The sequence below is a fragment of the Thalia democratica genome, chromosome 8 (assembly GCF_965202585.1).
Source record: "Thalia democratica chromosome 8, ktThaDemo2.hap1.1, whole genome shotgun sequence".
NCBI classification, from domain to species: domain Eukaryota; kingdom Metazoa; phylum Chordata; class Thaliacea; order Salpida; family Salpidae; genus Thalia; species Thalia democratica.
Genome location: NC_139172.1, coordinates 50,018,927 through 50,091,015, shown reverse-complemented (window position 1 = coordinate 50,091,015; position 72,089 = coordinate 50,018,927). Strand labels below are relative to the sequence as shown.

The 72,089-nt window shown below is 25.2% G+C and overlaps 1 protein-coding gene across 1 annotated transcript; it reads left to right on the top strand.

The window, feature by feature from the left end:
• The first annotated feature begins 44,012 nt into the window (after positions 1 to 44,012).
• On the top strand, positions 44,013 to 44,981 carry LOC145843289 (casein kinase I gamma-like). Its single transcript, XM_082950753.1, has one exon. It carries the CDS (start codon positions 44,013 to 44,015, stop codon positions 44,979 to 44,981), a length of 969 nt encoding a protein of 322 aa, XP_082806879.1.
• Positions 44,982 to 72,089: the final 27,108 nt, after the last annotated feature.

Here is a 72,089-nt window from a genome sequence, read left to right as displayed (position 1 = left end):
GCTGAAAGTAAAAATTTGAACATAAGATACGTTATAAAACAAAACAAAATAGTTGAAAGTACTCAACTGCCCTTTCGGTTTAACGCCCAGGATCTCTGGGCCTAATAAGTCTAGCTTAAACACTGACTTGCATCTTAAGTCATCTAGTTTAATCTTTAATTGTTCTAATACTAAGGCCTCAGGCACTGTTTTTTCTAATAGTTTAACCTCTAGTAGAGATTTATTTTTAAACATTTCATATACTAATATAAGATCTATTTTAAACAAAATAAGCTTCATTGAATGTTATATGTGTACACAAAATTTAGATTTATTTTTTTTTACTGAAACATGGTTAAATTCAAATGTTATTGATTCAAATTTTTGTCCTCTAGGGTATAATATAATCCGTAATGACAGAATAGGCAGGGGAGGAGGCGTTGCTGTTATATTTAAAAACTTTTTAAAATTAATTGAAGTAAAAACTAATTTTGTTTCATCTGATGGTTTTGAATTTTTGTGTTTTGATTTGATTCTTAAAGGACTCAGATTGAGATTTTTATGTGTCTACATCCCTCCAAATTCTTCTAAATCTCTAGCTGTTGTTTCAAACATGATCGACTTAATCAGAAACCTTATTCCAAAACAGTCTCCTTTTTACATTTTAGGTGACTTTAATTTGCCAAATATAGACTGGAATATCCCAAGCACAACCTACAATGACTGTCACAAATGTTTTATTAAATTTTGTTCAGATAATCTCCTTACACAACTTATTGACTCACCTACCCATAAGAACGGTAATATCCTCGATTTACTGCTTTGTAATTATATGGCATTAGATAGAGTTAAGTTTCATTTGGTTGATTCACCTTTAACAAATATAAATGATCACAATGTTATTTTGTTTGGGATAAGTGTTCACAAAAGTAAAAAACCATCTCCTAAATCACTCTATCCAGATTTTCGTAGAGCAAATTTTGAGAATATTAATAAATTTTTATCAGATATAAATTGGATAGTTCTTTTTAACAACTCAAAAAATCTACAAATGTTTTATGATAAATTTATCAAAACAATAAACTTTTCAATCAAACAATTTGTGCCTTTGATTAAACAAGACAGAAAAATGAAAACATATCCTTCTGATATAAAAAAGTTGTTAAGAGAAAAACTAAAACTCTACAAACAATGTAAGTTAGATAAGCAGATGATAGAAAAATACAAAACTGTATCAAAAAAATATGAAAAAGCAGTGAAAGTGTTCAACATAGAACATGAAAAACGTTTTTGCCAAAACACAAACTCAAAAAAATTCTACAGCTATGTAAAATCAAAGCTCAAGTTAACACCTTCTTTACCTGTATTAATTAATGAAAATAATATTCCAATAATATCAGAACTTGATAAAGCCTCTTTTTTTAACAGGTCCTTTCAAAAGGTATTTATTAAAGATTGTGATGACAAAAATTTTACACTTATTAGTAAAAAGTGTCTGGAAATGAAAAACTTCTTCATAAGCAATGATGAAATAATAAAGTCTGTTAACCATTTAAAAGATAAAATAATCAGAACGCCTGAAAACATTCCTTCATATTTTATTAAACGTACTATTCATTCTCTAATTCTACCAATTTCACTAATTTTTAATTGTTCACTAGCTACATCCTCTGTACCAAACCAGTGGAAAGTCTCATATGTCATACCAGTGCACAAAAAAGGTAGTAAGTACAACCCTTTAAACTACAGACCCATTTCTTTAACAAGCAGTTTTTGTAGAATTTTCGAACATATAATTTCTCTAAAAATACTTGATCACCTTTTTTTAAATAAGCTAATTTCACATAAACAGTTTGGTTTTCTACCTAATCGATCATCTAGTTATCAACTGTTGAATTGCTTACACTCATGGCTGGTTTCATTTCTAAGCAATAAGTCAACTAAAGTTATTTACACAGACATTCAAAAGGCTTTTGACTCTGTATCCCATTTTAAACTAATAAAGACTTTAACTCAATACAAAATTCATAAAAGTTTAGTTAGCTGGTTCAAAGAGTTCCTTGAAAACAGAACCCAAAAAGTAGTTATTGGTAACACTTTTTCAGAGTCTTTACCTGTTTTCAGTGGAGTGCCTCAAGGAGGGGTTATTGGCCCACTTTTATTTATAATTTATATCAATGATATAGCTTTAGAAGTAGATGTCGATAGCAACATAAATCTCTTTGCAGACGATACAAAAATTTTTAGCCATTCTAACACAATTCTACAAAAATCTTTGGATAAAATTTATCATTGGCTAAAAGAAAGAAAACTAGTTTTAAATCCTAGTAAATGTCAGGTTCTAAACATTCAAAAAAATACATCTAGTATCACTTCTGAATTTAGAATAAACAACATAAGGTTACCTTCAACTAAAGTGTTTAAAGATCTGGGAATTTTTATTGCTGAAAACCTAAAATGGAACCACCACATCAATTACGTTTATCAAATTGCATCAACTATTTCTTTTCAAGTTTTAAAGAGTTTTAAATCTACAGATATAAACATTCTCAAAAAAATTTATCTCGTTTACATTCGTCCTAAGTTAGAATACAACACACCAATTTGGTCTCCATACCTGAAGAAAGATATTAACCATCTTGAATCCATTCAAAGAAAATATACAAGAATAGTCTTCAACCGTTGTAACATCTCATACACATCTTATTTTGATAGACTCTCAAAACTTGGTATTAAGTCTTTAGAGTATAGAAGGATTGAGTTTGACTTAATTACTTTTTTCAAACTGATTAATAGTGAAACTACAATTAATTTACAGTCTATTTTTGAACCTCATAAATGTACTTATTTACTGAGAGGTAACAGCAGAAAATTTACATGCAGACATAGTTTCAATAATAATGTTTGGCATAATTCTTTTTTTTATCGTTCAGTTGAATTATGGAACAAGCTTCCAAACGAATTAGTTTCTTGTAAAAAAGTTGAGCATTTTCGGTTAAGGTTAAAAAAGTTTGATTTAAATAAATATTTTGTTAGCAAAATTCATAAGTGATTTTTTTGTTCTTATTTTTTCATTAACCACTGATTGTATTTGTCTAATTTGGTTTAACCTATAGCTTTATTTTATTGGCGGCGCCTTTCCTCTGTGTATAACAAAACCTGTTCCTTAATACATAGTTTATTGGGCTATTAAAGTGCTAGAGGCCTTGGGTTCTTAAGTTTTGTTTATAGTCAGTGTTCTCAACATTTATCAGCTACTACGAAAGTCCAACAAACGCTGAGTTATCTGAGTATTAAAGATTTGAAAGTAAATATGAAGCAGGCTCTCCTAAGAAAAAAGAAAAACGTTGTTCATATAAAAGCGGTTCTAGTTATACGAATAAAAGTGAAACAAGTTGTATGGATAAAAGTTAAGCCGGTTACTCAAATGAAAGCTGAACCAGTTGTTTAAATAATGTGAAGCCAGTTGTTCGAATGAAAGTGAAACCAGTTTTGGAGTGAAACCATCTGTTCGGGTGAAGTTGAAGTAGGATATTGTTGTTCTTTTTTCGGAAGCACCGGAATTATAAATTTTGTGTTATAATTTTTAGTGTTTTTATGTTAATTTTTAAACTTTAATTAGTTAAACTCAGTTTTTGTTTTTCATTTTTAATGTACAATTTTGGTTTATTTTTGTCTTTTTGTTGTATGTCTTTCTGTATAAGTGGCCTAGGTTTTGACGCCTGGGTCCATCGCATGACAATAAACTTACAATAATAATAAAGGCCTCTGACACCCTCGGACAAAGAGGCTTTAGATGAGGAAACGAAGGTTGCTACGTTAATATACAAACCTTAACCAAGAAAAAGGTGCAAACAGAAAAGAACTTCCTTGGCCTTCCTCAATATGAGGAAGGCTTTTATGGTATAAGCCACCAAGATCTGACTAAAATCTTAGCCAAAATCGGTATCCCAAGAAAAACGCTAATTCAAGCTTTAGAATATATGTTTGGGCGATGTTACTTGGAACAGAGATGGTTTAAATAGATTCTTTTAAACAGCAAACTAGTAAGTATGTCAGTAAAAGAAAGTTCAAAAACATCAAAAGTTTTAGATTACAGGTAGCAGCTTATTATCTTGCTTCAGCCGCCTATCTCCAACAACATGACGGAAAACCTTGCAACTTGAATTTATAATGTTATCATCACAAAAACTAGTCTTGCTTTATAATAGTGGTGCTCTTGATCTGATATGGAACAGAGTATGGAAAATAATTAGGTGTAAGATCTATTTTAATATTGTAGGCAAAAATTTAAACGGTTTTTAACGCTACTAACTGTGGATATCTTGGAACAAACTTGTTTGCGTATTCTGAATTAAAAGTTATTAAAACTTCAGTGTTTGTTGTATGATTTAAAAATCACTTTTTAATTTAACAAACAGCTTAAATTTAAAAACAAAATAAAATATGTAAGAAAAAAGAGTAAAATTAACGTCAGCAAATTATATAATAACAAATAGTTTTTTTACAGTTAGCAAAATGTTGAATGAAAAAAAAACTTCAAACTTATCAATGAAGAAAAGAAGTAAAAAGCTTCACCAAGAAAAGAACAAAATGAATTTTTTTTTGTTATAATTTATTCAACTACTTTGTATACGAAGCAATATTGCTATAATTTAAGACAAAATTGAAAATAGTAAAGCAAGATATGAAACTTCATCATACAATGACAGTTACAAATGAAAGTACATAAAGTTTTTTTGATGCTTAAGTTTCTTCCAAAACATATTCCAAATATGTTTGAGAACTAAAAAAACTTGTTTAATCAGCTAGACCTCTAAATAGTTTGATACGAATAGTTTGATATTGTCTTTAGCTAAACCATGGTTATAAAAAAATAAACACTGAAATTTGTTAAAACTTATTAAGTTATGTTAGATATTTCTAGTCATATAAAATTTGTAAATATGTCACTGAAAAACATATCTAAAACACCTTTGGCTAGCGGCTTTCCAAAAAAAAAGATTTAAGCTTTTTTTTAAAGCAAGATGACACCTTAAACGCAAAAATATGTTGATTAAGTTATTAGGAATACAATTAAAAGAAAAATTTTATACTAAAAAATTTAAATAATGATATAAAGTATCATTAGATTAGTACCTCTTGGGTTCACTTAACTCCATTAAAGAGTGCTAACTTGTTAACACTTCGAAACATATGTTAGTTCAGTTTTTTTTTTTAAGTTCACTGAAAAAGAATTGTTATCTGAAATTTATTTGAACTAAAGCACGCAACAAACTTGTAGATTTTTTAAACCATCGTTTGATTTTTATTAACTATTGATGCAGGAAAAAAAAATCACAAGTATAAATAATTGACCGTGTGCTTGACCGAGTTGAGAATTATATTAAATCTTGTTTTAGTTTAATAAAAAAAGAGTGCTGTGATAAATTGATAAAAAGTTTAGTACTTTATAAAAATGAAAATACTCACAGTACAGCTTTAGTACATACAGAAAGTCAACAGTTTATGACTTCAAAAGTATTCTGAATAAATTTGTTTCCAGTTTCATGAAGAAAGGTGAAAAGCCTTATGCTTGCAAACTTGCAACACAGCCAATCAAAACTCAAGCATTTTTGAAATTAATAATAGATAAAAATACTGTTTTATATATTTGTTTGTTTTGTTAGTCTATACATTTTAGAAAGTTTTCGAAAAAATGTATGCAGGTTCTCTTGTAATTTTAGAATAATGTTGTTTTTGACCTAAATTTAAAGATCATTGTTTAAATAGATTTAATTTGCAAACTAATATAAATTTCGTTTAAGTATCTCTAAACTTTTTTTAGTATCTGACTTTAAAAAGTTCAGATTTGAAGCTTCAGTTTTTTCAATGATATCGATTGTAGATTAACTTCAAAATCACATTTTGCTTTAACAAAGAGCTTAAACTTTTTTATGGTATTATAATTAATGTGTATGGTCATTTTTGTAGTAAATAAAGTAAAAATATCCTTTTACGTCTTAAGTTTTAGCACAAAAAACATTTAAATAGTTTGGTGTTACTAGTTGAGTTAAAAATAAAGTCTTAAAGTATTTATAACTCAATTAGTAATTGCTGTGCATGTAAAAGACAAAGTGCTAAGAGAAAAACTAAATTAGTATGTATTTATTACAAATTTTCTAACTGCTTTGGTTAGCTCTACTTTTTCTTTCAAGAAAGGGCACAATCATAAAATTTTTTTTTTCAGTTTGCTCCTTTAAAGACATATCAGACATTTAACCTAGATGATTGTCTGTAGTTGAAATTTAACTTATAATACTTTAACAAGAAATTTAATTTTTAGACTATGCCAATAAAAAACACTTAGTTTCTTTATGGATGCAAAGTTTAATTATGAACTTGATTCAGAGTTCCTACTTTATCTAAAAGAAAGTTCAATAAAATCATTGGAATTTAAAAAATCTATTTTAATCAACTAGACTTCATTGTAATGGAAAGTCAGAATTTTCGTCCAATATTGTGTCGAGAAAAAGTAATTTAACTGATACAGACGTTCTCAAGATGTCTTTCGTTTGAGCGGTTGAAACTTCTTTGCGGTCTAGATGGAAATTCTATTTTTCAAAGAATGCTGAAAACTGATATAAAAAATGAATGTGTTTCAAAACACTCACTACATGTAGAGAATTTGTTTCCTAATGAAAAAAAGTTTCTTCAAAATTTGTTTCCTTCAATGCAAAATCACATTTTGCCTTAACAATGAGCTCAGATCTTTTTGGTTTGTATTCAGTTTGAAATTGTAGCTAACATTGAAACTAAATACCTTAGTAGTTTTTATTAAACCAATTTGAATTAGCTATTAAACAAAAAAAGGTAAAAATCTGAACTAAGATTTGAAAGATAAAAGACCAAACAGAAAAAAAAGATAAAACATATTGAATATACAACTATTGTACCACTTATAGCTGGAGCAAAATGAAAATGAATTCAAATTGATTTACAATTTGAAGATTTGGGGTGGCTTGGCGTTTAGCCAACAGATCCTTCGCTCTACTGAGCACGAAAGATAGTTTTTTTTAATGAGATAAAATCATTCAACCGTATAAATTGATGCTAACAACTAAACATTATAATATAACATAATACTTTTGAGTGAAACAGTAAAGTTTTATAAAATTTGAAATAATAGACAAAAGTAATGGTGACACACTTAACAGCACATAAATGAATAAAATTTATGTTAGCCTAATCTAAGAATGTAGTAATAATAAGAATGTTATAGTGTTTTAATTCCATTTGTTTAGTTGAAGTTCTTATTATTTATAAAAGATATCTATTTAATATCTATACCATTTTAAAAGCTTAAGGTGTACACCAAAAAAGTATTTATTGTGAGAAAATTCAATTACTGATTGTTATTAATTAAATGGTTTTATATTAACTCTATTCTGCCAAAATTTCAAATTTTTGTATTTATTCCAACTGACTTACAGCTAAAACTTAGGTTTTTATTTAAGACCTAGTATTAAATTTTCTTCATAAAATTGATTTACCCCTCCCTATAATAACCTTAGTAACAGTTTGTTTGTTTCTTTGCTCTTACAATTTGAATTTGCCATTAAAAAATAATTTTAGTATATTGCTTAAAAAAGACAGAGGATGTTGATTTTTAGTGAGTTTTAAAAAATCACAAAAAAATTTTTTTACAAACCCTCTCCTATTTGTACTTTAAATAAATTTATAAAAAAATAAATTTAGGTAATTTTTTTATTATTAATAATTCACAATAAATATGTGATTTATATAACCTTTTTAAAACCCAGTGGCCACATTGTTTCTGTTTTTACAACAAAACTATATTTTTTAATAGCAGTTATTAGTTAGAGAGATTATAAATTTCAAATAATGTTACTTAGTGATTAGTTACAATAAATGTGTTTATTATTTTTCAGATATTTATATCTAACTCAAAACATAGAACAAAAGCAATGGTTTGTAACCAAGATCAGAGTGATTTATTTGCTAAAAAAGTTGTTGATTTTTTCAAATCAATTCCAGAAAATGACTTGTCTTTTTCTGGTTTGAAAAATCAGTTACAACAAAGAACAGATATTGTTCTTCATCTCAAAGCTATTATTGAAAGCATGAGAGATGATGAACAAACAAGTTCACCTTCTCTGTCTCAATCCAGGTTTGTTAAAAACTTTAATAAACCCCCTGTACCTTTTACACCAGGTTTGATTGATAAAATGTTTACACCATGCTTGTCATCTCAAAGCAGTATTAGTTTAACAAGTGATAGTAATACTAGCTTTTCTTTAATTACTGATGACCCTCCAAGCTTAAAATCTAATCTTTTAAGTTCTTTTAATCTTAATGATTTACCTTCTTCTTCAAACCAAGTTGACTCACTTTCTTCCCAAAACTTTTCTCACAACTCACAAGCGCACGAACAAACACCTTCTTGTAGTCTTAATGGTTTACCTTCTTCTTCAAACCAAGTTGACTCACTTTCTTCCCAAAACTATTCTCACAACTCACAAGCGCACGAACAAACACCTTCTTGTAGTCTTAATGATTTACCTTCTTCTTCAAACCAAGTTGACTCACTTTCTTCCCAAAACTTTTCTCACAACTCACAAGCGCACAAACAAACACCCATGTTAAAAATGATGCCTAAAGAAGCACTAGAATTAATATTAAATAGTAAACTAATCATATCTCTTGAAGATATGTTAAATACTGATATTTCAAATAACTTTTACATACTTAATAATAACTTTGACCATAAAGAAATAGTTTGTAAATGGAAAAGTGTAAGAACTAGAAAAACTAATTTTAAAATTTTATATAATGAAAGGATAGACAGATTTACAGCTCATTATATAAAAAATCAGACCTTAATTAACATTAATGATAAACTAATTAATTTTTCTTCTAAATTGTACAAAGCCAGTTGTGGAAATAATTTTGAAATGTATGTTTGTCATACTGAAAACCTTAAGTTTATCCAATTTTTAGGGCAAAAACCAAAGTGCTCATGTAAATCTGTATTTAAAAAAATAAAAACTTTTATTGTAAATAAAGACCTTTCTCCTTCTAAAATTTATTTAAAAAATCCTGGAGTGTTTAAAGACTATCAGGATATTTCCAATATTAAACAAAAAATTAAACTAGAATGTCCCATTGAAAATAAAAGGCCTAAACTTTGTATAGCAGATGAGCTTAAAACTTTAGAAAATAAATGTCCTGATGGTTTTTTTCAAGAATCTTTTAAAATTAAAAATAATAAAGACTTTAATTTTGTTGACCGCGATCTACCTGCAATCATTTGTTACAATAAACTAATTATTTTAGAAATGTTATATTCCGCACTCCGAAAAAAGGTTATTCTTTATTTTGATAAAACCTTCAATACCTCAATATATCACTTGTCCACAGTATCATTTTTATCAAAAAGAGTTTTAAAAAAAAAAACACGAGAGCGCGCTCAAATTTTAGGTTTATTTTTAATTCATAAATCAAGCAGAAAAGAAATTTTCTGTCATTTTTTTAAACACTTTAAAGTATTAATGGAAGACTTAATAAAACAAAAACATATAAATAAAACCTTTAACCAACTTTTTTCTTTTTGTACTGACCAGGAAGCTAGTATTATAAGTGCTTTAAATGAGACATTCATTAACATAGATATATTTTTTTGCCATTTACATGTACAAAAAAATATCTCTCATAAAATTAATTCTAATAATAAACTTAAATTAATGGTATTTAATCTAACTCAATGTAAGACTATAAATAAACTTAATGATAGTTATAATTTAATTTTAAACTCTCCAGAATACATAAATAGTGATGAAAAAATTAAATCCTATATATGTAAAATATTTCCTAAAATTAACAAACATGTAGTGCATCCTTTAATTAAAAATTGTACATGTAATGTTCAATGTATTTGTACCCCTTTAACAAATAATTGTGCCGAAAGTGCCAATAGGAAAATAAAGCAGTTCCTTAATGATGAAGTGCATAGACCTTTAAAACTAATTCAAGAACTTGAAAATTTAACTAACTTACAACTACTTAATTTTAAAGAAATGTTTAAAAATGAAGGTAACTTTTATTTTCCTGCTGGCAATTTCGAATTAAGTTATGTAGATAATGAATTATATGAGAACTTTAATAACTCTTTATATGACCAGTTTTTTTCAGACGACCTTTTTAGTTCTTCAGTAGATGAGGCTTTTGTAAATCCTATTAAAAAAAGAAATTTTAAGGTTAAGTTAGGTAGTAGTATAACAGTTATAAATGAAAAAACATACGCGCAGTCAACAGACAAAGAAAGCCTCTACCCAGTCTCTGCCTTATCAACCGCACATAAGCCTTGTAATGCAAATAAAAAAACTTGGTCCTTAAAAAAATTCTAACTTCTTCAACCTTTCAGCTTCTCCTCTATTTGTTTTTTGATTCATATCTTTCTATAGTGAGAAACCTTTTATCTATTTTTTTTTTTGTTCATTGAGTAGAAATTCTTCTTAAGTTTGTTGTTGTACTAGTTTTTATTTATTTGTAAATACTTGTTTAAAAAAAAACAAAAAAAAATTAAAAAAAAAAAAACAAAAAAAAAAATTATTTTGTTGTTATGTTATTATTTCGTTATTTGTAAATATTTATTTATAAATTAAAGTTTAAAAAGCAAAAAAAAATTAAAACAATCAAAAAAATTGTATATATGTACATTTATTTTATTTGTTTTGTTTATTGTAAAAAACTCAGGTTTAAGTTAAATTTAGGTAATATTTTTCAGATTTATATAATTTTTTTAGTTAAAGATGTTTTTGTTTTTACTTTTAATTCATGTTTTTTTTAGAGTATATTTACTGAAGCAGTAGTAATGTGTTTAATTTTTTGTTGTTCAAAACAGGCATAATTTGTAGTTTAAATTTTCAAGGAAGCTTTTTTTTTGTCAGTAGAATTTTTTGGAAAGTAAAATGTTAGTAGTATTTTCATATTTTAATAAATTTTTTGGTGAAAGAAATTTTTTGAAATTAACTCAAGTTTTTTATTTAAAAGTTATTTACTTAAGTAGTCTTAATGTCTTTTATTTTGTTTAAAAAAGGTATAATTTTTAGTGTAAAATTAAAAAAGGTAGCTTTTATTAATTTTATTTTTGTTATCAGGAAAGATTTTTTGAAAGGTTTTTTTTTAAATCATGAAAACTCAGGATTGTAGTTTTTATAACTTTGTTTTCTTTAAAAACACTGTTGTAAACGCTTACATTCTGACTTATCACAAGAATCAAAAAAAAAAAATACTGGGAAGAGTCTAACTAAAGTGGAAGAACTTATACATTAAATTAGTATCTTAAAATTTCAGTTAGGTAATTTCAATTAGCCCTGTTTTATATCAGCAGAGCTAATGTGATTCCTCTACTGACTTTTTGAAAAAAACAACTTTTAAAGAAACAAAATATTTGGACTTAAACTTTTTGAGTCACAAGGTAAGTACTAAGTTTTTCATAAATTTGGAACCACCCTTATGCATTTTGAACCCATTATCCAATTTTTTTATTATCAATATTAAATTTAAATATATTTATGATAGCTAAAATTATATACCATAAAATAACTAGATACCATAAGATGATTTTCACAGAATAAAAAATACTAATTAAATTTTGTGATAAAGTTTTTTAGGGGCCATAGGGGGGGGTCCAACATTTTTTTTTTACTAAAATTAACTTTGGCTTTTATATGAAAGCTTAAAATACAAACTATAAGCCAGTTTTTATAGAATTCAAAAATATCATTTAACTTTTGAGATATTTAACTTTTTGTAAAAAATTTTCCAATATAAACGTATGGACCACAAATTTTTCGGGGTCAATTTTCTCGGAAATTTTAAAATTCACTAAAAACCTATCTCCTCCTTCACTTTTGACCTAGAGACTTCAAATTTTCAGGAAATGTTCCATTTAATATTTTGAAGAATCAGAATGTTGGAATTTCTGAAATTTTGAAAAATAAAAACTTTATCCACAAAAAACTAAGTTTTAGGTAGTTTTTTTTTGACAACAATTTTATTTTTACTCAAAATTAAAAAAATTCCTACAATAGATCTCTTTAAAGTTTAATGATACACGTTCTGTAAAAATTTGAAAAAGATTACTTAAAAAATGAAGGTGGAGATAGATTTTTAATGAAATAGTCTTTTTTTGCATTTTTAGTTTTCCCCTTCCATAAGGAACCTATTGAACGCCCTTTCTTTGATCGCTTATATCTCAAAAGTTACTTTGAGTTTTTTTAAGCAGTAAAAAGTGTCTGATAGCTCAGATTTAATTCTACAAAATAAGATCAAGTTGTAAAAAACAAAGTGGACCCCCCTATGGCCTTAACAATTAATGTTGAAAAATGACCGAGACCGGATTTGAACCCAATGATATGTAATAACGGTGTATTCCAAGCCTTGCGCCTTATCCGCTCAGCCATCGGAGATTGCAATTTTACTATATTTAGCTTTTATATACTTTATAATTTTACACAAATTTTTGCACTTCAAATATATTTTTAGATGTAACTTCGAGAAATATATGATAAAACAATTAACTATATATCTATTTTGCTAATAAAACAAAAAAATAAACATAGTTAAAAAAATGATTTTGTAAAACAAACATAAGATACAAACATATTTATTTTTCAAATAATTTGTTTACAACAACTTTAAAGTTGTTTTAAATGTTCTTTTGTGGTTGTTTAAGCCTAAAATCTGATTTGTTGTAATTTTTTTATTAAACATGCTAACTTACATCTTTTAACTAGTTTTTCGATTTATGTAATATTAACCTCTACTTAAAACGTTTTGAATTTTTTTCTTTGTATTTGTTCTTACCAAAAAGTTTGTACTTTGTAAAATTATCTTTTTAATACTGCTTACCAAACTTTGTTAAATTGTTTAATGTCATTGAAAATCATATTACCTAAACAAACTAATACTAAATTTAACTGTTTATATTAAACTATCTGAATAGTAATATGTGTTGTCAATAAGGAAGGATTGCAGGTAGAAATTTCTATGAAAAGATATTTTCTTGGCTTATTTATTTTTTTCATAAAACTTTGTTTAAAATAACTTTAAAGACGCTTTATATGTGTTTTTGTTTCTGTTGAAAAGTTTATTTATTGTAAGATTATATACTATACCTGCTTAAACTACATTTTTATTATTTTTGTAATTTTTGTGCTAAAAACCTCTACATAAGAAGTTTTATAAGCGTTTTTATGCTTTTTCTAACTAAAAAGTATAACTATTTATTTTCGTATTAAAACTGTTAACTTTAGACTTAAACTATCTGTCTAATTTATATAGTAAAAGAATATTTCAAAACTTTGGATGCTATAACTTTGTTTTTGTGACTATTAAAACTTAAATGTACATTTATTATCATATTCTCTATTTAAATTGTTTATAAAGCCATGCCTTGACCAATTACTAATGTTAAATATGTACAATAGGGTTCTACTAAGGACGTTTACGCGGTTTTTCGTGTTTATTTTAAATAAAAAACTAATTTTTGAAAACATTTAATTGAAACTTTAAAAGTTATTACTTATTACTACTAAAAATGAGTTCTAGTCATTACCTATGAAAAGATTTTTTGTTTTTATTTTAACCATAAATTTTATTAATGTTATTTTTAAGCTAAAACTGATCAAATTCCAACCTTTTAATCTAAAAATTTGATTTATTACGTTTCAACAGTTTCTTTTTTGTTTTAAGAGAAAAAGTATATTCGTTTACCAGTTTAATCATCTTTATGTCTAAAAGTCATATAGTTATTTGCCTTAAACAAAAATGAATGCTCAATTTTCTGGGATGTAAAGAGTTTATTTAAATAGAGGTATACAACTTGAATATTTAAGATGTTGCAATTTTTTGCCACCGAAACCGGTCACGAATAAAATGATTAATTGGCACACCTCTATTTATATCTTAAAGTCTAAACTCTTATCAATATACAATTGTTTTATTATAAGTAAGTAAATGCTACTTTTTATTAGTTTGTATTTAGAATAGAAATAATTAATAGTTTAATAATTGTTAAAAATATCCCTTTGTGCATAGAATAAAAACGTATGCAAGAAACGAATGCATAGAAATTTATTTTATAAAATAAATACTTTCATTTATGCTTTTATTGAAAATATTTTAAAATCGTGTAAATTTATTTTACGTTAAGTGTAGAAAAATAATAAAGTTTTTGTTTAAAACTTTTAAATCATTATTATAAGTTTTATTAAAAAACATTCATTTTGTCTCAATATTTCATTTATATTTAAAATAATTTTTGAATAGGTAAGGTTGCTTTTTACATGTAATTTTAAATAAAATAATATTTATTTAGATATTTTAACCAAAAAACAACATAACTATTTTGTGCAAGTAGTAAAAGTTAGATAAAGTATAGTGTAAGAATACAGTAAAAACCACTTGAAAATATGCCCGTTCAAAACTGATATTTAAATTTGATTTATCCATCTCGCATTGGTTTCATCGCTATTTAACTATTTACGATAATGAACTTTCATATTAGATATCAGTAAGCTTTTTTTAAACGTTGAACACTCTCTTAAAAAAAGCTATCTTTTGTGCTCAATAGAGCGAAGGATCTGTTGGCTAAACGCCAAGCCACCCGAAGATTTTGCTTAAAACCATTATGACGTAACTTAAAAAAAGTTCAAATTTAATATTTAGCTATACAAGTAGAATTTGTACTTTAGCAGTAAATAAATTGTTTGTAAACAAGTAAATCATTTAAAAAACTTTCTTTTATACCTAGAGTGGGTGTCTCTGCAGTCTTTGAAATAAGAAAATTAAACTCGATTAAAGTAAACAATAATAAATATAAGAAAATGTTTTGAGTCTAGATTCTTAGCAAACTAATCACAGTATGATATTTGTGCGCGTAGTAATGTTGTTATAGTTATTTAACGACAAAAAAAAGACGTTCAAAATATCTTGTCGAAATATTTTGTCCTAGGACCTTAAGCACTAAGAAGCTTTTGGTTATCGAGTCACAAACCACGAATGCTTTTTAACGTCTTGTTCGGAACTTGAAGATTAATTTAATTAAATGTGCAGATGATAGTGTTGTTGTTTTTTATTAAGACAATAGATCTCAGTAACTGCTACAGTTTCAAATGTTATGAACATAAAGTTAATGAAATTTATGGAATACTTCTGTTTGATGTACTTAAAACATTTAATAAAATTTAAAAAATAGAAGCAGCTTAGCTAGAAATATGTTTTCCCTTTTATTTTTAATCAATTCATTTTAAGTTTAATCTTGCAATCTAGTCTAACTTAGTATTTTAGTTTCTTTTTAATCTTAACATTAGCGCTAATTGTACTTACATAAAAATACAAATAAAAATTTTAGTATAAAAACTCGTAATCTTAACAAAACTTTTGTGATTAAGCTGAATTTAAAAAAAAACAGTCTTTTTGCTTTGTTTAACTTCTAAACTATAAAACCCAAATGACTGAAAAAAATAGTTCTTAAAGTTTAATAAAGTAAAAAAACTTTATTTACTGAGTTTGAAAATATCAATCAAAGTACATTGACTTTCATTAAAAAAATGTTTATATTGACAGTATAATATAAGCATTGATACGCATTATTTGAATGTTTTTTCTAATTATTAATTTCTACAATTTAAAACTTGTTAAACAAAAATTATTTGAAAAAGTAAATATTTGTATTTATATTTACTTTAAACTTATACAAAATTATGAGTTTTATAGATATCAAGTGATTACAGCTATTATTAATTTTTATATAAATTAATAGACATTTAACAAAGTATAATAAAGAATGTTGTTTTATAAACCTGGAAAAAAAAATGATTTTTTGTTTGTTAAATATAATAAACAGCAACTTTTGTATAAAACTTCTGACACATACTGGATTTACTGTTTTAATAGTGTCTGCAGTTGTGTACTAATTGATAACCAAAAGTTCTTCTTGTACTCAAGATTTCTAAAACAATTTTTTGAGCATTTCCTTTTTGTGTTTAACAAAATTACTACATTGTTTTTATCCAAAAAAAGTTAATCTGACTTTTTTTTTTGTTTTAATTTAGTAATCAGTAAAAAATGTTCTTCACTTATGTAAAAGTTATAAATAATAAGTTGAGTTTGATAGTTCTAATTGTTTTGTAATTTTTAATAAAACATAATTAGTACGTAAATCTATAATATATACATTGTACACTATAGTAGACTAAGCATTTCTATTTAAGCTTAAACTTAAAATTTACTACCTCTTTCAACTAAATAAGAATAAAATCTTTTCGTTTAGTTTTAATGTTTCCTCTAGTGATAACAAAATTTAAAAGCTTATATAAATTTTATTAAAGTAAACATTTCTAAGTAGATGGTTTTACACTTTTCAAATAACACATGTTTGATTTTAGTTCACAAAGTGCGTAATAATTTCAAGTTGTAAGTGAGCAACAAATATATTGTATATTCTAAATTAAAGAGTGCTTGAAATATTTTTTAAATAGCTACTTAATTGTGTTTTTCTATTAAAAAAAAAGTCTTGTATTTAACTTACTGTAAATATATTTTAAACTTTATGTTTTAAATACAAGTTTAATTATATTTGAAAATATTTATTATTATACCTTTAAAACTAACAAAATATCGTTCAAATTAAAATAAAATATACAAAACTGTTCAAAAATAGAAATTTGTAGAATTGAGTAAACATAAAAAACGTGTTAGTTTTAATACAAAATATTTTTTATTTTCATAAACAGTCGAAAACTGTTTTTTAAATTTTAGTTGTTTTTCGTTCCATCTTTAAATAAATATTTGTTTGTCTTTTTATGGTTTATTTCAGTTTTTTTTATTAACTTTTTTTTTATTTAACCTTAATTTTAGTCATGTAGTTTTAATGTTATAAGAAGTACCTTAACAATGTTTCATTATGTATACTTTATTAACCTTAGTGTTCTTTAATTAAAGTTGAACTTTGATTATTTTTGTAAACTATTGAAAATAATATACATAAAAAGTGAAAATATTTGTTTAATTTTAAACAATTGTTTCGATAGACAAATCTCAATCTCATCAAGTTGTAATAAAAATTTGTATCTCCATACGTTAAATCGAGCGCTCTAATGTGAATAATTTTAAATATACTTCGAATACTGCTAAAAGTATAAACTTTATGTTTTAAAAAAATGATCTTACCATCTAACTTAAGCTACTAAACCTATTTTAAACAAAATTGCATGTTATACGTTCTTTAAGGATTATCACAGCTAGCGTTCAAAAAGTAAAAGTCTTAGACACATTCAATTTAATTTATTTAATTTTATATTTTTTATTTTTAAACTATAAGATTTCTATTCTTATTAGCAGGTTTGTGTAAATTTCTCACATATCCCGTATTTTTTGAAATTGCTAAACAGTTGTAATGAAACTAACATTTCATTTTAATATTTTAAAGCTCGTGAATAAATATGGAATTTTTTTTAATAATAAAAACAATTTTCATTATTCTCAAAACAAGCTTTTCCAAAACAATTTTTATAACTCTCAAAACAATTTTCTAAAACAATAAACAATATTGTTTACTTAAAGGAGTTAATTTTATTTCAATGCGTATAAATTTGCCTTTGTCTTTCAAATAAAAGAGTTGCAAAGTTATTCCGCGGTATGATCTAGTTACGATTAAGTTAAACGTTTTACTTCAATTATCGAGAATCAAGAAAACGTCTACATCGCGGAGTTGATGTTAGTATTTATGTAACTTTACGATTGTTGATACTTTTTATAGATTTTATTTGTGTCGTGATTTAATAGTTTCTTTCTTCAGAACTAAGAATTATTATTGAAAATAAAGTAAATTGCATTCATTCAAAGTGTGTTTTATTCATAACTTAAGAAATAGTTTTGTAACTTATACTGTTAATATATTATTTACTTCTCGTAAGTATAGCAGTCAGTAAGTTACTGGAGACCACGTAGTTAAGACATAAAACAAAACCAATAAAATAACCCATTTGGTTAAACAGTGATTAAAATCTAATTTTATAGTTTATAGAAATTTCTTTTTGATTTAATAGTTTTAAAAAGGATGTGTCATAAATTTATATGAAAAATAAACAAGTTTTTTTCAGTGCAAAGTTAAGAATAGATCTTTAGATAATTCAAATTAAGATGATGCTTGTTTACCTAATTGGAATAACTATTTTAAAATTAATTGAACTACCTTTAAAATTAATTAATTTAAAACAAACTAAACGAATTTTAGTGAGTATTAGTGTTTTATTTTGCTTAGACTATTGAGTTAAGTTTATCTAAACTGTATGTGATAACTTTGTTATTTTTTCTTTTTTTCCTCGTTTTTGTCCAATAGACTTATTTACTTAATGTTAGTTCAAAGTAAAAATATAAAACATATGAAATTATACATATTTAAAAAATTTATAGCTGTACTTATCATTTTATTCAAAAATAAATTTATATTAGACCTTTTGTTATAAATAATAAGAAATTAATTTAGTTCGATTTATGTATAAACAGTGTAACATACATTTCTTATATAAAGTGTTACTTAAATTTGTGAAAACTATTACATAAACAACATTAATCTAAAAACTAATCTTATAAAACAACTTTTATACCTTTCATATTTCAAATCTTGCGTTAAGATTGTTTTTTGATGAGTAATCATTATGTTGGATCAATAAGTAATTAAACAAATATTTTTCTAATTAAGTAAACAGAGTATTTATTAAAATAAGCAGACTATTGGCATGTATATTTCTCAATATGGTTTTATTTATCCAAGTTGTTATTAACATTAAAACGATGTGACACCTTACCATATAAGTTTATAAAATAATTCGTTGAAATGTTAAAAAAAGCTGAAAAAAACAGAAACTGTCTATACCTAAAAATACTAAGTTTATATTAAAAAAAGACTTTAGTAAAAATAATTTCAAACAATTTTCAAAATACTTTTTGTTTTCTTGACAGTTACGTCACTTCAAATTTGTTGTGACCACTGATCACAAAAACATCATTGGTTAGTAGTTAACAATACAAATATTCAATTTATCAATAACCTTAGAAATATACAACGCTCTAGATAACTTTAATTGTATACAATTGCATAACGATACCAATCTATTGTTTAGGATAAATAGCTGAATTATAAATTCAATAAGGTTATTTAAAAATATGTAGAAGTTACTCTTGGTAATATAAAAGGTTTTAAAAACGTGGACTATAACAGCTACGAAACTTATACTAGTTTTTGTTGTGTTTTATTTTACATTGAATATTTACCATAGCTATATTATTTTAATACTTATAATTTTTTAAAGTATCGTAGTTATATATTTTACAAATTATAAAGATTATAATAATAGTAGTATTTAGCTTGTTAATAACTAAAGCTTAATACTCTAAATTTTATTTTTTTATTTTTTTACTAACACAGCTTACTGCTAATATTTACAGCTATATCAACAATAAACAAAATGTTCATAGTTCAAAACATTTTTCTTAACTTGCAGGTAATTGTTTAAATGCAAAAACATTATAACACGATTAAACATCATTTAAAACGAAAAATGAAAAATTCAAGGTTTTCGTTTTTTTTTTTTTAAACACTATTAGATACTATTTTTTCTATAACATATCTTTTAAAAAAGACAAATTGTTTAGTTAGAAGTACTACGAATTCATTTTTAAAGACTTTACAACGGTGTCAATATCTGGTTCTTTTGAGAAGGTCATTTCATTATTGATTTATTTTTTTATATGAACTAAACAAAGGTAGAGTGGTGATGACTTTAAAAATTGCATTAATATGCATAAGTTTGTTTTTAGATTTTAAATTTTATTTATAAAAACTATGGTAATCTGATTATAAGACTATTTAAATCAAAATAGAATTGTAAAATTATAACTAAAAAGTGTTTAGTATTTTTACTACATACAATAGCATTGAAAACAAAAATAGAAAATGTTCAGATAAGTGTTAGATTTATTAACATGACCTAACTTGAGATATTTTGGTAATATTTAATTAACAACGTTTAAATGCTTTAAAGTTTTTAGAACCTATAATAATAAAGCACTTAGCTAGTAAATTCTAAATGAAATATTTTTTAAACATACACTTTATTAGGCTAAAATCCTTATTGTTTAAGGTTAAAATATTACGAAATTGTAAAAAGTTTCATGTCACCTTTATTTATAGCAGTAAACATTATTTTTCTACTTTAGTTTATTACTACCGATTCACTCGCTTTTATAACGAGTTACACAGAATCACATGTACTATACAATTTATACATTTTTTCTAGCGGTACTAGTGACAAACAATTCAAACAAGCTTTATACAATATAACTTTACTTAATTAACTAATCTAAAAAGGAAAATTAGCAAATAGTGATTTGTAACTCGCATAACGCATAATTTAAAAGTGTTTATAAACAACAACAAAAAATCGAAGTAAGTGAAAAATAATATCAAAAAACGTGAACTAAATTCTTAAGATGTTCCTCAAAATTCCTCATTGTACAAAAAGCTATTTTAAACATAACAATAGTTAAATTTAAAAGTATAAGCTAAAAGTGCTTGTTGTAAAACAAAAATGTATAAATTTTTTAAAAATAACATACTTTGCTTTATTTTTGAATAATTATAAACCAATTATAGTAAATAGAAGATTGTAATTCGTATAAGTAAATGTTTACATTTCTATAAATACAAAATCTAAAAATATTATCATGAAAACTTGACAATGTGTTTTTGTTTGCGTATTATTGTTTGTTTAATTAAGTCAATATTGTTTAAAAGGCTGCTACAGGTCCATCGAATAAAATAAACTCAAAATTACAAAAGCTTTGAAAAAAATTTTTGCTGAAATAAACAAATATCTATAACTAACAACCAAAAATTATTTATAATTAGACAAGTATGTTTTTCTGTAAAGTAGTTACAATATATTTCTTTAAAAGTCACCTACGTCCATTAGAAATATACTTAATGTTGCAAATAAAACTAAGCGCTGTTATTTTTTTGTATATATTAACAATTAAACCAGAGGTTAAATAACACAACTATTTGTTTTTTTGTGCTTAAAACTTAAAATGAGAAAAATGTGTGCTTATAAGACTGAGCTAAAATCAATAATTAAATAATAGAATTAGTAAAACTAAACCTAAAGTTTTTTTAATTAATATTTACAATTTGTTAATTTAGAATTTAAAGCTTTTAAACATAAGTTCATTATCGAAGTTTCTACATATTTACTTTTAAAGCGTTAGCATACTAAGCTAAAATAAACAAAAAATAATCAACTTCGGTAAACGTTTTTACATACATTAAAGTAGGTAAGTTTAGTTTTAACTACTCAAAATTACTTTAAAAATAAATTTAAGTTAACTATGTTTAGCTTTGATACACTAAATTATTAGCTTAAACAAAAACACATTTCGTTGACTTTTGTCATAATTGTATAAAGGCTCCTTGAGTGTGAAGCTCTCTATAAATTTATTGTTAAAACTCCAATACACATTTCGTTAATTATTAATTACGAAGTTAATAGTATTTTCTACATTTATATGTTACTAAACTTTCTATCAGTTTCTTTTTATTTTTTGAACTTAAAATTATATATTAACTAAAGTTTAAATTATTATATGTAGAGTAACTTTGTTGTAAAAAAATAGAATTGTTACTTTTTAAATAGTTAATAGATTATAACTAAATCAATAATAATTTACAACCGTTTATAACACAAAAAAAATAACAAGCTCTATTGTATCTTTGTTTTGTTAAACAATATTAATGCTTAAACTAAAAATTGTTAAGTTTTAAAGGTCTTACTAATAAAAACTGAATCTAAAGTTAAAGCTCATGCTAAAAAATTTCGCGATATTGGTTAAGTCAAACACTACAAATACTTATTATTATATTGTTTATTGTGCAATGTTGGACTCAGGCATCAAAACCTGAGCCACTTAAACAGGACACACAAAAAGAGAAAAAGAAAATAAACTTATATTCAAAACTTTAAGATAAATTATACATATATATATATACAAACATAATTTAAATGGAAACACAAAGTTAAACACAATATGATAAACAAATGAACTAAATTGAAAATTCAGTTCAAAAAATTCAAATTTATATATTACTTAGTACACACAGTAAAGAAGTTTGTCTAAAATCATGGCTTGTAAAACAATATTCATAACTACAAAATATATAAGTAAACTAATAGTTTGTAGGGGGGAGGCGTAGGGAAACGAATATTTTTTCTTTTGTTACAGTGGAAAATTAGTTAATTTTACTGGTATCTATCGTATTTAAGTCAAATCTTTTTAGCTTTAAACGAAATTGTTCTACCCTCTCACAAGATACTATATCCTGAGGTAGTCTGTTCCACATAGCTTTTGCTCTGTGAAAAAATGCGCCTTGCCACTGACTGTTTTGAAAATCATGTTTACATTTTATTTTCAAATTATTTCCTCTTAGTTGATATTTATTTTGGGAAAAATTAAAAAACTGGTCAAAAAAACTTTTATATTTGCCATTGATAATTTTGTAAAGAATTAATAAATCAAATTCCCATCTTCTATATTCCAGTGATTTCAATCCAAATTTAATCATTCTATCATTATATGACGTGTAAGATATGTTGCAACGATTACAAATATGACGGGTAAAACTCCTTTGCACAGATTCAATTTTGTTAATATCCTTTTTTAAATGGGGTGACCAAATTTGGGTACTAAACTCAAGTTTAGGGCGAACGTATGTTTTAAATAGTTTTGTCAGAATTGAAGCAGAATTAGTTTTAAAACTTTTCAATATTTGATAACATGTAGTTTTTGCAATCTTATATAAATAGTTGATATGTTCATTCCATTTCAAATCTTTGGAAATATAAATTCCTAAATCTTTAAAAACTTTAATTTCTTGTAACTTGATGTTATTGATTAAGAGTTCAGTTGGAGAAGATTCTTTTTTGTTAATGGTTAGAATTTTACATTTGCTAGGATTTAAGTTTAGTTTTCTTGTTTTTAACCATATGTAAATATTATCTAAAGATAGTTGTAATGAAGTATTTGATTTACTAAAGATTTTGGCATCATCTGCAAATAAGCTTAACTCACTTTTAATATCAATGTTTGAACAAATATCATTAATATAAATTAAAAAGAGAAGGGGACCAACTACACCACCTTGTGGTACTCCACTGTAGATTGTTAAAGAGTCAGAAAGCGTATTATTGATGAGTACTCTTTGTGATCTATTATTTAAAAAGTTATCAAACCAATCAATTAAGCTTTCATGTAGCCCATACTGATTTAAAATTTTTAATAATCTTTTGTGTGATACTGAATCAAAGGCTTTTTGAATATCCGTATAAACTACTTTAGTAAATTCATTTTTGAGATAAGGAACTAACCAAGAATGTAAGCATGTTAACAGTTGAATGGTTGATGAGCGGTTTGGAACAAAACCAAACTGTTTGTTAGTTAATAATTTGTTATCAAAGAGGTGATTGAGAATTTTTACAGATACAATATGTTCATAAATTCTTGAAAAGCCACTTGTTAGAGATATTGGTCTGTAATTTAATGCATCGTGTATATTACCTTTCTTGTGCACAGGAATAATAAAAGATGTTTTCCATTGTTTAGGAACATCAGATAGTTCTAGAGAGCAATTAAATATTAATGAAAGTGGAAATATTATTGATTGGATAACATGCTTGATATAATAGGGTGGAATGTTTTCTGGCGTTCTTATAATTTTATCTTTTAAGTGGTTAATTGAACTTATAATGTCTTCATAGGTTATGAAAAAATTTTGCATCTTACTACAATTCTTTTGGGGTAGCTTAAAAGACTGGTAACTCTCGTCTTTTTTAAAAACTTTTTGAAAATTTATGTTAAAAAGTGTTGCTATTTCAAAATCTGAGGTAACTGTTTTGTTTTTATCATTATCATATAAGAGATGTATGGAACTATTTAACTTAAGTTTAGATTTCACGTAGCTATAAAACTTTTTTAAATTTGGGTTTTTGCAGAATTTGTTTTCATATTCAAAGTTGTATTTTTTAACAGCTAATTGATATTCTTTAGACTTGGTTTTGTATTTTATCAAAAGTGATTTATTCGTCTTACTTTTTTTGTATAGATTCGCTTTTTCTTTTAATAACTTTTTAATATGAGATGGATATTTTTTACTTTTGTTATTTTTAGAAAAAATTGGAACAAAACGTTTGATTGAGATTTGGATTGAGCTAATGAATAGATCGTAGAAATGCTGGAGATTTTCTGAATTTTTAAATAAAGAGGTCCAATTAATTTTTGACAGGAAACCATTGACGCTTTCAAAATCTGCTTTTTTATAGTCATATGAGACTTCTTTAGCCATAGGTACTATTTTATTTTCAATTTTAATTTTTAGTGAAAGCAAGTTATGGTCACAAGTGTTTGTTAACGGAAAATTAGTTGAGTGTGATATGATTCTATCTAGACCAAAATGATTGCAAATTATGAGATCGAGAATGTTACCATTCTTATGGGTTGGATTTTCAATTACTTGGGTTAAAAAATTGTCTGTACAAAAATCAAGAAAACACTCATGGGGTTTATTGAAATCTGTGCTAGGAATCCTCCAATCTATATTTGGCATATTAAAATCACCAAGAACATAAAAAGAACACTCTTTTGGAAAAACCATTTTAATCAATTTGATTACATTTTGAACAGTCAGTGCGCATCTAGCAGACAGTGGAGGAAGGTAGACACAACAAAATCTTAATTTCATCTTTTTAAAAATTACATCTACACATAGGTATTCAAAATTGATGTTGCTAGTAGAGATAGAATCGTTTTTAACTTTAATAACTTTAAGCGAATTTTTGAAAAGGATAGCAACACCTCCACCCCTACTAGACCTATCGCTTCGGTAAATGTTATAGTTAAAAGGACACACTGTGTCATCGTTGACCTTATTAGTCAACCATGTTTCAGTCAAAAAAAATAAATCAATGTTATTCAAATTTATATAGTTCTCTAAAATATAAAATTTATTTAAAACAGATCTTATATTAGTGTAACAAACTTTTAAATAGTTGTTGTTACAATTTATATAGGAAAACTTGTTAGTGTTAAAATTAATCCTATCACTTAATAAGTTTATACCCGTTGACTCACGATTTCCTCGACTAATCCCAGATGTCCTGGGAGCGGTAACGAAAGGGCTGTTTTGTCAGTTCAACTATCTTGTTGTTCCTTATAACATATTTTATGTCCAATTTATTCTCATCAGCGATGGCTTGCTTTATTTTAACTTCTTTTCTCAATTTTCTGAAAGCTTCAATTTCCAAGAGAGTTCTGTCAGGGTTGATGTAAACTTTTGATTCAATTTCACCATTAAACATTTTCAAATCTCTCAGTCTTAACAGTCTGTGTTTGGATGCTAAATTATTTAATTTGACTATAATTGGTCTGATTTTGTTAGCTGCAATTTTACCAACTCGATAAAGTGACTTAAATTCTTCTTTTTTCATTTTATTTTCTCCTAATACTTGTTGAATTATTTTTAGATCATTTTTGCAACTTTCTAGTGCATTATGAGTTGGATTTTTACTTTCTGGAATGTTAAATATTATTACATTTAAAGCCTTCTTTTCTTTCAGTTTTTGTTCATTTTCAGCATCTATTTTTTCTGCTACTAAATTTAATTTGGTACTAATGTTTGTGATAAATTCTGTTGGTTCACTTTTCTGCATAGCATCAGCATATTTGGAGAATTTAGCTTCAAACTTGTTAAATTTAGAAGAAAAATCAGACTTAAATTCTGAGAAACTTTTTTGTAATTCTGTAATCCTATTTTCTATATTGTCTATTCTCTTACTGCTGGATTCATCTTTTTGAATCTGATCAATGTTATTTTCAATAATTCTACTTTTTTCATTATAATCTTTCTTCAATTTAAGCATCTCAGCTTGAAAACAATTAAATTCATTGTCCTTCTTGCTTCCAATGGCAATCAGTTTTTCTTTCAGCTGTTTCCCAATTTTGGAGGACTCAACTAATGCTTTAATTTCAGCTTCAATAGACATTTACTTTTTTATATTACAAAACCTTTCTTATTCAATAATTGAACGTATAACGTAATTGAATTTACATATAAATTTTTAATAGCTTAAACTCAAAAGTAGATTACAAAACTTTAAGCCTTTGTTTTCGAAACTTATTAAGTTTAGTTTAAACGTCAATATTCAATAACTCATGTAGTGTTCAAATATTAAACCTGTAAATATTTCTTCTTATTTCGATATTTACTAATTAGTTACGATATTTTCTATTTGATTTTATACTTGACAAATTTCACACAGTCTATGATAATTTCAATTTTCAAAAAGCAAAAGTATAAATTTAGAATGTTTAATTTACTTTAGCGTTTTTTAAATAAATATTTATCAGGGAAAGTAATTGTTATGCTTGTTAATACAAATTTAAAGCCAACTTCTAGTGTTACTATTAAGTTCTTCGATTCGTATTTATTTAATTTAGAATAATAACTTTGACATTTTCACACTTATTTTTTGCAACATATAACTTAATGTTTATAGATTTTATTTAAAAAAAAAACATTTAGACAACTTTTTTAAAACTAAATGTTGTAAAATTAATCTTAGTACTTCAAATTTTTTACTTTTAGTTTTATACATTATTAAGTCGGTTTAATTTAGTTTTAAAAATCATAATTTGACTTCTTTTTTTTTTATCTAAATTAGATTTTGGAAAATTGTATAAAATCTTTTGCTAAGCTTTGTAAAAAATAAACTTTTTATGAAGACATGTACAATGTTTAATAATTTCTTTTTTTATGTTGTTTAATGGCATCGTTACTAATTATAGTTTGTTTTCAATATAATACATAGTTTTGTTTATTACTTTTGAATAAATGTCTTGTAATAAAGCTTTAATATATAACTTTAAAACAACTTAGTTTTAACAATCATAATCAAAAAAAATTCTAACAAAAATATTACATCTATCACGTTTTGTAATCTACTGAGTTAAACTAATTGCAACCACCAAGCTTAACCTAATTTATGACTTTTAAGATTTTTTTTATAATTGTTTTACAATAGGGTTACATACACTTGTATTAAATAATAATTAGTTAAGTACTTTATACACATTAAAATCTTCTAAACGTTTTAAATTTTTAGTATCTTTTTTAAGATTTTTTTTAATACTTAATTAGCAAAGTTTCTAATTAATTTTGCACATTCCGTAATAAATTAAAGTTCTCATACAATAACACAAATTTATTTAAAAATTTAAATATTCTTCAGTTTTATCAGCTTTTCAAACGTGGACCATTACTGTTTACAAAAAATTGCGATCTAATTAAACCATTTTTTTAAAGCAAAAAATAAACACTTTTTGCGTTTTTAGTAACTCATACATTGATTATCTTTATAAGCATTCAACTTAATTTTAATAGTTGAATTATTTACTTTTTAATAACAGAATGATACCAATTTTAAACGTTAATAAAATAATAATTAAACAAATTTTGTGCCTTAATAAAGTAGACATGATAATTAATGCAGTTAGTAAATTCAATTTACTTGTTTAAAGCTTTAGTTAAATTTAGTTTAAAATTGCTATACTAAATTTTTTACGTTTATATAAAAATAAAAATTTGATTTCTGAACAATAACTTTTCGAAACACATTTTTAGTTACCTATTTTAATTTTAGGCAAACGAAGTATTCATGGTGAGAATTTTTAACACTTGAATAATTTTAACAAGCTTGTGCTTGCTGCAAAGTTTTGACCAAAATAAAAATATGGAAAAATTTTATTAAAACTTTATAGCAAATATATTTGTACAAAATCGAAGCTTCAGTTCGCGAAATAAAAATGCATGACGTCACTGTAGCGCTCAGAATGCATCATGAAAAGCTTATGCGAGTAAACTCTTACCATTTAGTATCTGTATTTATAAATTTGTTTTATAAAAAGGAATCCTGTGTTAAAAAAAATTATTAAGTTTTAATTGTGTTTAAGGACGAATTAGTAAAATTAAACTATTTTTAATTAAGTTATAGATTATTTTTTTTTTTCATTTTAAATCTTTCTTTTGATTATTTTTGGTTAGACAAGTTGCACTTAGACAAGTTTTTTCAAACTTACTTTTAAGAAGTGTTGTCCATGTATATAAAACAAAAAAAACGATAAGATAATGCAAAAAGGTGCAAACAATTTAAAATTACAGATAGCAGATACACGTCTGTGTATGGTATCATTTTTTTACGAGGTTATATTTTTGTTGCATTAGACGTAAAATATTGAAATTTATTAGAAAATTGCCTCAATAATCTGCAATTCGAGTTTAGAGTCTGAGGGTATTTGTTTTTTTTTTTGTTACTTTGTATTTTTCAACAAATTTCAGTGAAAGCGTAAAAAAGCGTTTATAAATTTAGACGGGGAATTATTTTAAGATATTATCAAAAAGCGCGTACAAAATTTCCTATACATACTGATAAAAGTAAAATTATAAGTATATTCATAAAACTACATTGCTATAGTTTGTTCTATACTATTTTCAATATAAACTATGTAAAACATACGATGTTGTTGAAAAACTCTACCGCAATCAAAACGTTTTGTTCAACGTCTATACTTTTGTACTATAAGTTTTAAATGTACGATAAAAGTATATTTTTCGACAACTGTAAAACTATTTGTTTTTTGTTAAAAATATTTTGTTTGTTAAAATCAGGAAGTTAATCAAGCAAACTTTTTACTAGCATATGTTAAGTAAATACGCCTGTTTTTTTTAATGCAAACTTTATTTAGGCTTCAGATTTATATTAACGCTTGTGAGCCAAAATATAAAGTTTTACGACATATTATACTATTTTAGCTACAACCAGTTTACTGCAGTTTTGAATTCTTTATACATTTTTTTTTGTTAAACACATAGAGACATATTTGTACCAGCGTAAGACTTTATATCTTTAATTGTTTGTTTTTTTTTTAGCATATTGTTAAAAATACACAACACAAAATTATTAATGAAAATACATCTCTATAAAAAGTCTGAAGTTATTCTAGACAGATAGATCTGCTTAGTAGCTTTGCAGCACTACACAATACTCAATCATATAATACTTGAAACGTGCAACAATAAAATTTTAATGCTGAAACCAAACCACGAGAACTGATATTTTACTGCTCCTGAAAACTTTAGACTTTTTTTTTGGAAATTTTTTGTATCTATTTTAAATAATCTAAACTTTTAAAATTAAATAAATTCATACCGACTGAATCAAAAATACTTTACTGGTAAAGTTATCTTAGTTTAGTGGTTGGATTTTGTTTGGTTTTTTAAAATTCAATGTATTACTGGTTAAGATTTTAAATACAAGCTTTCAGTAAAACACTTAAAACAATTCTTAAAAGGTAAAAAAAAGCTTTATTGCTAGAGTCAGCAACATCATATACTATTTGTGTGGTCGTATACAGTAACCTCTCGCTTATTTACGCACATTGTGTCCACAGAAAAAGTGCGTAAAGATACAAGAGATCGTAAAGATACGAGAGGTACCAAATATACATACTATAATGGCTGTTTTTTAATATTGCTTCTAGTTAAAAGCAGACTAGGGACTTTCCCAGTTTTAACAATTTGTTTACTTTATTTTTAAATATGAAGACAAAAGATAAAACTATACGTATACTAAAAAAAGGACTTAAATTTATATAAACTAATATTACTCCTGGAAAAATTTTACTAGTTTTTATAACAAATAATTTTTATCTTTATTTATATGCGACTTATTTGATACTTAATATTTATATTCTGTTCTACTTAATAAAATCAATTTATAATTCAGCGTTTGTTTACAATAAAGAAATGGTGTGGTGTCTATATTTAAATTTGTTTCTATAGCCTTTTACAAAAATATACATTTGATGCTGTAATGAATTTCTTCTTTTAAAAAAAATGTTTGATAAAAATTGTTTATGTTTTTACAACGCTTGCTGTGCAAAGCAAGTGTTACAGAAGAACTTAAACTAAAAAAAAACGTCAAATGAAGTTAGTGATATGTTTACAAAAAAAAATACAATTGAGATTTGTGTTATATGTAAGCTCTATATTTATTAAGTATCACTACTACTTTTTGCTAGGAAGTTTCATTTAATTACTTTTTAGATGTTTATTCATATATTGGGCAAGAGTGCTGTACTATTTATTTGTGTTTTAAACTCTCATTATTTCATTATACTTTCATTATTTAACACATTCATACTTCTTTCAGAATTTTAATCTAATATCTTGTTTTTAACAAAATTTCTGATATACAGAGGTAAAACTAAATGTTTATTAATTAGTCAAGCAATATAAGTTTACAAAGTTTAAAGATATAGAGGTGAGTTAGCATTTAAAAACATATTTTAAATTAAAAATATACAATAAACCCAACTTGTGTAATATTAAAAAAAAACTAAAATTTTTATTTTTTGAATTTTTTAGAATTCTAAAATGCGTAACTAAACGAGAGTGCGTAACGTCACGAGTGCGTAAAGATGCGAGAGGTTACTGTACATCAAAAATTATTAAGAACGCCTCATTGTTTTGATATGATCAATTTGAACTTTCAAACTTTATTTATCCCGCAAAAAAAGTTTTGAATTTGTTTTAATTTAAAATAGTTAAGTTTAATAATTAAAACTTTTTTTAGAACACTTATTGGTTTGACAGATATTGTTATTTGCTTGATTCATAAGTTTTTTTTTTGCATAAACTCGTACTTTGAAGACGTAAAAATAATAAACTCTTTTTTTGAAATCTACAGTTTAGTTATTTGTAATTCTTTGTATAAAAAGTTGTCGTCAAAATTCCCATTTTTCAAGCTATTTTTTACTTTTATTTTCATTCTACCGGTCTGTATGCTTCGAAGTTTTATCGTGTAAAGTAATAATTTCCTTCTAGTTTTTAAATTAAAATGTCGTTAGGGGATATGTTTATAGCGGCTGCTTGTAAGATTTTGTAACAACTTAAATCTAGTGCAACTTGTTAAATGTAATTACGTTTCAGTTTCTGGTTACTAGCTTTAAAGTTTATGCAACTTACAGTTATGACAACCTTGCTAGAGTTGCAATGTAAAAGTTGTATTGCACTTGTAGACTGCAGAAACGCTTATTACAAACAAATTAAATTACTAGTATCAGTTCTTAATGAGAGCGTGGTAATATTTATTCGCAGTAAAATCGGATCGTAAATGCATATGAATTAGATTTATCAGAAAATTGCGACGTTAATCTGTAATTCAAGTTAAAAGACTAGGATATTTGTTTTTTTTATTTTTATTATTTTTGCTTTTTGTAGGATAAATGTCATTTCGCGAAAATTGTAAGAAATTAACGTCTAGGAGCGGCTCTGATTTTTGATAAAACTAATAATTTATGAAATTTTCCCATAAAACGCAGAAAAAACAGGTGTACAAAGTCTAAAAATCAAGATCAAGACCGTTTGCCCTTTTTACTTAAAAGTTTTTTTTTTTTGCTTTTATACTAAGCACAAGACAATATGTTCGTTATGAGTTGTCAGAGTTAAAAACTTTTGGTTTCGCGCTCGAACATAATTATAGCCACATGAAAATTCAAATTCTTAAAAATTGTTTAAGAGACCATACCAAAAAGTTATGAATATTTTCAGGTGTTATTAATATTAACAACCCAATTTTTTTTTTTGCAAAGTTTTAAATATTTTTTAGAATATGGCTAACATAATTTCTAAAATTAACTAGTTTTAGTAATTGTTAAACTTATTTCAATAAATATATAAAGTTGCCTGTAGGTATTAGTTTAATCTTAAAACGTTTTTAAAAAATTAAACACTAAGAATTGAGATATGGTCTCTTAAGTATTTTTTTAGGAGTTTACTTGTCATGTAAGCATATTTGATATTTATTTTGTATATTTAAAATACATAAACACTAGATAGGTACTAAGTAATTATTTTGTAGTTAACTAAACTTGATAACTCTTCACGAACTTCTTTTTTTACTTAAAATATTTTCTTAATATCAGAAAATACTGAAAAGAATTTAAGATGTAAAAAAATAATTGCTTTAATAATGATTAAAATCAGTTTTTGTAGCTTAGTTTGAACTTTCATACAAATTAAATAGAAACACGAAAGGTTATAAATTATTATATGCATGTTAAATTGACTATCAAGACTATACCAAAATTAACTCTATATTTTAATATAAACAAACAACTTTATTACATATAGCTTAAATTTGAAAGTATTCTGTAAAAAGTTTTTTATTTTGTCTTTGTACTTACCAAAATTTGTTTTCATTTTAGTTTTATGACACATCTGCTTTTAAAACAAGTGATAAGTATAACTTAATAGTAGCAGTATTTAAGACGTTTACAACGTTCTCAATAGATGTAAATTAACAATTTTGTAAAACATTATAAAAGTCATGAAAGTCTTATTCAAGAATAATTACTTTAAACAAGTGCAAAATATATAACTTGGCTTGAATTTAATTTTTTTCAACAAATTTTTTATAAAAAGAGTCCAAAGTAGCTTTAGGCTTAGTCGATAGTCATGACAAATTGGTGCTTTTTGATAAATTTATTAAATTTTGTTGAAAAGTTAAATTTTAATGTAAGAGATAAACTTGTAATACATCAACGTCTTCAGAAATTGTTTGAATCAAGTGATTTTAACTATTAAACTTCAACATTTACATCACACGTTTTACTTTGATTTTAAAACAAAACTCAGTACTTGAAATTTTGTTTGAAATGCGTCAACTAAACACTGTTTCAGAACTCATATTAATTTAAGTTCAAGTATTATTTTCAACAAATCACTATTTTTAAAAACGTTTACGTGGTACTTTCTTTATTGATTGAACAAAACGTTCTGTTTAAAGTTATGATATTGTAGCAGTCACAATATATTAAAAAGTTTTGCAATTTTTGGAGCTTTGTTATAAAGTATAATAGTTTAGGTGCAAGTAACTAAATATTCAATTTACTTTAGTCTACAAAAGTCGTCTTTGAATGTTCTTCTATGAGATTATACAATTTAAATTTGGAATATCTGAAAGCTCAAAATGCTATTATGTTAAAAATACTGAAAGTTGTTTGCTTTTTTTTACGGTTCATCAGAGTTTAAGTAAGTTTTAGTACTTTACAAAAAATAAGAGCTAACAGAAAAATAGTTATCATAAATACACAATAGAAAATATTTTGTAAGTTATTGGAACTTCGAAATACTATTATTTTTTAATAGGTAAACAGACAGAAAAATTAAAAAACAGTTTCTATCATATCTATAAACAGTAAACTTAAAGAATAATGAACTAAGTTTGTATAGTTGAATTTTTACGTTTTGAAATATATTAAAACTCTATAAGTGATAAATGTTTTTAGTATAGCGAAATGTTGGAAAAAATACAAAACCAATATGAATAAGTACTTAAAAATTGAAAACTATTTTCAATCAACTACTAAATTAATATGTTAAAGTAACTATTTTGTAATTTTTTAAATATCAGTATTCTTTGACTAAACAAATTTATTAAAGTTATTGACTTTATCGATGAAAATCTACCGAACTTTTAAGTATTCAATTTTTATTTTAATCTTTCAATAAGTTTAGTGTTATCGAAAAATTAAAAGTAAAATAAAAACGAGTAATTGATACCTAGAAAATAAAAAATTAAAAACACAGCTTTGTAAAATCCAAAAAAAGAAAAAATGTCCAAAGAACTGCTAAAAGTAATAAAATAAAGCATTATAACTATTTAGATAAAATAAAAGGCACGCTTTTTATGCACAATTTACTATCATTACAATTCTTTCAAGTTGTATTTTATTTTGTTTCCAACATAGCTTTCATCTCTAGTTTTGTTTTATTTGCTAAGGTGTTCATTATTTTGTTACAACTTTTCTTTTGAGTTTTTCTGTAAAAACAGAGTTGTTACATTTTAATATCGTTAAGTTAAAGATTTTTTTGTAAACTTAAAAATTTAAAAACTGTAGTGCATTATATTAGTTTATAAAAAAACTATGAATTTTACTAAAAACATTAGTGAGAATGTTTAAAAATTTAAACTTAAAAGTTAAGCATAATAAATCTGAATTAACAAAGTAATAAATAACAAGTTTAAGTTTATTAATAAAAAAAAATAGATTTTTACCTGAATAATATTCTTTGATTTACTTTTCATTGACATAAGTTGTTGAATGGCTTTATTTCTCGCATTCTTCTGTATTTTTAACAAGTTTTCAGCACCTTTCCTTTTTGCAATTTTCTTATGTAACTGATTGATGTATTCTACTGCTTTGATAACCACATCTGTGCTTTTGACATTTTTGTTTTTGTTACAACTTGAAGTTACTGCGTTTAATTTATCTAACAAATGTTTCAATTCTTGTTTCTTTTTGATAAACCTCTTTCTTTTACTTTTGATGTTTTTAGCTTGTGCACACTCTCTAGCTGATGAATGGACCATATTGTTTAATTTTCTACAAATTTTCGATATATTTGCAAGTTCAATGTTTAAAGCTTGTATGTTAAGTTATGAACTGAGCCAACTTAAGGCTGAATCTCAAAAAGAAAAAAACGCTAAATGAGAGAGATAAAAGAAGAAGACACTTAAAATATCTCGAATGTATTTTTGGTAGTACAGGTGTATCGTAAAAAAGCTAAATGTTTCAAATGTTTAATAAAAAGTCAATTACAAGGTAAAGTAACAAAGTATAAACTTTTATGAAATGATAAATAAGACTTTGTTAAAACATTAAACTTGTTTATGTTACTTGTTAGGTTAACTATATTCTAAACTATAATATATAACCTAAATGTTGATAAATTGCTTGTATTTGTAAGTTTTTGCCGAAAATAAATTAAGCTAATAGTTAAACTACTAAAGTTTTATCTCTTTCTTTTAAAGTTTCTTTTAAGTGTTTTACTGTTTTTCTATCACTTTGTATTTGGTGAGTTTCCCTCTCACATGCACTTATGACGTAATAATTGACACCTGCTCGAGAATTATGTTTTCGTTAATTTGTTTATACAATATCTTATTTGTTGTGATAACTATTTATTTAAACTTCAGAAGCAGTTTTTTACCTTTACTTACACTTTAGCGGAGTTAAATCTTTTCTAGGGTTTAAATAAGCAATAAGGCTTATTTTCTAATTGTTCAGTTAGTAAGTACGTACGGTAGATATTTGAAAACAGCCAAATTACTTTAAACACAACTCTGCCCCTACTCTGTTGTTACATTTGTAATTACGTATACGCTTGTTCAAAGTGAACTTGCTTTCGTTTGCATAAAGTTAATAAATTTTAAATTTTTTTTATTAATTTTTTTTACAAAACAGTGTAAACTTGTTGGAGTTCAGAATAGGCCTAATTAAGTATTAAAATTAAATGTATTAATTAAGTCATCAGTTACAATTTTTTAACTTTTTCTATTAACTTCTATAGTCTTAATTTACTTAAATCAGAGATACTAATACAGAAAACAAAATGTTGATAAAAACTATTTTATTTTAAATTATTTTACGTATGAAAATATTTTCCAAAAAATCGTTTACAGAATATTTGAGAATTAAACAGCGTTAGTTTTGAAAGTAATTTATACATTAATTTTACGAGTTTAAATTTTACAAAGCTATATGATATTTCTTCTTAAAGTAAATTGTTATATCAAACCGAAAAAGTAAGTAGTAAGTAAAACTCAAATACAAAAGAGTTTAAACTTGAATTGCAGAAAGTAAATTGCAGCTAGTAAATGCAATTTCACGCTAAGTATAAACGTCAAGTTTAATGCTTTAATAATATTTTAATCTGATTTTGCAGAGAAAATTGCCCAACCCAGACGTATATCTGCTATCAGCGAAGTTAACTTGTTTACATATTTTGTGTTCTTGGTTGTAAATTATATGTTTAAGATTGCAATCAATATGCAAAATTTTACTATGCATCTAAGTTCTCACAGTTGCAGAAAACTTCAAACGATTTTCTGCAAAACTACGAAACCAAATTGAAAATGCATTTGAAACTAAATTTAGATTCGAAAGATAAAATCTGCGTATGAAGTTTATCTGAAGGCGTGAAAATTGATTACTGTAATTATTTTTAAATAATTTTAACAGATGTTTTTTTAAAGTTTGTTTGTAGAAAATAAAGTTGAGGACTATTTGATGTAAATCAACTTTCTTAAACTTTTAAAAAGACTATGTTATCTAAATTTTTAGTATACTATGACTTAGTATTTACTTAAAATATTCAGTCTGTTAACTAATTTAAACGTTTTTTATATGGTACAAAGAAAATATTTTATTTCTATCATAACTTCTGTAGCACTTAAATAAGTTTACATAAATTTGTAAATACTTTTATTGTTTTAGTACTTTAATCATAGGTACCTTAATTTCCTCTAAATGATTTTATTATATTTATGATACTTGTTTTAGAAATTTTTACAAGCTAAACTTTATTGTTTGAAATATCTTTTTCGACTCCATGAATTTTTAATATAGTTTATGTAGTTTTGCAAAATATGTTTTAAGTTTTCTGCCATCATTCGGACTAGAATGCAGAAACAACTTGCATACTGACACCAATCTTTAAAACAAATTATAGGCAGCAAAAAAACAAAAGATGTAAACAAATTAAGTTACTGATGGCAGATATATGCCTAGGTACTTTATAAATCTTGCTAGTGAAGTAGATTTACTACTTAAATACTCTAACAGTATGCAAAAACCGTTTTTAACAGATGTTAATTTATTGAAATTGTTTTATTTGAAAAAGACCAAACTTTTAATGTTTTTCGTGTTTTATGTAAAAAGTCTTAGAAAAGACATCAAAAGGTATTCGAGTGTAGTGCAACTCGATAACCGAAAGGTTCTTCGTGCACCGGATCCTAATACCAAATATTTTGAGCGTTTTTTCGTTCAATAAACTATTATTATAGGTGTTTTTTATATTGTAAAAATAAGTTTAGCATAGGTTAGAAATTCTATCGAATTTTTAAAATATAATGACATGTATTACTTATATTAGAAGCAGAAACAAAAAGTTATCAAAACTATCAACGTTACTTTTATCAAAATTTTTAGAACTGCTAAACTTTTGTTTATTACCTGGGTTTGCCAAGACTCTTTTAAGGGCCTTCAAACAAGTAAACCTCGCCCGGCGACTAAAAGACATTTGTAGTCAAAAAATGACACTTATGTGAAAAAAAACACTTATGGTGGTGTTTTGTAATTAGACCCAAATAGCTTTTTCTAAGAGCAGTTTACATTCATGCATTGCGTATTATGAAAGTTGGTAATTTCATTAAAAAAATTATTTGCTCAATTAAGAAGAAAACATTTTATTTTAATTCAAACTTTAGTGCGTCGCTATTTTATATCGTAATTTTATTTTTTCAAAATAGATTAAATTAGCAAATTATTGCTGCTAAAAATTAAATAAACTACCTAAAAAATATTGATCAGATTTGTTTTATTGATAACTTAAAATAGAGCTTAAGAGCTGTTTTTTTTCTTTGTTTTAAGAGCTGTGTTCTAATTAAACTAAAATTGAAGTACTGTTGACATAGATAAGAAAAGGATATTTAAAGTAAACAATTTGAAATTTTGACGCAAATGGTTGATATTTTAATAAATGCTGTTATGTGAAAATGTTGTCAAAAACACATAAAGTTTCAAAAATAGTTTCAACAAAAAAATATTTTTATTACAAAAACAGTACAGTTTGTACAATTATGCGGGTTACAAACTTCAATATTTTATGTATTTATCTTTACATCTTGTTGATTTATAAAACTACACATTGAACTGTTTATTTAATGTTCATACATTCATTAAAACTTGTTAACAAAAATATTATAAAATTTTAAATAATTAAAACTTCAGAATAAAAATGGAATAACCTTAACTATTAAAGATAATATTTTTATCAAATTATTTATATTTTAGTTGATATGAATTAAACAATTGTAAACACTTCAACAAAAAAAGCTGTAGCTAATTATTAAGAAAAAAGTATTAGTAATTTAACAACACTTTTATCATTAATTACTTGTTTTGTAAGCTACAACAGAATACACCACTTAAATTAAAACACTTTCCTTAACACTACTATTATTAAATGCGAAAAAATCTTTAAAAACGTACTTCGACCTAAACTATAAATTATAAAAATATTTAAACTATTTTTATGTTTCAAATTGCGTTTAAAATAACATTGCTGTCCGTTTAAATGAAAAAGTTATGTATAAATGGATAAAAAATATATATAAATTCTTAAAATAGTCCAGGACACAGTCAATTTTGTGTTTGTGATTTTTCTACGGCATCAATAATTAGAAATAATCAAATTAAAGTTTAGAAAAAATTATAAGCTTTTATTGATTGTTACTTAAGTTTAAAACGTTTTTAGATTTACAATCCATCCTTAATAAACTTTAAAGAAAATTAATAGAACCTTATAATTAGTTATATGTGGCAGTTTACATTAAACGAAAAGATAAATTAAATACACACTGAAATTTTAAACTTCAATTATAGATTGAAAAAGCAATATTGTGATAAGTTTAAAGTCTAAACTCAAGTTTAAAAACAATATTGTTCATCTGGCTTCAATAGCCGCTAAATGTATATCTACCATAAGTAGCTTTAGTTTGCAGTTCATGCTTTTATGATTGATACAAAAACTACAAAAACGCAAACTATTTCTGCGTATTTTAGTCCAAATAATTTTAGAACACTCAAAATTAATTTTACGACAGTGAAGTATTCAAATTATTCAACATAATATTAAAATCAAAGTATCGCATTAAACTTTTGATTAAAAGGATGAAATCAATGTCTTAACTGAACTGAAGCTTATTTTCAAGCGTAGTATTGATTATTTTGTATTTTATTTCGTCTTCAAAATTAATATTTAAATAAGTCATGAGCATAGAAACATTTTAATTTTCGTTTATTTTTATATCAGTATTCCATAAACTCAAAACTTAAACAAATAAAAAAACACTAATGACTGCAAATTAATTTGAAGTTAAAAACTTAGATACTTTTAAACGTGTAACAAACTTGACTTGTATCAACGAATACAAATAAAGTTTAAGTTTCAACTTTTCGTTTATACTAACTAATATAAGAAAAAAATTATATTCAAATAAACAACAGATGTTTTTGTGACAAAACTTTATTCTGACTAACGGCGTTTCACTGCTCTCAAATAAATTAAAGGACAGATCTACGGAGTCACAAAAAAGCTCTAAGAATTTTTGAGACTTCGTAAATCTCTTCTTAAATTTATTTGAGAGCAGTGAAACGCCGTTAGTCGGAATAAAGTTTAGACACAAAAACATCTGTGGTATATATTGCGATAAGCTTAGCTTATCAGGATCTCCAGGATTTAATGCCTTTTAACGTTACATCTTATATTTAAACAAACTTTATTAAAAACATTTCTTTGATGCATCATAAAATATATTTATCAATAGTCAATAAAAACTTTGTAGTATAATAGACTGAGTAAAATATAAATAAAATAGATATCAAGTTTGTATATAACTTACACACGGAAAACATAAAAACAAGTTATAAACAACGTAAGCTAAAAGATAATTTCAACTTAAAATACTTAAAACTTGTAGTTGATGTAGCTGTTTAAAAAAATAAAAACGAAGTCTTGGTGCAACAAATAAAAGTTTATAATTTCAAAAAACTTTGATATTTTTTTCTCTGCACCCAAATTGATTTTCTACAACAAATATAATGTGCATTGCAATTTACTACAGTGTTGAGTGATATGGTAGCTATTTGTACACAATCTAAATAGTATAAAACCTGAACTGTAATGCTAAAAAGTAGGCAGAAATATTAGATTAATTCATAATTAATTTTTCAAATTATTTTTTTTTTATCTTTTAAAACGTGCTTCATAGAAATCTAACCTATAAAACTTAAAAATAAAGTCAAAAACTCTCTGCCTCATAGTTGCAAGATTTCTCCAAAAAACCTGCCACGCAACTACTTAAGCATAACAAATTAAAAAAAGACTTTACTCAGTGTTCAGAACTTCTTATTTATGGAATTCTTGTAACTCTGCTAATTGCAGCTATTAAAGTACATAAAAGTTTATAAATCTAATTGAACTGATACGGATGAGTGATTATTTATCTGAACTGACATGGATGAGTGATTTTGTATCTGTATACTAAGCACAAGGCTTGTCGTGTTTAATTCACAAATCTCACTCAACTAAACTTTTTTTTTAAGTTTTAAAATTTGTTCATAAAATAAAAACATTAAAAACTAAATTTAATTTTCAGTACAAGTTTCATAGCATGATTTTAATTATGTAGTGTGAATTTAGTTTTAAGTTTCAAGTAATAGTTTTTTTTTTTTTTTGTAACATGTTAACTCTGATGTTTATTGATGAAAAATTAAAATTTAGAAAAGTACTTTTAAGTTATTAGTTTTTTTGTTTTGGTGTTCAGTTCATTGTTGAAAGCTGTAAAGCTCTATAAGTAGTGAAAAAAGATATATTTATGAGAACTAATTATAAACTATACCAAGTATGACTCCTGGCTTCTGTTATAAGAACTGGCACTGTAATGGTATTAATAAATTTTTATAAAAAAAAAACAATTACAATGTTTCATTGCAAAGCAGATTTTCAAATTGTAAATCTATAATAAAACAATAATGATAAAAATGACAAATTAATTAAAAGGTGTGTGAATTAAGTTTTTCTTGAGAAAATCGAAATTGTAATGGAATACCAGTTTCACTGCTCTTACCATTTAGTTGAACATCAAGTATTATAAAATCATTCAACCAGTAAGCAAGTTTATGTGAAGAAAGGTAATATTTTAAATAAATAGCTATATAAGCCAGCCACAGTGAGATTGCAGTGATATTCAAGTCACGACCTTACAGATGTAGTTTCAGAACTGAACTTCTATGTTGTTATATTATTTATTAAAATTTTTTGTTTTAGATAATGTTTAATATTTTTTTTTTTTTTTAATTTCAAGTAGTTATTTCTGAACTTAGTTAAACGTTCTTACAGTATGTTCCTGCTAGATATTATTATTGTGTAAAAGTTTTGACCACATTTAAAGTTTTTTCTAAATGTTCTTTATTTTTTAGTGTTTGATACGTTCTTTATTTTATATAATAAACACTAAAAGTCATGCTTAGTTTATCTAAGTGATATATATTAGAAGTATAATTAAATTAAAAGTTAAATTTAAGTTATAGTTGTGAGTGTAATTGTATACTACACTATATTCCTACAGGGCGTCTTTAAGATAAATCTTAAAGGTAATCACTAGTCTTTTAGGTGACAGTTAAATAAGACCAAGACAGTAAAACAAATATGTCACTTAAAAACTTAATCTATAATCTACTTAAAACAAGTATGTCACTTAAACAAATCTTACTTGTGTATATAACCTTTTGTTTCTATTTGTCACATTTTTATCTTACATTCTTATAGATGTTTGACATTTTCATTTCTTAGTTCTTTTTATTTATCAGTAGATTTAGAAAGTTTTAAAATAGAGCTTGAATTTGATTTTTAAGAATCAATACTCACATTTATTATTTATCCTTGCAAATGTCTTATAGAAAGTACAACCAGTAAGACATAGGGGGTTGAAAAAACTATCAGGTCATTAAAGGTTATATTAATAAAAAATACCATGGGAGGATCAAAATGTAAACAAGCAAGGGTATTGTCCCAGTGTAAGTCCACAACATCACTATAGAACTTAAAATTTTAACACAGCAAAGTCAAAATAGAATTGACAAACTTTAAGTCCACAAAGTCACAATAAAACTGACAAAATACAAGTCCAAATAACTCCAAAAGGTTTACAGTGTACAAGTACATGTAAGTCACAAAAAATGGTAATCACTTATAAGTCACAGTAAGTTTTGTTAAATTTATTTAAGACTCTTTAATCCAAATAGCTTTGTAGAAAAAGTCTATCCTTGTTAGTAACTACGACAGCAAAGACAAGTAACACTCTGAAAATTTTTAGGAATCAGTATCATATGGGTTTGCATGAAAGTTAAGTTATATTTTGGTTGAAAAAGTTCTTTCCATAGTAATGTTTATGTTATTTTTTCCTAGTTAATCCAAATTGTTGCTAATGAAGTATTCTGAAAAAAACTTTTAGAAATATTTGAGTAATTTTAGTGTTTTAAACTTAAAAATTTTAAAACCATTTTTTGAATAAATTTTAATTTCCTTTTACTGTCTACCTAAATGTTTCTTATTTATTTAGTTTTAAGACTAATTTAGCATTTTGGATGTTTTAAAAACTTGTTTTTTTTTGGTATTTAGTAGTTTAAAGAACTACGGGAAGTAGTACTATTTGACAATAAAAATAATTTTTCTTCACTATTCTCCTATCAAAAAGGAAGAAGATAAGTGAACTTAGATTCTCTTCTAGCGATAAGGGTAAAGTGAAGTTGTCTTTGAAAATGGTAGGAGGAAGAAGTTTAATGGAATGATATAAGATAAAAAATTATACTGGAAAACCATTTTAACTGCTGTTTTATTTAGTTGAACATCGAATAACATAAAATCAGTCAACCAGAGAGCGAGTTGATCTACTAAAGAAAGGTTACATATATAAGTTTTAAAAACCAGCCACAGTGTGATCATTTAGTCAAGACCTTCCAGATGTAGTTTCAGAACTGGACTTATTTGTTATCATATTGTTACTTGTAATGTTGCTTGTTAAATAATATTTATTACTAAAAATGGATTTTTTATTTAAATTCCAAAGAGTTAATTTTTTATTTAGTTCTAAATTCTTCCAGTATATTCCTGTTAGATTTAATTTTTGTCTAAAAGTTTTGACCGCTTTTAAAGTTTTCTACCTGTTCTTAATTTTTTAGTGTTTGATATGTTCTTTAATATAAAATATAACCTCGCAAAAAATGCCTAGTTTATATAAGTGGTATGAATACCTTTAAGTATCATTAGGTATTAAGTTAAGCTTAATTTAAATTATATTTAATAGTGTGGTTGTACACCACACTATTACCTTACAACATTATTTTACTAAAAACTGTTCAATATTATATAACAACACGGGGAATTATAACTACTTAAATATCTTTTTATCAAGCTTTTATTTGCTTTACAAGTATACTTCAATACTGAGTTCAATACTGAGTACAAGCAGATTCTCGTATGATTTTTAGCTTGTTGTTTTTTATGTATGTATGTAATTAATATTTAAATCTAATATTATGATAAACAGACCTTGTAACTTGATCAATTAGACAAAAAATGTTTTATTGACATAACCCTGTTTTATTTAAATTCCAGATAAACTTTTAAAAACCTGTCAACCAGAGCTAAATGGCTAAATTTGTCCTAGTACTATTTCAACTTCCTATACGCTCATAAAACATTTAGAATTAAATAAAATTGACTGACTAAAGATAAAGTAGTTTAAAAACTATTGAAAAAAGTCTTTAACTTAACGTATATAAATTCCTAATGATAAGCTTTTAATGACCTATCTAAATAAGAACTTGAAATTAAAAACCAAATAACCTAAAAAAACATATCTTACATTTCTGATTTTGAGGCACAACATTAATAATTAAAAAAATGTTCTTTTAAAATTTTAAAGTTGGTGATATAAAGTTCTTGTGTATTATAAAACTAGTAATTTTTAGAAAACAAAATACACGCACACCTTTCTTTATTTAAATAATGGAGATAGCTATTTGTTATGAATTGTTTCTTACTGATTAAATATGTAATATTTTAGTTCTTTTTTGATAACCTATTTAAACAATATAATTCACTTAGGTTACCAAAAACATATAACTTAAAGCCATAGAGTTTTATAGAGTTCAAGATCTATAATAAAGCTATGAAACAAAACGAAGAAAAATACTTAGTACCACGAAACTCCGACGAAGAAACCAGCAAAACGTCGAAAAAAAATTCAGAAAAAGAATTGGAAAAACCAATTTTGTTTGACAGAGAAGATTTAGTAGTGAAAGAGTTGTTAGAAGAAGGAGGACGCGACTGTGTGTACAACGCCACTTATAAAAACAAAAATGTCGTGGTCAAGACTTCATTAGCTGAAAGCAAAGACAAGTACATTTTGCAGGAGTACGAATTCCTGAAAATTCTCCAAAAGGGAAACGTTCGCGGCATTCCAAAGATCGGTCCGAGATTTGTTCATGAGGAAAGGCAGAGTTTTGTTGTCGAAAAACTCGGAAAGGATCTGTTTGATAAAAGAGAAGAGACGAGAAAGAACAAGTTTTCGTTGAAGACCACGGTGAAGGTAGCCTTGCAAGTGTTGAAAATACTGAATCAAGTCCACAGCTGTGGCATCGTTCACAACGACATCAAATCTGAGAACCTCATGACAGGATTATTCGATCAAAACACGATCTACCTGATTGATTTCGGGTATTCAACATTCTACGTGAAGAACGGAGAGCACGTTAGAGACGAGCACAGCGGGAAATCGCGCGGAACCCTGGCTTTCAAGTCAGTGAACAGCCTGAAACTGAGAAATCAGAGCCGAAAGGACGATCTTGAGTCTTTGGCCTACAATCTTGTGGAACTGTTGACTGGTAAACTGCCTTGGAATGCAGTTGAAAGGAATAACAAAATAAGCAAGGAGGAAAAAGAGAAGCTGTTGATAGAATGCAAAGAGAAGCCTGCAGATGAAATTTGCAAAGGAATGCCCAAAGAGTTTGCGCTTTTCCTCAAAGAAGTCAGAAGTTTAAAGTTTGATCAGAAGCCGGATTACGATATGTACTGCGGATTGTTTAAAAAATTACTGAACAAAAACGAAAATGATAGTCGGATTAATTGGAAAAGTTAATAAATTACTAAACTCCTTTATCTTAAACGTTTTGTTTTTTTTTTGCTTTAAATTAACATAGAACATAGTGGTTTAGTTTTTTTTTCCTTTTTATAATCTTATGGCAATAAATTTTTTGAGAAAGAATACATAAGTATCCTTAATAAAATAAAACGGTAAGAAGCTAAAAGAAAAACAAATTATAACCACCTTAAAACTAAAATAAATAAATAGTCTTTGTTAAAATGTTTTTTACTTTAGAATAGTTTCACTTAATATTTATTTCTTTAATATTTTCAAAACTTGTTTTAATACAAAACACAATTAATTTTATAGTGAAATTTAATGGTTTAAAGTTATTTTTTAGTTTACAATTAAATTATAATTATACTAAACTTCAAAAAAAATTAAAAAAAAAAGTTTGAACTAAGTCTAGTTTGAAACAAGTTAAAATGTATCCATAATTTGTACAAAACCAAGTCTGATTCAATTTATTTAAAGTTAACTTAAAAAAGTGTATATTTTATTCAGTAACAAAATTTAAGACTAGTTTTTTTGTGTGTAGGTTGTGGTTAAAAGAATCAACTTCCGTTATGTATACGTAAAAACAAAAGGGTTGATTAAAGCAGTGGTCGTCAAAGTGTGCACCGGCGCACATTAAAGCAAACGAACTTATTTATTCAGGTGCACAACGTTTTTAGAGTGTACAAAACTTTTAAGGTGCACCAAAGTTTTAGGGTATAAAAAAACAAAACTTAAGTTTTACTTTTTCAAGCGATAAAAATTCCTATTTCCTAATTGACTAAAATTGAATCCAGAACTGTTGTTTGATTTGAATTTTCATATAGTCGCATAAAATTAATTAGCAGTTATTTAAGCATGTCACTTTAACTTGAAACATACAATCGTTTATTTTTTTCTATTTATTTCATTATTCAGTGCTAAGTTAGCAAAATAAAAATAGCAACCTGAAAACTCTAGAAACTAGAGACTTCAAAATGGGTGTTGCCACTCGTTCAAGTCGGAAGTACTGTCTCGCACAGTTACAAGAAATCAGTAAATATTTTAACAAACCACTACACTTTAACAAAAGTAGATTTTCAGGGATCTTTTTCTCCAAAGTACCGCAGTGATCGTAATAATTACTTATGCTTTAGCCTACGTAACCCTTACATTACATTTTTGTTTATGTTTCTATAAAATTAATTAGTATTCCGTTTTTAACTACTTTGGAGCATAAATGAGATGAGAACATGTGAGAATCGATCAGCATGTTCCGAAAGTTATGAAAAGCTGGTTTGATGGCCGTTCGGAGAAACCAACGAAAAAATACTTCTCGGCGATTGGACAACATTTTTTGGACTATCCTGAGTTTGCTAAAAGTTATAAAAAGGAGAATTTTTTAGTTTTACAGTATACTACCGCTTAAGTACGCACTTTTTTTGGTACGCATCACGCCTTAAGTACGCACTTATCCAGAAAGACAAAGTAAAGGATGTTATACTAGAACTTCAAGAAATTCCAGTTTTTTTGCCTAAATCATTTTAAAATCTATTAAAAAAATTTGCAAATTAGAATTATGTTTTAAATGTTATTTAAAATAAATGACTTGTTTATTTGGCATAATTATTTGGTGGCTAGTTGTAAGAAAGAAAACAAACAACTAAATTTCATATTACACTATATCGTCAAAAAGTACGCACTACCCGTGCTAAGTACGCACTTTTTGGTCGGGTTCAATTTGCGTACTTAAGCGGTAGTGTACTGTAGTGAGAGCGGAGAACTGTTTTCAACTGCATATTCTGAGAGTCTTACGTATTCAATAGCTTAATTTAATTATTAATTTAAACTAGAAAGATAAATAAAACTAAAGTGGTAAATTTGTGACAAATGTTTTTTTTTACTTTTTATAAAAATAACTTAGAAGCTTTAAAAATATTTAATGTAAATAAAAACACCTGACAAAAGAGGTTTTGAAAACAGAAAAAAATGATTTGAGCTGATTGTTAAGGCAAGATGTCAGTTTAGAACAAATCCTTAACTTCCATATGAATTAAATACCAAAAACATAATGTATATAATGTGGTTTACAAAAATATTTATTCAGGTGCACAAAGTTTTTAGAGTGTACAAAACTTTTAAGGTGCACCAAAGTTTTAGGGTATAAAAAAACAAAACTTAAGTTTTACTTTTTTCAAGCGATAAAAATTCCTATTTCCTAATTGACTAAAATTGAATCCAGAACTGTTGTTTGATTTGAATTTTCATATAGTCGCATAAAATTAATTAGCAGTTATTTAAGCATGTCACTTTAACTTGAAACATACAATCGTTTATTTTTTTCTATTTATTTCATTATTCAGTGCTAAGTTAGCAAAATAAAAATAGCAACCTGAAAACTAGGGACTTCAAAATGGGTGTTGCCACTTGTTCAAGTCGGAAGTACTGTCTCGCACAGTTACAAGAAATCAGTAAATATTTTAACAAACCACTACACTTTAACAAAAGTAGATTTTCAGGGATCTTTTTCTCCAAAGTACCGCAGTGATCGTAATAATTACTTATGCTTTAGCCTACGTAACCCTTACATTACATTTTTGTTTATGTTTCTATAAAATTAATTAGTATTCCGTTTTTAACTACTTTGGAGCATAAATGAGATGAGAACATGTGAGAATCGATCAGCATGTTCCGAAAGTTATGAAAAGCTGGTTTGATGGCCGTTCGGAGAAACCAACGAAAAAATACTTCTCGGCGATTGGACAACATTTTTTGGACTATCCTGAGTTTGCTAAAAGTTATAAAAAGGAGAATTTTTTAGTTTTAGTGAGAGCGGAGAACTGTTTTCAACTGCATATTCTGAGAGTCTTACGTATTCAATAGCTTAATTTAATTATTAATTTAAACTAGAAAGATAAATAAAACTAAAGTGGTAAATTTGTGACAAATGTTTTTTTTTACTTTTTATAAAAATAACTTAGAAGCTTTAAAAATATTTAATGTAAATAAAAACACCTGACAAAAGAGGTTTTGAAAACAGAAAAAAATGATTTGAGCTGATTGTTAAGGCAAGATGTCAGTTTAGAACAAATCCTTAACTTCCATATGAATTAAATACCAAAAACATAATGTATATAATGTGGTTTACAAAAATAATTTAAGTTGCTTAAAGTGTTTTTACAAACAAAATGTTTGTTATAAATAAAAAAGCACAAATTGTGAGTTGAGCTGGTGTTGTGCTGCAAGTCTATGCACAAAATTTTAAATGGGCTTGATCAATTGCTATTTTATCTAACTTATTTTTATAAAACTGAAGTAGTCGGATAGAGCTTCGATGGTAATAGAAAAAAAAATCTTTTAAAGAAGATGAAGTTTTAGCATCAAAATGTCAAACAACAAATGAAAGCAAATTTTAACACAATAGAAGTTGTATAAATGAGAGAAAATTGAAAAGAGCTTCTAACTGATAAAATAGTTCAGATTAAAAATAAGAAAGATGTAATAACAAATCTTATTATCAGCTTGTTCTGAAAGCCTGCAATCATCTAAAGATTGATCTGCTTCAAAGAGTGTTCTACAGCAGTTAATGATGCGCACTAATATAACATTTTTGCTAAAATAAAACTATTTCTAATAAGATTATTAAAATTCTTACTTATACCAAATGCTTGTGAAAAAAAAGTAGCTTTTAGTCTCATTAGCTTGTGATATAAATACAACAAAATACACAAACATTGTTATGTTTTTTTAATACTAAAATTTATAATCTTTGTTTAGGCGATGGTACTTGGAACAGAGATGCTTTAGTTAGACTTCTTTAAATCAGCAAACTAATAAATACCTCAGTAAAGGAAAGTTCAAAAACATCAAAAGTTTTAGATTACAGGTAGCAGCTTATTATCTTGCTTCAGCAGCCTATCTCCAGCAAAATGACGGAAAACCTTGCAACTTGAAAATATAATGTTATCATCACAAAAACTAGTCTTGCTTTATTAATAGTGGTGCTCTTGATCTGATATGGAACAGAGTATGGAAAATAATTAGGCGTAAGATCAACTTTTAATATTTTAGGCAAAAATTTCAACGGTTTTTAACTATACTAACTGTGGAAATCTTGCAATATATTTTCATACGTTTACTAATTAATAATTGTTAAAACTTCAGTGTGAATTGTATTATTTAAAACATAAAAGATGAGTTGTTATGCTTAAAAGTTTAAGCAATAAAGAGTAAAAGTAACATCTGCAAGTTATATGGTTACAAATTGTTTTGTAGTGTTGTTAATATAGAAGCAAAAAAAAAAAAAGCTTCAAGTTTATCATTGAAGAAAAGATGTAAAAAGCTTTGCCAAGAAAAAAACAAGATGACATTTGTTTGTTATAACTTATTCAGTTACTTTGTTAAGGAAGCAATATTGCTAGAATTCAAGACAAAGTTGAAAATAATAATAAGAGGTATGAAATTTAAAGGTTAAGATACAAATGTAAATACAATAAGTTTCAGTTGGATGCTAAAGCGTCCTCTAAAACGTATTGCAAATACGTTTGATATCTAAAATACAATTAAATAAAATTTGTAGACTGATTAAGAAACAGTTGTTTGATCAGTTAGACTTATTAATAACAGACGAATAAAAATCTTTGTTTGATATTGTCTTTAGCTAAACCCTGGTTCTATTAAAATAAACATTGAAATTTTTTCAAAACTGATCAATATATTTCTAGTGCAATTTAGAAAAAAAAATTATAAACATGTCACTATAAAAACATTTCTAAAACACCATTGGCAAGCGGTTTTAAAAATAAACAAGATTTAAGCTTGTTGTTAAAGCAAGATATCATCTTAAAAGCAAAAAACTAGAAACCTTCTCAGAAATACAATTAGTTTAAAGTTCACGGAAGAAGGACTGTTGTCCGAAATCGATTTGAACTAAAATATGCAACAAGCTTCTAGATTTATTAAACCATCGTTTGATTTTTTTCCTGCATCAGTAGTAAAAAAATCAAACGATGGTTTAAAAAATCTAGAAGCTTGTTGCATATTTTAGTTCAAATCGATTTCGGATTTTTTTAACTACTGATGCAGGAAAAAAATCACAAGTAATAACAATTGACTGTGTCCTGGACTGATTTGAGAATTATAGAAAAGTGTTGTCCAGAAATACAACTGAAAGAAAAACCTTATACCAAAAATATCAAATGATGATAGATTGTTTTATTGGATTAGTATCTCTTGGGTTTACTTAGCTTTATTAAAGTGTGCTGACTTGTTAAGACACGGAAACATATGTTAGTTTGATAAAGTAAGAGTAATTTGAAATTCGATATAGATTTCAGTATTTTATGAAGATTAAAATACTTACAGTACAGCTTTAGTACATACAGAAAGTCAACAGTTTTTGACTTCAAAAAAATATTCTGATAAATTTGTTTCCAGTTTCATGAAGAAAGGTGTAAAGTCTTATGCTTACAAACTTGTAACACAACCAATAAAAACCCAAGCATCTTTAAAATGATTAATAGACAAAAATACTGTTTTGTATATTTGTTGTGTGTTTTATGTCTATGCATTTTAGATAATTTTCGAAAAAATGTATGCAGATTCTCTTGTATTCAATTGTTTTTGACCCAAAAGTATTTTTATAGATATTTTTTAAATAGATTTATTTTGCAAGTTAACTGCAAATTAATGTTAATATTAAGAAAAGTAGTTAAGTTCCAAAAGTTCAGATTAAAAGCTTCAGTTTTTTCAATGATATCGACTGTAGATTAACTTCAAAATCACATTTTGCTTTAACAAAGAGCTTAAACTTATTTTAAGCTAATACAATTAATGCATATGGCTATTTTTGAGGTCAATAAAGCAAAAAAAAGATCAACTAATGTTTTAATATTTAGTACAGAATAGTTGTTAAAAATAAAAGTTTGGTCTCACTAATTGAGTTAAAAATAAAGTCTGAAAGTATTTATAACTCAATAAGTTTTTTCTGTGCTTGAAAAAGACAAAATGTTAAAAGAAAAATAAAGTTCATATATCTATACAAGTTTTCTAACAGCTTTGGTTATCTCTACTTGCTCTTTAAAGAAAGGGCTTTGTTCCAAACGTGTTTTTTTAGTTTGCTCCTCCAAAGACATTTCAATTATTTAATCTAGATGACTGCCTTAGTTGAAGTTTAATTTAAAATGCTTTAACAAGAAATTTAATTTTTAGACTTGACCAATAAAAAACACTTAGTTTCTTTATGAAAAAAAAATTCTTTTTCTAAGCTTGCTTTAATAATTAACTTGACTCAGAGTTCTTATTTTATCTATGAGAAAGCTCAATAACAGTTTTGGACTTTTTGGAAAACTTAATTTATCAGCTAATCCACTTAATTATGGATGAGACAGAATCTTTGTTTAATATTGCTTGAATAAAAACTCCTAATTCTCTACAAACAAACTTGAGAAATTCAACTGATTCAGACGTTTTTAAGATGTGTTTGGTTAAGCAGTTGAATTTTCTTTCCGGTCTAGATGGAAATTTTGTTTCTATAAGAATGCTTAAAATTTGATATAAAAAATAAACATTTTTCAAAACGCTCACTACATGTAAAGAAATTGTTTCCTAATGCAAAACGTTTCTTCCAAGTTTGTTTTCTTCAATGCCAAATCACATTTTGCCTTAACAATGAGCTCAGATCTTTTAGGTTTGTATTCAGTTTGAAATTGTAGCTGAAATTGAAACTAAATACCTTGGTAGTTTTTATTAAACCAATTTTAATTAGCTGTTAAACAAAAAAAACGTGAAAAATCTATGTTAAGATTTGATGATAAAAGACCAAACAGAAAAACATTATAAAACAAATTCAAAATACAATTGTTTACTCAACTACTTATAGCTGGAACAAAATGATAATGAATTCAAAATGTTGTACAATTTGAAGATTTTGCTTTAAACCATTATGACGTAACTTTTGAAGTATTCATGTTTTAATATTTAGCTCTACAAGTAGAATCTGTAATATCAAATAAAAAGTTTGTAAACAAGTAAATCATTTAAAACTACTACTTTTATATCAGGAGCAGGTGTCTGCTGCCTTTAAAATAAAATAAATTAACTCGATCAAAGTGAACAGTAATAAATGTAAGAATATGTTTCGAGTCTAAATTCGCCAAAGTACTAAACACAGTTTAATAGTTGTGCGCGTAGTATTGTTGTAGTTTATCAAACGACGAAAAAAATGCTCAAAATATCTTGTCCTAGGACCTGGTGCACGAAGAACCTTTTTGGTTATCAAGTCGAAAACCACGAATGCCTTTTAACGACTTGTGTTCTTAATGTTCTTTAATTAAAGTTGAACTTTGACTGTTTTTGCATACTAATGAAAGTAAAATACATTAGAAGTGAAAATATTTGTTTAATTTTAAAGAATTGTTTCGATGGACAGATCTTAATCTCATCAAGTTGTAATAAAAATTTGTATCTCCATACATTAATTCGAGCGCTCTAATGTGTATAATTGCAAATATACCTCGAAAACTACTAAAAGTATAAATCTTATGTTTTTAGAAATGATCTACTATCTCACCTAAGCTACTAAACCTCTTTTAAACAAACTATCTATAAGGAATATCACAGCTAGCGTTCAAAAAGTAAAAGTCTTTGACACACTCAATTTCATTTATTAGTTTCTACTTTGAGATTTATATTCTTATTAACAGGTAAATTTCTAACTTTTTCCGTATAATTTTGAAGTTGCTAAACAGTGATTAAAATTTAATTTTCTTGTTTATATAAATTTCTATTTAATTGTTTGAAAAATGATGTGTCATAAATTTCTACAAAAATAAACACGTTGTTTTCAGTGTAAAGTTAAGAATAGATCTTTAGATAATACAAATTAAGATGATGCTTGTTAATCTAGTTGGAATAACTATTTTAAAATTAATTGAACTACCTTTTAAAATGAACTTGAAACAAACTAAACGAAGTTTGGTGAGTATTAGTATTTTATCTTGTTTATACTATTGTTAAGTTTAACTAAACTGTATGTAATAACTTTGTTATTTTTTCATTTTCTTTTCCTCGTTTTTGTTGAATAAACTTATTTACTTAATGTTAGTTCAAAGTAAAAATATAAAAAAGATTAAATTAAACATGTTTAAAAAAATTATAGTTGTATTTATAGTTTTATTAAAAAAAAATATAGATTAGACCTTCTCATATAAACAATAAGAAATTAATTTAGTTTAATTTATGTATAAACAGTGTAACATACATTTCTTATATAATATGTTACTTAAATTTTCTGAAACAATTACAAAATCAACATTAATCTTTAAAACTAATCTTAAAAAACAAATGTTAAACCTTTTTATATTTTAAAACTTGAATTAATTTTTTTGATGAGTAATCTGAAACTATTTTTATACTAACATCATTATGTTGGATCAATTAGTAATTGAACAATTAAAATTTTTCTAAATAAGTAAACATAGCATTGAGTAAAACAAGCAAGACTAGTACACTCCTCAAGATGGTTTTATTTATATAAGTTGTTATAAAACACAAAAACATAAAAACGATGTGACACCTTACCATATAAGTTTATAAAATAAGTCGTTGAAATGTTAATAAAAAAAGCTGAAAAAAATAGAAACTGTCTCTACCTAAAAAATACTAAAAATATATTAAAAAAGACTTTAGTGAAAGTAATTTCTAACAATATTAGGTTTGTTTTTTGTTTTCTTGGCAGGTGCGTCACTTCAAAAATTGTTGTGACCACTGAGCATAAGATTATCATTGGTTAGTAGTTAACAATACAAATCTTAAATTTATCAATGACCTTAGAAATATAAAACTCTCTAGATAACTTTAACTATATACAGTTGCATAATGATACCAAGCGTTATTCTGCTTTTTAGTATTGTTTAGGATTGAAAGCTGAATTATAAATTCATTAAGGTTATTTAAAAATATTTAGAAGTTACTTTTGGTAATATAAAAGGTTTTTAAAACGTAGACTATAATAACTAAAAAACTTTTACTAGTTTTTGTTATGTTTATTTTACATTGAATACTTACTATAGCTATATTATTTCAATAATTATAAATTTTTATAATATCATAGTTATATATTTTACAAATAATTAAGGTTATTATAATAAAAGTAGTATTTTGCTTGTTAATAACTAAATCAAAACAGCTTGATACTCTAAATTTTAGTTTCTTACGTTTTTACTAACACAGCTTACTGCTGATATTTACAGCTATATCAACAATAAACAAAATGTTCATAGTTCGAAATATTTTTTTTAACTTACAGATAGTTATTTAAATGCAAAAGCATTATAACACGATTAAATATCATTCAAAACGAAAAACAAAATTAAAAGTTTAAGGGTTTCGTTTTTTTTTTGTTTTAAAAACACTATTAGATATTATTTTTCTATAACATATCTATTTAAAAAGATAAAATGTTTAGTTAGAAGTACTATAAATTAAATTTTAAAGACTTTACAACGATTTCAATATCTGGTTCTTTTGAGAAGGTCATTTCATTATTGATTTATCTTTTTATATGAACTAAACAAAGGTAGAGAGGTGATGACTTTAAATATTGCATTAATACGCATAAGTTTGTTTTTAGATTTTAAATTTTATTTATAAAAACTATGGTAATCTGATTATAAGACTATTTAAATCAAAATAGAATTGTAAAGTTATAACTCAAAAGTGTTTAGTATTTTTACTATATACAATAGCATAGAAAACAAAAATAGAAAATGTTCAGATAAGTGTTAAATTTATTAACATGACCTAACTTGAGATATTTTGGTAATATTTAATTAACAACGTTTAAATGCTTTAAAGTTTTTAGAACCTTTAATAATAAAACACTTAGCTAGTAAATTCTAAATGAAATATTTTTTAAACATACACTTTATTAGGCTAAAATCCTTATTGTTTAAGGTTAAAGTATTACGTAGTTGTAAAAAGTTTCATATCACCTTTATTTATAGCAGTAAACATTCTTTTTCTACTTTAGTTTATTACTACCAATTAACTCGCTTTTATAACCAGCTACACAATATCTCATGTAGTATACAGTTTATACAAACTTTTCTAGCGGTACTAGTAACAAACAATTCAAACAAGCTTCATACAATATAACTTTACTTAATTAACTAATCTAAAAAGTTAAATTAGCAAATAGTGATTTGTAACTCGCATAACGCATAATTTAAAGTTGTTTATAAACAACAACAAAAAATCGAAGTAAGTGAAAAATAATTTAAAAAAATTTTTTTCACTAAATTCTTAAGATGTTCCTCAAAATTCCTCATTGTACAAAAAGCTATTTTAAACATAACAATTGTTAAATTTAAAAGTATAAGCTAAAAGTGCTTGTTGTAAAACAAAAATGTATAAATCTTTTAAAAATAACATACTTTGCTTTATTTTTGAATAATTATAAACCAATTATAGTAAATAGAACATTGTAATTCGTATAAGTAAGTGTTTACATTTCTATAAATACAAAATCTAAAAATATTATCATAAAAACTTGACAATGTGTTTTTGTTTGCGTATTATTGTTTGTTTAATTAAGTCAATATTGTTTAAAAGGCTGCTACAGGTCCATTGAATAAAATAAACTCAAAATTACAAAAGCTTTGAAAAAAACTTTTGCTAAAATAAACAAATACCTATAACTAACAACCAAAAATTATTTATAATTAGACTAATATGTCTTTCTGTGAATCAGTTACAATATATTTCTTTAAAAGTTATCTACGTCCATTAGAAATTTACTTAATGTTGCAAATAAAACTAAGCGCTGTTATTTTTTTGTATATATTAACAATTAAAACAGAGGTTAAATAATACAACTATTTATTTTTTGTGGTAAAAACTTAAAATGAGAAAAATGTGTGCTTATAAGACTGAGCTAAAATCAATTATTAAATAATAGAATTAGTATAACTAAACCTAAAGTTTTTTAAAATAATATTTACAATTTGTTAATTTAGAGTTAAAAGCTTTTAAACATAAGTTCATTATCGAAGTTTCTACATATTTACTTTTAAAGCGTTAGCATACTAAGCTGAAATAAACAAAAATTAATCAACTTCGGTAAATGTTTTTACAAACATTGAAGTAGGTAAGTTTAGTTTTAACTACTCAAAATTACCTTTAAAATAAATTTAAGTTAACTATGTTTAGCTTTGATACACTAAATTATTAGCTTAAACAAAAACACATTTCGTTGACTTTTGTCATAATTGTATAAAGGCTCTTTGAGTGTGAATCTCTCTATAAATTTATTGCTAAAACTCCAATACACATTTCGTTAATTATTAATTACGAAGTTAATAGTATTTTCTACATTTATATGTTACTAAACTTTCTATCAGTTTCAGTTTTTTTTTTTGAACTTAAAATTATATATTAACCAAGTTTATATTATTATATGTAGAGTAACTTTGTTGTAAAAAAATTTAGAATTGTTACTTTTTACAAAGTTAAAAAATTATATCTAAATCAATAATAGTTTACAACCGTTTATAATAAAAAAAAATTAATAACAAGCTCTATTGTATCTTTGTTTTGTTAGACAATATTATATGCTTAAACTAAAAATTGTTTAGTTTTAAATGTCTATTTAATAAAAGCGGAATCTAAAGTTAAAGCTGAAGCTAAAAAATCTCGCAATATTGGTTAAGTCAAATACTACAATATTTACAAATAAATTTTTAATAGCTAAAACTCAAAAGTAGATTTTAAAACTTTTAGCCTTTGTTTTCGAAACTTATTAAGTTTAGTGTACACGTTTTTATTCAATAACTCATATAGTGTTCAAATATTCAAACTTGTAAATATTACTTCTTATTTCGATACTTACTAATTAGTTACGATATTTTCTATTTGATTTTATTGTTGACAAATTTCACACAGTCCATGATAATTTCAAGTTGCAAAAAAAGCAACAACAAATAGTAAAGATTTTAGTTTACTTTAGCGTTTTTTAAACAATTTTTTATCAGGGAAAGTAATTTTTATGTTTGTTAAAACAAATTTAAAGCCAACTTATAGTGTTACTATTAAGTTTTTCGATTCGTTTTTATTTTATTCAAAATAATAATTTTGACATTTTCACACTAATTCTTTTGCAACACATAAGTTAATGTTTATAGACTTTATTGAAAAAAATCTTTTAGAAAACTTTTTTTAAACTAAATGTTGTAAAACTAATCGTAGTACTTTAAATATCTTACTTTTATTTTTATACATTATCAAGTCGGTTTAATTATTTAGTTTTAAACATCATAATTTAACTTCTTTTGTTTTTTATCTAAATTATTTATTAAAAAACTGCATAAAGCTTTTACAAGGCATTGTAAAAAATAAACTTTATATTAAGACATGTACAGTGTTTAATATTTTCTTTTTTTTATTTTGTTTAATGGCTTCGTTACAAATTATAGTTTGTTTTCCATATAGTACATAGTTTTGTTTATTACTTGTGAAAAAATGTCTTGTAATGAAGCTTTGATATATAACTTTAAAAAAACTTAGTTTATTTTTAACAGTCATAATTAAAAAAAAAATTCTAACAAGAATATTACATCTATCACGTTTTGTAATCTACTGAATTAAACTAATTGCAACCACCAAGCTTAACCTAATTTATAACTTTTCAGATTTTTTTTTACAATTGTTTTATATAGGGTTATATACACTTGTATTGAATAATAATTAGTTAAGTACTTTACACATATTAAAAACTACTAAACGTTTTAGATTTTTGTATCTTTTTTAAGATTATTCATAATACTTTATTAGCAAAATTTCTAATTAATTTTGCACATTCCGTAATAAATTAAAGTTCTCAAACAGTAACACATTTTTTATTTAAAAATTTAAATATTCATCAGTTTTATCAGCTTTTCAAAAATGGACCATTACTGTTTACAAAAAATTACAATCTAACTAAACAATTTTTTAAAAGCAAAAAATAAACACTTTTTGCGTTTTTAGTAACTAATTACATAAACTATCTTTATAAGCATTCAAATTAACTTTAATTGTTGAAATATTTATTATTAATAACAAAATAATACCAAATTTAAACGTTAAAAAATTAATAATTATACAAACTTTTTGCCTTAAAAAAGTATTCTTAATAATTAATGCAGTTTGTAAATTCAATTTACTTGTTTAAATCTTTAGTTAAATTTAGTTCAAAATTGCTATACTTAATTTTTTACATTTATGGAAAAATAAAAATTCTACTTCTGAACAATAACTTTTTAAAACACATGTTACCAATTTTAATTTAAGGCAATCAAAATATTCAGGGTGAGAATTTTTAACTCTTGAATAATTTTAACAAGCTTGTGCTTGCTGCAAAGTTTTGACCAGAATAAAAATATGGAAAATTTTTCAACTTTATCATTGTTTCAGTAAATATATATTTGTACAAAACCGACGCTTCGATTCGCGAAATAAAAACGCATGACGTCATTGTAGCGCTCAGAATGCGTCACAAAAAGTTTAATGAGCAAACTCCTACCATTTAGTAGCTGTATTTTGGAAATATTTTTTTATTAAGATAGCCTGTGTTTAAGGACTAATTAGTACAAGTGAACTGTTTTTAACTAACTTAAATATTCATAATATTTTAGTTTAAATTATTATTTTCGATTATTTTTAGTTAAATCACTTGGACACATTTTTAAAACTTACTTTTAAGAAGTGTTGTCCATGTAATATATAACAAAAAAAAAACCGATAAGCTTATAAAAAGTTATTTTATAAAAACTTTTTACTTTGTTGTTATTTGTTTGCTGACTTTTCATAAGAACTACAAGGTAAAATTTTTAAAAACTTCAGTAAACTTAAATTCAAAACTTGTTCATGAAATTATCCTCACTCAACTACGTTTAGAGCAGGGCTTCCTAAAGTGGGCAAAGTGGCCCCCTTTAGGTCCATGGCAGAAATTTAGGAGCCACAGGGGGCAAAAATGTTATGATTTGAAACTTACACTAGATATTCTGAAGTTGATAATAAGAGCAAAAAAGGTTTTAGGCGTTTTTAATGGTAGTTTTTTGAGTAATCTTCTTGAAGAGGGGCATAGCTCTTGCAATTTCTTTAAAAAAATCGAAAACCTTGGCTTAAAGTAAAAATGGTGAAAAAAGATTTAAACTTGCAAGCTATATGTAAGTATTTAGGGAAATGCATATGACCATGTATGTATAGACCTGTCAATTTCAAAGTGGAGTTTTAAACTTTAACGAGCTAAATATTTACCTTGTTAAACCTTGTTTGCTAATAAAATCATTTTTACTATATACTGCGAAACAACTATACTAAGTTTATATATTTTAATTCTAAAGAATCTAATCTGTAAGCTAATATTTGCTCAAAGAGTCAATTAGTGCGTTACGTTTATAATTTAAAAAGTGTATATAAAGTTCATGAAAATTAATTTCTTGTTAAAAGATATAAACCTAGTAAGTTAATATTGTAACAAAAATACAGATCATAATAAAGTGTTATCTTTGATGCTTCACGTCCCAGTGGATTTTAAATCTCCCTCTGAGAAGACGACCTAACAGAGTTTACAGTCTAATGCACATCGCGCTAACGGGGGTGCTGGCGGCTGATCGCATTCTTATATGCTTGCGTGGTCGTCCCCATGGGGAGCGGCCACTGGGACTCGGGCTCGGGACGCAGGACCGGCGGTCGCAGAGGCAAATCGCTGGGCCATACAGGCGCCCGCCTGTCTACTCTAATTATTGTATATAAACCATCTATATTCAATATAAGAGTGTAATGTAAACCGATTAAACCAACTTTTATTAGACAGGTAACTAGGTGTGGTATATTTTATTTTTTAAATCAGATTGAATATACATTTTATTGCATTAACATAAGACTTATCAGAAAATTGCAACAATAATCTGTAATTCAAGTTCACAGCCTGAAGATTTTTATTTGTATTTGTTTTGTTTTAAGATTCTGCAATGTAAGAATATGATAATAAGGTCTAGACTCGGCTACATAACGTTTTGATATTATCAAATAATGCTACAAGTTGTCCCACACAGCAATAAAATATCACTTACGATTATATTTTTAGGTCAAAACTAAAATAGAAATGGGTAAAAAAATTATAATAGCATAAAAAAATACAATGTTATTGTTACGTTGTAAGCAAAACTTTTAGTTTTACTTTGTAGTTCTAACGTACTAAGTTTAAATTATATAAAATTATAAAACGACTCATGATTGTGCAACTATTAGGTTGGAGTTTTTAAACGTTGTACTGAAATTTCTTGAGTATCTTTAGTAAATTTTATGCAAACCTGTCATTCATTTTTTAAGCAAAGATTTAACAACATTAGCAACACAACTTAAAAAAAAAACCACTTGAAACTTAAAACTTAAATTAGGAGCTATAAGCCAAAACCTATAACTGAACGGAGTGTTTTTTTATTTAAATGGAATTAGAATTACTGTAAACCTTGTTTTTTTTACAAAAATTTTATTTTTAGTACTCTTCGTTTTTTCCAATATACAAAGTCATGTTTGTCTTTTTGTAATACTTTCATATAAAATATTTTAAATTTTACATATCGAATATAAACCACACAACACAAAATTTTTTATGAGGCGAGTGAATCATAACAAACCAAACAAACATCACAACAAGGCTTTTAATCTCTAAAACTGGCTCATTGATACGTCACAATTAAACTTCTAAACAGCTATAACGGCTTAATTCTTTACAAAAGATCGTTTAATACTTAAAACGTGAAATAAAATAACTTAATTCTTAAAACGTGCAAATAATACTTGTTAGGCAGATGCTAATTTTATTACAGGCTTAAAATTTTAGAAAAAAACCTTTTGGTTTACAGTTAAAAACGTAAAATTCAACTTTATTTAATCAAATAAGTTAATGCAGACTTAACCGAAAAAACTTTACATGTAAAGTGATTTAAGCTAGTGAATAGCACTATGCTTTTTCACCAACTCTGACTTCACCAATTTCACCTTTAGCTGATTTAAGTTTTAAAAAGAATTTTGTCTCAATTTTAAAATACTTTTTGCAGATTAAAAATAAAAAACGCTGATTTACTAATAACGACATAAATGAATCAAATACTTATTGTGTGGTCGTATACTTCAAACATGATCAAGAAAGTCTTATCGCTTTGTTACGACTTATTTGAACTTTCCAACTTTAACTTTACCTCCCAATGTGATTTCAAGTATTTTAAATTTTTTCAATCAGTTATTTAAATCAGTTAAGCGTTTAAAATATTTTTAGATTAATCATTAGCTTGCTAAATGTACAGTTTACATGTTTTTTTTACAACGAAGCTCATGAGTGTATGTCTTAACAACTGGAAATTTATTTTCATAACCTTTTTAATCACTACTCGTAATTTTTGTGTAAAAAAAAATTTTCGACAAAAATTATTACGGTTACACGAAGACTGTTTTTGACGTTGGTCTCGAGGGCAGGAATCTTCACGTCATAAATGTCCACTCTGTATACTAAAACTGGACCGCGATTAGAAAAACTGGAGACTTGACCTATTTATCACAGGTCCACATAGAAACAATTGCCACAATCGCTAACTGTTCTATTGGTCACCATGTAAACCCAGTGGTTGTCATCGGCGACTTCAATTTACAAAGCGGAACTGGACATTTTGTTGGATGCAGGGTTCAAGTTTAGTCTCTATGGAAACAGAAGAATAAGGGGTCCTTCGACTTTACTGAACAGAGTTGCCTATGTCGACCATATATTCTACAAAAACTTGAAACTCGATAAAGCTTTTGTTATAAACGAGATTGGAAATATTTCAGACCGCTACCCGGTAGTTGCAGATTTCACAATTGAATAGGTTTTTTTTAATAAAATGTTTTATTTATACTAGGCAATTTTATTTTCATTGTGATTTGCACTGTTTAAACTCAACACTGCTTTTATCGCATATAAAAGCCTTATAGTTGCTTGATTTATTTTAATACATCAATCATACTAGCATACCAACTTTTTTAAAGGTTTATTTGTTACGTTTTTAGAAAATACCAAATCTATTAGAATATATTTTTTACTTTTTTATCATAAGCTTGAAATTCTCGAAGTAAGTTAAGTTATTTTAAACTTAGATAATCTTCATTTAAATTATTTAGGTCTTCATACATCTAAATACTATTAAAAGTTTTAATTACTGTAAACAACTAAATCAGTTTAAATAAAAGTAGAAAGTCAGTTTATAAAAATACCGTATTTAAAGTAAAAGTGAAAAACTTTCAATCTCCATTGATTATTAAATTTAAAATGCTTGCATATGTGTACAATGTAGATATCTATGGTTGAATTTTAAATAATTTTACAACTCAGAAATAATTTATCGATAAAAAAATCAGTTTGATTCTATTTAAAACGATTTGCTTTCTTTTACTGATATTACTCAACTTTTTTCCGCTTGTCTAGTACAGAATTTGGACTCTCTAAAAAATATATTGTATGTGACTATATGTTTTTGAAACTACTAAAATTTTTCAAAATATAAAAATATTTCAAAACTAAAGCATAAAGTAATATAAAAATCTATTACTGTGTATATAAAACAAATTATACTTAATATCAAGCTTATAAATACTGAGTAAAAGTATTACAGTAAGAAAGTTTTAATTTTTTGTTTGAATATCTTAAAACTTGAATAATAGTTTGAACAACTGCACGGGTACATCATGATTAAAAGTATAAATGTTTTACAATTATATTTACATTAACAGCTTTTAAACTGAGATAAGTTACTAAACGGATGTATACATTTGTTCTTTTATTTCTTACCCAAAAAACTTAGAAGCAAGACCTACTTATTATATTTTTAAATACTCTTTAAATTATTTTGTATGTACAGACTATACACTTTAGCTACACTTTGACACCTTGAAATAGTTGCTACTATTTATAATAAATGTCTTTTACTTTATATAATAATGATTTTTAAAGTAATTAAGTTATTATCTTGTCTATAACATAATTTAATGATCTTTTTTTAAAACTTTTTAATAATCAATATCAACAACAATTTACTGTTACTCATTTTTTAAAATTTAATCAGTTTATAATAAATAAAATTCAGTTCTTCACAAATAAATATAATATTTGTTTTTTAACGAATTAAGTGCTTAATAAACTTTAAGTAATACAATGCATGGCTAACCATCATGATTTGTTATATATGTAGTTAATTAAGTTAAAAAAATCGACTATTATTTGAGTTCAGAAAATACAACAAAGTTTAAATTGAGTTTAATAGTTAAAAACTATCTTTGAGTAACCTTCGATTAGTTTTTTCGCTTCATAACTTTATATGCATAAGTTTATCAAGTTAAACTTTACAATGAATTAACTTAAGTGACAAAGGTTGTTAGAATTTTTGAAACTTTTTTTTTGTTAGGTTGGTACCTTAGTAATATTTTAGAACATCAAAATGAGCTTACTTTACAAACACTTTTCTATTTTAGTTCAATAAAAAACTAAATGAAGGATTTTTTGAATTTAATATTTATAATAGATAAATTACCGATAGAACAATAAAAAGATTTAATTTTTTGATTTTACAAACTAAACCACTCATTCTTTTAAATCATACAAGACTATAGTTATAATATAACTTAAAACAATAAGCTTAATAGATATATTTTTTCTCTAAGTCCTTTAAGAGTATACAAATATCAATTTTTCAAGTTACTTGAATAAGCGCGTTTAACTTTTTCTTAAATAAATAAAGTCAATTTTTTGAACTATTAAGAAATATTCAAGTTTCATTTTAGGTCTAGTAGTTTGAATAAAAGCTTAAGTCAAAAAGTTTTACTTTTTGAAAAAACTGCCCAATACTGTTGTTGTTTGACCTTTGCAACCTTAACTGTGTTATATGTAAAAAAATTTTGTACGTAAGCGCGAAAAACAATTAAGCAATCATTTAAAATTCAATGATTGATTAAATGAATAAGATACTTGTGGTTTATACTCAAATAAGTGCATACTTAGCTTTGTGTTTATAAAGGAACCAAAATATGCTTAAACTTATCACAAAGGTTAAATATGTTTGTTTTTCTTAACATTTGCTCATACCTAAACAAAACATAGTTTTTATTTCATGTATTAATAGAATAAAACTAAGCATATAATAGTTTGTAAAAATACAAAAAGGGCTTTTGTTTTTAGGTATGTTAATTTTGTATATTTTCCTTTATCAAACATTTTAATACTACGATGATAAAACTTTAATATTTTGTAGTATTAATGAATCTATTTAATTTGAACAAAAATTTTGTTAGTAATTCAGAGCACGTATTTTTTTTTGATTAATTGTTTATTTATAGTTAATATTACGTTATAAATGGCAAAATTAACTACACTGATTAGTTTGCTAGGTTTCAATCATTTTCATTAAATTTAAAACTACTGAGTTAGGCAATAATATATTGCTTTAGTGTTAACATAGTTTTTTGCTAAAAATAATTATAACTAATAAACAGTTGTAACTTTTAACTTGACTTTAATCTTTATTTAAAACGTTCAGGTAAATGATTTCGTGCGAAGAAACTGTTTTTACGTTGAAAAATTTTTGGCATCATAAATAATCCGAAAAAATTCAATTAGCTCAAATTCTATATCCTGTTAAGAGCTTTTCGAATAAAAATCGTATCCGTAAAGCCAAAGAAGTTTTAGTGAATGACAAGAATATTTCAAAACTAATGGAGCTTTTATTCAATTTTGTAATAAATACCAATTTCCTAAGTAGTTTTTACTGGTTTTCGTTTTGCACTGGAAATTATAAAATATTAATATATTAAAATTGTTTTGCTGCTTATTAATAGTTTTCACAAATTTTCTTCACGAACAATTAAGTACTTTAGCTTTGCGTTTTTTACCTTAAATGGTTTTTAACCAATTTTTCTAAAAGCAAACTAACATTGCACACAAAAATATTAAAAATTTATTTTAAAACTTTAGAAATTATAAGAAAAATTAATGATTTATACAACGATATGAATTTAAGATTTTACATTTATACTTAGGAGTTACGAAACTATTAGTAAAAAATTTTTGTAAAACTTTATATGACAAACTAAATAGCTCTTTTTGAACTTTCTTTAATAAAAAACTAAGTAACTAATAAAAATTATCAGTAATAGAATATATAAAAAACTTATATATATATTATTTTAATATAATTAAACTAGGTTTTATCTGATTTTAGTTCGGATTTTATTATTAATGAACTTTCTAACAACTAAATATATTGGAAAGTTCGTAAACTTTAAATTTATTTGTCTTTTTACTATAATATAAGTTTACGTAAAATTAGAAATAAACAGATTAAATTTAAAACTCTGGTCGTAATTCACATTTAACACACTAAAAGAGCGGTTTTTGTAAAGAAAGTTTTTAAAATTTAGATAAAATGTTTCAAACTTTTAAACAAAATATGCGTAATTTATTAATTTTGTTGAGAAAAAATAATAGTTAAGTCAAAAGTCATTTTTTTACAAAAAAACAGAAACGAAATATTTTATTCTATAAGAAATGATTTGCATATTTGTCTAAGCTTCTAATCTTTCTTTACCTGTCAAGCAACCTAAAAGCCTCACGCAACCTTTTAAGTGTTTAAGAAATATAAAATATCAAACCAATTTTTATTAGTAACATTGAAAGTTTATTATTTTTACTACATAAAATTGTGTTTCTTTTAATACGATGACAAAAAAAAAGTAATAGTATCGTATTTAAATGGTAGCTTATTTAGTTTATTTTTAGCTGAAGTTTGAAAAACATGCCTTGTTATCTATGATATAGTAAACTTTGCTACCAACTAAATTATAATCTTTGTTTGAAACATCTTTCCTCAAACTAGCGTTTTAAATACTTATAACAAATCATACAAAAAAAGCTATAACATAGAGTTTACAATTTCGTTTCATTTTATTTACTATCAAAATTAAGAATAATCTACCTACCACTTTGTTTAAGAGTTTAAAAAAATGTCATGACAAAAAGTGCAATTACGATACAAAACTACATTTAGTTGTTTTTAAACTACTTCAATTATAAATCAATCTTTTGTTTTACTTGTTAACTAGTTGGTAAAAACATACTTTAGTTATGTTAATTATTACTAAAAGTAAGAATTCAGTTGTTTTAACTTTACAGTAACAATTTAAACAGTGAATTCATTTCAGTTTTCAAACAAATACCTTTTGTCAAACAACATATATTTTCTAGAATGGTTAATTACATGTATTAATGAAACATTTACAAATTAAAATTTTTTGTTATTGATATACTTCATGATTTAATAACTTAACCACTTAATCTACATCATACTACTGCTAATTGACATAATCTTTTATTATTTATGACATAATTGTGTTATATTTTTTCGAATATAACAAGTTTAGGCTAGTATACATTTGTAACGTAAAAACTTTCTACTAAATTCTATAAATTTATGTTGATGATGGCTGGTTAAAAGTAAAATGTGATACGCTGAAATTTTTCACAAAAAGTTATTTTTTTATAAGTATTTTTGTGAAAAACATAATTTTATTTTATTAATAATTTAACTTGAACAGTAAAAACAACTTTACATTTAAATAGTTAAATACACTATTCTAAATATCTTTTTTAAGAATTTTAAAGAAGTTATTTTTACAATAACTGAACTTGAATTTCATAAAATATGAAGATAAGTACTGTAAAATTTATACTTTAATAAGATAAAAAAATAAAAAACTCTAATATTTTTAACAATAATGATATTAAAAGCAAAAAATTTCCTTCTAATTTAAATGATTATTTTTGTTTTTTTAAATTCAATACTTGTCCAAGTCTAAACCTGTAATAAAAGAATGCAAGCAAAATTTGCAAACATAAAAAGAAGAATTTTTTCTTAAACATTTAACTTAAGTTTGCTTGGAACAGTTTTCTTAACTTACTATTTAAATACTTTATTTTCTGCTAAAATAAAAACATCTATAACTACTTTTTTTTACATTTGTATACTAAAAAGAAAAAAAAATTGTAAGCATAACAAAAAAGTTTTTAAGTGTTCTGAACTTAATTCAAAATAGTAATTTTAAAGAATAATCTTAAAATATAACCAGATAGAAAATGCTAAAACCTAGACTAAACCAATGTTAATGTAACTAAACAAATCAACTTATGAAAAAAAAGGATAAAAAAAAAATAAAATTTTGGATATTAAATGACAAATATCATCAACTCTTTAAACAAAATAAACAGACGAGTAGGAATGATCACTAATGACCTTGAGAATCACTATTGAAAAGATAACTTTTAAGTTCATCCTGGAACTTTCCAAAATGACTTATATTTTAAAAAATGCTGGTAGGTTAACCCATAACTTACTTCTTTGGTAGGATAGCGATTTATGACTAATTTTGATGTTAAATCTAGGTAGGAAAAAAACTTGTTTCTGAAGACCTCTAATGATAATTATGGACGTGTTTTACACTTTTATAGTAATTTTTAAAGTTATCTGGTAACAAATTGTTGTAAAACGTAAACATAAACAGACCTATTTTATATAGATACAGACTTTTAACATCTAACATATCTTTCATAGTTTTTAATTCTGTTACACTATTAACATTTTTTTTCTTATAGTGTATGCATCTAAGTGCTCTGTTTATGAGAGCTTTGATATCATTTATACATTTTTTACTTTTTTTTTCTTCTCAAGCACAACAAGCCATATCTAACATTGCTGATAAATATAGAATTAAACATTGAATACAACGCTTTTTTTAATTTAGAAGTCTTTGGTTTTATGTAATACACTCAATGTTTTTTGTAATTTTGTTTTTATAGCTTCCATGTGTTCTGTCCATTTTAAATTTCTGTCTAAAATTATTCCCAAATATTTTTAGCTATCTGTGTTTTTTATCATTGTTTTACCTATTTTAACATTAAGTTCTACATTTTTCAAAAAACTATTTTTTGATTGATATAATTTCATGCTTCTGGTTTTATTAATACTTAGTTTAAGTTTGTTTCCCATAAGCCAATCTGATACCTTTTTTAGTTCTGTGTTAAAAGTTTTACTGTCATTTAGGTATGTGTTTTTTGTGAAAGTTTTGTATAACATTGTATCATCTGCAAAGTTGAGGACTTTAAGACTAGTACTATTTTGTGAATCATTTATGTGTATAAGGAATAACAACGGTCCTAATACTGAACTTTGTGGTACCCCAACTTCACATTTTTCACATGTTGACTCATATCCTCCAAAGCTAACAAACTGTTTCCTTCCATCTACATATGAAGTGATTAGTAGATACATATTTTCTCCCAAACCATAACATTCTAATTTCCTTAGTAAGATATTTCTATCTACACTATCAAACGCTTTACTTAAATCCAAAAAGACTGCAAAAACTGCGTTTCGTTTATCAAAATTAAACAGAACCCCTTCAACAAATTCAGACAAAGCTAAAGTGGTGGAATGATTTTGTCGAAAGCCAAACTGAGAACTATTAAGAACTTTATTTTTAGAAAAAAAACTGTACAGGCGATTATAGATTACTGTTTTAATTATTAAATTTAAATTAAATAGAAGTTAAATAGGTCAATAATTTCCTGGTAATGTTTTTAATCCTAATTTAAAAATTGGTATCACTTTTGCAAGTTTTAGGCTACTTGGATAACCACCTTCATAAAATGCTTGGTTTATTAATATGTTTAGTATTGGGGATATAAGGTTGTTTACTTTCTTAAAGATCTTTACAGATAAGCTATCCTCACCACTGGCTTTGTTTGGATCTAAACTCATAATAATATTAGATACTCCAGAGTCTGTAGCATCAAACCAAAAGAAAAACTGTTACTAACATTTCTTATATTGTCAGTAAAATTTAGTTGGTTACCTTTTTGTGTTGATGTTTGCTTTTCAATGCTAGAAAAATAAATTTTTATTGAAGTTTGTTTACTATATCTAATGGTTTTATATATAATTTTTGATCCACATCTAGTCTATGCGGAAAATGACTATTTTTTTCTATCTTCTAGTGATGTTACTTATTACTTTCCAAATTTTAAATGTATTTTTGTAAGAATTTTTTAGAGTTTTTTCATAGTATGCTTTTTTAGAATTTGTTTGTATTTTTATAAATTCATATCTTTATTTTTTGCATTCTTGTAGTTAACTGCGTTATTAAAATTATTTTTGATAACGTTTTTATATAATCTATTTTTTCTTTTAATAGACTTTAGTATTTCTTTTGTTATCCAGGGTTTAAAATTTAGTTTTAATTTAGCTTTAGACATTTTTTTAGTAGGAATATTTTGGTCAGTAATCTCTTTAACTTTGCTTATTAAGTAATCAAATTCGGTATCTATAGAGTTTTTAGATTTAATAATTCTATCTTTTGCATGTTTGTTTAAAAATTGAGTAGTATCAGTAAAAAGTTTATTACTGTTAAATCTTTTAAAGTCTTTAATATATTTATATTGGGTTTTGTTTTTTTTACTGTGTATTTAAGTTTACTTTACTTAATTTAGACTTAATAATGAGAAATATTATATAGTTTTATAACAGTCGGATTTAGCATCAAGTATTTTATCTATTTTATTAACCATTTACCTATGAAAATCTATATTAATTATTGTCTTTTTTAATAAACACATGTATATACCTAGTTTAGCTTATATTCTTAGCTTACAGTATTTATTTTTTACAGAGCTCAGTTGAAGTGTGGTAGTCCGTTAACACACAGAAACATATGTCAGTGTAATAACAGAAGGATACTGTATAGTGTGTTGTTATTATGCATTCCAGTGAACTTATCTCACTGGGATCTTTTGTTAACAAACGCTTTTTTTTTTGATAGTTATAAAAATATAGTTTGTTTAATCAAAATTAGTACAACTGTTAAAAAAAAATTAAAATATAACTTGTTAGCTTCGAAATAAAAGTATTTTAAACCGAGTTTCTCCTTTTTGCTTGAAATATATAGTATTTTGCTATTACATTCTATCAGGCACGTATATCTATGTGCAAAAAAACTTCGTTTATTTCAGCTTAAAAAGACTGTACTTTCTTAGCTTTTAGTATTAATTTATACTTAATCATGCACTCCCAGGTATGTGTTTTTTGTGAAAGTTTTGTATAACATTGTATCATCTGCAAAGTTGAGGACTTTAAGACTAGTACTATTTTGTGAATCATTTATGTGTATAAGGAATAACAACGGTCCTAATACTGAACTTTGTGGTACCCCAACTTCACATTTTTCACATGTTGACTCATATCCTCCAAAGCTAACAAACTGTTTCCTTCCATCTACATATGAAGTGATTAGTAGATACATATTTTCTCTCACACCATGACATTCTAATTTCCTTAGTAAGATATTTCTATCTACACTATCAAACGCTTTACTTAAATCCAAAAAGACTGCAAAAACTGCGTTTCGTTTATCAAAATTAAACAGAACCCCTTCAACAAGTGTAGACAAAGCTAAAGTGGTGGAATGATTTTGTCGAAAGCCAAACTGAGAACTATTAAGAATTTTATTTTTAGAAAAAAAAGCTGTACAGGCGATTATAGATTACAGTTTTAATTATTAAATTTAAATTAGATAGAAGTTAAATAGGTCAATAATTTCCTGGTAATGTTTTTAATCCTAATTTAAAAATTGGTATCACTTTTGCAAGTTTTAGGCTACTTGGATAACCACCTTCATAAAATGCTTGGTTTATTAATATGCTTAGTATTGGGGATATAAGGTTGTTTACTTTCTTAAAGATCTTTACAGATAAGCTATCCTCACCACTGGCTTTGTTTGGATCTAAACTCATAATAATATTAGATACTCCAGAGTCTGTAGCATCAAACCAAAAGAAAAACTGTTACTAACATTTCTTATATTGTCAGTAAAATTTAGTTGGTTACCTTTTTGTGTTGATGTTTGCTTTTCAATGCTAGAAAAATAAATTTTTATTGAAGTTTGTTTACTATATCTAATGGTTTTATATATAATTTTTGATCCACATCTAGTCTATGTGGAAAATGACTATTTTTTTCTGTCTTCTAGTGATGTTACTTATTACTTTCCAAGTTTTAAATGTATTTTTGTAAGAAATTTTCAGAGTTTTTTCATAGTATGCTTTTTTAGAATTTGTTTGTATTTTTATAAATTCATATCTTTATTTTTTGCATTCTTGTAGTTTACTGTGTTATTAAAATTATTTATGATAACGTTTTTATATAATCTATTTTTTCTTTTAATAGACTTTAGTATTTCTTTTGTTATCCAGGGTTTAAAATTTAGTTTTAATTTAGCTTTAGACATTTTTTTAGTAGGAATATTTTGGTCAGTAATCTCTTTAACTTTGCTTATTAAGTAATCAAATTCGGTATCTATAGAGTTTTTAGATTTAATAATTCTATCTTTTGCATGTTTGTTTAAAAATTGAGTAGTATCAGTTAAAAGTTTATTACTGTTAAATCTTTTAAAGTCTTTAATATATTTATATTGGGTTTTGTTTTTTTTTACTGTGTATTTAAGTTTACTTTACTTAATTCAGACTTAATAATGAGAAATATTATATAGTTTTATAACAGTCGGATTTAGCATCAAGTATTTTATCTATTTTATTAACCAATTTACCTATGAAAATCTATATTAATTATTGTCATTTTTAATAAACACATGTATATACCTAGTTTAGCTTATATTCTTAGCTTACAGTATTTATTTTTTACAGAGCTCAGTTGAAGTGTGGTAGTCCGTTAACACACAGAAACATATGTCAGTGTAATAACAGAAGGATACTGTATAGTGTGTTGTTATTATGCATTCCAGTGAACTTATCTCACTGGGATCTTTTGTTAACAAACGCTTTTTTTTTTGATAGTTATAAAAATATAGTTTGTTTAATCAAAATTAGTACAACTGTTAAAAAAAAATTAAAATATAACTTGTTAGCTTCGAAATAAAAGTATTTTAAACCGAGTTTCTCCTTTTTGCTTGAAATATATAGTATTTTGCTATTACATTCTATCAGGCACGTATATCTATGTG

Coding starts and splice junctions, on each gene's coding strand:
- LOC145843289 (XM_082950753.1), top strand. CDS start 44,013: ATGAAACAAAACGAAGAAAAATACTTAGTACCACGAAACTCCGACGAA.